This window comes from Meriones unguiculatus, chromosome 11 (assembly GCF_030254825.1).
Source record: "Meriones unguiculatus strain TT.TT164.6M chromosome 11, Bangor_MerUng_6.1, whole genome shotgun sequence".
NCBI classification, from domain to species: domain Eukaryota; kingdom Metazoa; phylum Chordata; class Mammalia; order Rodentia; family Muridae; genus Meriones; species Meriones unguiculatus.
In genome coordinates this window covers 21,183,546-21,255,634 of record NC_083359.1, presented here as the reverse complement: position 1 = coordinate 21,255,634, position 72,089 = coordinate 21,183,546, and the positions used below count along the sequence as shown (strand labels likewise).

The window sequence follows — 72,089 nt, the reverse complement described above, 5'->3', positions numbered from 1 at the left end:
CTCTTCACAGCAATAAAACGCTAACTGAGACACACCCATATGAAGACACCACACAAACATACACACACACACTGATACAGGCAGAGGGAAAGAAAGAAAGACAGAAAGAAAGAAAGAAAGAAAGAAAGAAAGAAAGAAAGAGAGAAAGAAAGAGAGAGAGAGAAAGAGAGAGAGAGAGGGAGGGAGGGAGGGAGGGAGGAAGGAAGGAAGGAAGGAAGGAAGGAAGGAAGGAAGGAAGGAAGGAAGGAAGGAAAGCAGAGAGGGGTACAGAGAACACACCAGGCTGAGAGTCTCAGGAGCTATGCCAGGATAGATTCTAGCATCACAGGCTGGAAGGTAACAGTGTGTACTCTCTTACCTCCAGCTTCTTTCCATTTCTACTTTGCAAAGAAGAAAGGAAGCAGATGTTGCATGATCATCTGGTTATAAAGTGAGCATGAGAAGGATGGGGAAATGGCATGGGCAGAGAGAAAGTCTTTTGGGTTTTAAGGTGACAAGCTCAGCAGCTTAACACTAGTGCATAGGCAGAGAAGAAGCCAACATCCTACCATCCATCTGGGAGTCTGAGACATAAATTGGTGTTTAACTAGGCCTCAGGAGTTCTCTACTGGTCTTTAGCTACTCTTACCTCCTTGCTTCAGTTTTGGGTCAGGATTAATGGTCTGGTCCCATCTCTCTAAATCTCTTCTACCTTGTGTCTCTTGCTGCTTCCCCAAATGTGGCCCATTCACCATGGGGTCTTCTGGTTAGGAGGACCTGGCTTCGAAGCAGTCATTGGTCCAGGGTTTTTTCCCCAAGAGAAGGAAAGCAATGAAGTAAGGATAAGCTAAGAACTTGGTACCCAGGAGTCCCTTATGTAGTCCTAGAGAATGGGCAGGGGCAGGTGTGGCTGCTGGGCACAGGCCTGGGCACCCAGAGGAGGAGCCTCTGCAGCCTGTGGGGCTGCCCAGGTTTCAAAGGACAGCATTGCTACTAAGAGACCGTAGGAGTGCGTGGGGCCCAGAAGGCAGGCATGCCTAGTGTGGATGATCCCTCTGACTTGAGAGATGTCCTGTCTTTAGGTGTAAGACAGTAGGTTTAGTGAATAAACACCGGGGCCTTTTTTAAAAAAAAAATGATATATTTACTTACTGTAAATGTACACCTGCATGGCAGAAGAGGGCAGCGGATCTCATTATAGATATCTGTGAGATGTCATTCCACTTTCTGGGAACTGAACTCAGGACCTCTGGAAGAACAGCCAATGTTCTTAACCTCTGAGCCATCTCTCCAACACCTCTCCTAGGTTGGGAGGGCTCTTAAAAATGACTTTTAAGGACTCGGAGAGATGGTTCAGTCATTAAATGCTTAAGACTCACAAACCAAAATGTCAAAAGTGAGATTTTAAAATCTCAGGAATGGAAATGAAGAAGAATTTAAGTGGGGAGGAAACGTCTCATCCTGAAGGCTATTAGGAGAAAGGACAGAGTGAGTCACTTAGGAGACATGAGTGTCAGGACAAGAAGGTTCCTAATTGCTCTGGCAGTACCTGTGTCAGTGGCTGTGATCACTGTAGATGAATTGGCTGAAGGAGTTTGACCCATAGCTGAGGCTGAAGAAGAGAAAATAAAATGTTGGTTGATTCATTTCTTTATGAAAGGAGCTTTTCATACACAACATGATAAGGCTTCCTGGGATGTACTTTGCAGGCCCATGTATGAGGAAGGAATGTAACGATCACAAAGACATGGATAAGAAATGAAATCCAAGTCATTCCATTATGCACAGATCTCAGACAGAGATTACGAAATATGATTCTGGCCGCTCAATAGTCCTGTTTTAGGAAGGCAGGTCAAGGCCTGTGTATAGTTCCTGTGCAGGTGATCTGGCATCTGGTATACCTAAACTCTAGATGGAGTCAGCAGATGAAAACCAGACCCTTTAACCCTTTTCTGTCTTTTCTTCCCTTTAACCTTTTCCTCTCTGTCCCAACTCATGGCAGCATCAGAGTAACAGAAAGACAGACATAAACAGAAGACAGTGAAAACTCACAGTTCATATTCACGTGTTCTGTTATTCAGATTGGACCACACATGTTGTCTCAGGCAACTGACAAAATTACAGAGGTAATACATGTGTGCACCCTTGAAGGACTAGAATCATGGCTGTATGAACACACGTGTGTACACGTGTTAACCGTCTGAGTCTGTCACACAGACACGAACATTCTCCTTTATTTCTAAAGAGTGTTTTTTGTGGTCTTGTTAGAAGACATTTTTTTTTTTTTACCTGAATTAACTCACATTTTTCAACCAGAAATAGATGTGGGGAAAACACCCTTGATTATAGTTCTCACATCCCCACCCCCATTCCCAGGGACTCTTAAAATAGCGTAAGACAGTTAACTGGTGGCGATAATCTGGCCTGAACTGGGGCAATGCATATCAAAGAAGTACCCTGCTAACCTCTGGTGTCTGTTCTTCATGAAAGTTTCCAGCTGGGCTCTGCAGCTCCTCAGAGCACACCACGGGGACCCCTCCTGCAACCTCTGTATCATTGAGCCACAGACTAAAAAAGACCTTGAGATAGAACCTAGTCTGGTACATTTATGACCAAAAACTTACTGACTAATGGTAATTTATTTCTCCTTTTCAGTGCCTGAATGGATACTCAAGTATGCCCAAGTGTATGTATGATATGTGCACAAAATATGTCACAGTAAAAAAACAAAAAACAAAACAAACAAACAAACAAAAAAACCAACTAAGTAGTTATCTACGTCTGTAGCACGAGCAGTGTTACCCAGTGCTGCTGCTTTGTTTGTTTGTTTGTTTGTTTGTTTGTTTGTTTGTTTTTAGAGACAGGGTTTCTCTGAAGCCCGACCAAGCTGGCCTTGAACTCACAGTGATCTGCCTGCCTCTACCTCCCTGAATGCTGAGATTACAAGTACGTGCCACCACGCCCAGGGAAGAAAGCTGGTTTTCACGGTCCAACTTAGTCAGATATTTATAGTACAGGACGGCCTGAAACTCATGGTGATCTTCTTGTCTCAGACTCTAGAGTGCTAGAATTATAACGAGGCAAGAATTGACTCAAACAGTTGTTCTCTGATCACCACAGGCATGCCAGGGCACATGCATTTGCACACACACACACACACACACACACACACACACACACACACACGGCAACACAGATAATAACATTTTAAAAGAATACAAGAAGAGAAATGGGAGGGACATTGACATTGCAGACATGAAGAGGCACGGCCACAGGCTACTGCTGCAGCATCAGGCAGAGTTCACACAACCGCAGAAACGGAAGCATCGGGGTTGAAATTAAAAGTGGTTTGGATAGATGGAGAAGTAAAAGATGAAGACTATGGAGGAACTCAGCTTCCTGATGGCTGTGGTGGTGCCCACCTGTAACCCCAGGCTCTGCAGATAGGAAGGCAGGAGGATGCTGAGCTTTAGGACAGCCTGGGCTACATAACAAAACTGGTCTCAAACAACCTAACAATCAAGGAAACACACCAAAGAGCCAAGTTTTCAACTACTGTATTTGAAGCAAATAGTACTTTAAGTTGACCAAGAATCATCATTATTATTTAGAAATTCATATGTGCATTGAGAGAGATACTTAGACGCACCAAGTGTTGTTGCCTGTGTGGGCAGGGCCGGAGCAGAGCGGGAGTGATGCAGAGAAATGATTTCCCTTAAGTAATATTGGCTTTCACAAGAGTGATTTTTTTCTTTTATCTTTTAAATTTTAATTTTTATTTTTTGGAGTGCAGGCATAAGCTGTGCTCCTGTTAGCCAAGACCTCCAACAATGAGCCACACAGCCAGCTCATATTCATACAGACTTTTGCACATGGCTTCAGAGATTTCACCAACCCAGGAGGAACACGTGTGGAGTAGGGGGTGCATTTCCCAGTAGCTAACAGACACTGTCAATATTCACATTTGGTATTCGTATTATTCATTATTCAAATTTTCCCTAGTAAACATGTGAAAGTTCACAGTGATTTTTCTACTTCCTCCACCCCTCCATCCCTCTCTCCCTCCATCACTCCCTCCTTCTCTCTCCTCTTCTTTTCTTACCTACATCTCTCTGGCCATTAAACCTAGAACCACTTATGTACCAGCCATGAGCCAAGCACACCCAGGAACTCTACCACTGAGCTACATGCCCACCCTTTTAATAACCATTATTGAAAATAGTTGGGCTGTCAGCAAGCAGGCCTCAGTAAGCCTCTCGCCTCTGCCCTACTTGGAGCTGCAGATACAGGAATGCGTGCATATGGGACACCAAGCTTATTATGTGGATCTCCAGTCCTCATGATGGCACAGTAAGAGCCCTTAACTGCTGAGGCATCTCTCCTGCACCAAGATTGCCCTCTTTAGTAATAATCTAGGAAGTTAAACAGTAGTGGTCATCACTAAATGGCCAAGTCTTGACAAATAACCAACGGTTCTTCTAATCCTACCCCTGCTTCTGCATTAGGACCAAGTGTGAAAGCGAAAATATATATATTCTAACTAACTGTGAATGGGCTGACCCCTAGTCAGCCCAAATCTAGCCTCTGCATGCCAACAGCACACAATAAGAACATATCTGAATTTTACTTTTTCTCTCTTTCCTTTTTGTATTTTAGAAATGGTCTCACTGTGGGGCCCCTGCTCTTCTGGAACTTGCTCTGTAGGTCCAGGATGTCCATAAATTCAGAGACCCACTTGCTTCTGCTTTCTGAGTGCTGGGACTAAAGGCCTGCATCACCATGCCCACTTTTCTTCCCCAACCCCTGCTACCATATTTGAAGCCTCAGACTGCCAATCAAAACCAAAGTGACAGTAACTGTCTCCCTTGCTACAGCAACTCTGGTTTTCTTTGATTGGTCTTTATGCATTTCCACAGTTCCCACTGATTATTTGTTTAGTGAGTGGTTGACCAAGAGTGGTATATAAAAGTATGGGGTGTGAACTGCAGACAAAGATCACAGAATACCTGACCTGGTCATCCATTAATAAAAGGCCCAGAATCTCTAAGAGATCATCCTGAGTGAGGCATCCCAGAAGCAGAAACACACACACGGTATATACTCACTTCTAAGTGGATACTAGACCTATACGATAGGATAAACATACTAAAATCTGTACACCTAAAGAAGATAAACAAGAAAGAGGACCCAGATGGGATGGACATTGGAAGTAGGAGAAAACAAGTAACAGGACAGGAGCCTACCACAGAGGACCTCTGAAAGACTCTACCTAGCAGTGTATCAAAGCAGATGCTGAGACTCCTAACCAAACCTTGGGCAGAGTGCAGGGAATCTTATGAAAGAAGGGGGGGTTAGTATGACCTGGAGAGGACAGGAGCTTCACACGGACCAAATATATCTGGGCAGAGGGGTCTTTCTGAGACTTTCTCCAACCAAGGACCATTCATGGAAATAACCTAGAACCCCTGCTCAGATGTAGCCCATGGCAGCTCAGTCTCCAAGTGGGTGTCCTAGTAAGGGGAACAGGGACTATTTCTGACTGAACTTAATGGCTGGCTCTTTGACCTCTCCCCCCCTCCCTGAGGGAGGAGCAGCCTTGCTACGGCACGGAGGAGGACATTGCAGCCAGTCCTGAAGAGACCTGATAAGCCAGGGTCAGATGGAAGGGGAGGAGGACCTCCTCTATCAGTGGACTTAGAGAGGGTCAGGGAAGAGATGAGGGAGGGAGTGTGGGATTGGGAGGGAATGAAGGAGGGGGCTACAGCTGGGATACAAAGTAAATAAATTGTAATTAATGTAAAAAAATAAAAATTTACTTAAAAAATAAAATAAAAGGCCCAGAGTGCAGTCAGACATTCCTTCTGGCACTCAGTGCTTACCCCGGGACAAGGTAAAGACAGCTTGTGGGGAAGAATAAGTGGTATCTCATGCAAAATCCCATGGGGGTCTGCTTCTTTGTTTTAATGGGAGTCTAGGGTATTTTTCAAAGTTAGGGCTATGGGGAGTGAACTTTGTCCTGGAGCCAATTCATTATTTGGGCTTCTGTTTTGTCACAGAGTATTTGCCTATTCCCTGGTCTCATTAATATCTGGACCTGGTGTCCCAAGACATCTGCCTTGTATAAACCTGGGACATGAGCTCATTATCAGTTTTTAAAGAACAGAAGACTACCTTGAGTGGTTAGATCTATAAATGTACATCTGGAGCTTTGGAGTGGAGGAAAAAAAGAATCTAATTGTCCTTCCCAGGACCAACACTTATTCATACACTACACCAAAGACGGGATGTGCAGAGTGAAGTAGAAGGTGAACTGAGGGCTGCTGGTTGGGGGTGGTAGGTGTTGAGGAGGTGAGGGAGGGTCTGAGAGAGGAGGGACTGCAAGTGGTCAGGAACTGGGAAGAGCTGTTCTGACTTTGACCTTTTAGTTGAGGGTCTCTGTAGAAAGTTGGGCTGGCTCCTTAGACAAAGGTGCTGGAAAGCAGGAAGATGGTACTCTTGGTTTTCACAATGGTGAAATAGTTGTCTCTGTTCATCTACTCTTAGGCTCTGGCCTGAGTTCCAGGGTCAGCTCATAGACTCATTGAGTCCTCAGCACATGGGCGTCTTTTGTACTCTGAATTTCTCAGGGTGTTGACCTGAGCAGGTCTTGACCTCCAGGCTATGCTCTGGCTTCCTTATGGTCACGTGTCTACAGCTTGCTGTGTCTTAGATCCTTCCTCACCAATTTCCACAACCTTCTGATTCCTTCCACCTTTCTGCTACCATCAAACTGAGAACAGTTATAGACCCAGACTGCCCTAAAGCAATGTCTGTAAACCTGTTTACTGCCCCTGCAGTTCACCCAGGGAGCTGAAAGACAGGAAATGGTGGAGCCCCATTCAGATCCAGCAAATAAGAATGCCAGGAGGATAGACCAACAAATTTGCTTCTTTAATTTGTTTTTGTCCTTGTTTTATTAGTTTTCATAGACAAGGTCTTGCACCTGTAGCCTAGGCTATCCTGCAACTCTGCATTTCTCCTGCCTCAGCCTCCTGAAGGACAAGATTAGGGATGTGGATCACCATGCCTGGCAGGTTTTGCTCTTTTAAAACATGTTCCCAAGTGTTGCAGAGACACAGCACAACTGAGAACCACACACATCTCCCTCCCTCAGAAGTACAGAACTGTCTGTGGTTAGGAAATGGAGGAAGTTTGTTGTTCTTTGAATAAGCCTGATAAGCTAGCAGATGACTCTTCAATCCCCGAAGGAAACCGTCCTGATGATCCTGCTTCTGCCCATGAAACCTCTCATTTCAAGTCTGTTTGAGCATTCTGTGTCTTGCTCTGATACTTTTAAGTTTATATTAAGGATTCGCTCCTCTCCATCTTCCTTACTGCCCCATCTTAGTAGGTTCAGTCTCTATAGGGGAGCAGTCTTCAGGCTGTGAGCATCTGAGGGGCAGAAAGCTATGGTGGGCATTTTCTGTACAGTTGCTCTGTAAACACTCTGGCGTTTCTTTCACTATTTGCACCTGGGTTAGGAGGGAAGGTGTGGCATTTCCCTGAGCTTAGCCCAGGGAGGGCTTTTCTATTTTCCAGGAGCCTCAGGCACTGGGGTCCTTGATGTGGCCACGCCCATGTCCACATCACACATTTACACAGGATGTCACTCACTCCCTACACAGGTCATGCCTTACTACACAGGTCCTTTAGGGTGAGTGGACACTGGTCCTCAAAAATAGGACTTGACTGTCTCATTGTCAAACATACTGTATCCTAAATTTGTTTGCTGACTGAGGAACAATCTGATAAATAATTGGCTTTGAGTAAAGGAAAAGTAAACTTCTTATGTCTTTCTTTAAAGAAGCAGTTTTGTATTTCTTTTTTTTATTTCAATTTTTCTTTTTTATATTAATTACAGTTTATTCACTTTGTATCCCAGCTGTAGTCCCCTCCTTTATTCCCTCCCAATCCTGCCCTCCCTCCCTCATCTCCTCTCATGCCCCTTCTCCAAGTCCACTGATAGGGGAGGTCTTCTCCCCTTCCATCTGACCCTAGCCTATTAGGTCTGATCAGGACTGGCTGTGTTGTCTTCTTCTGTGGCCTGGTTAGGCTGCTCCCCCTCAGGGGGTGGGCTTTCAAAGAGCCAGCCACTGGGTTCATGTTGCAGACAGTCCCCATTCTCCTTACTAATGAACCCACTCGGATACTGAGCTGCCATGGGCTACATCTGATCAGGGGTTCTAGGTTATCTCCATGCATGGTCCTTGGTTGGAGTACCAGTCTCACAAAAGACCCCTGGGCCCAGATTTTTTGGTTCTGTTGCTCTCCTTGCCTCCAGGTCTTTCCCTCTCCCACTTCTTTCATAAGATTCCATGCACTCTGCCCAAAGGTTGGTTATGAGCCTCAGCATCTGCTTTGATCAATGCTGGGTAGAGTCTTTCAGAGGCCCTCTGTGGTAGGCTCCTGTCCTGTTCCCTGTTAGGTGCCAGGCTCCAGTTAGGCTCCTACTCTACCCCAGAGACTGAGATAAGACTACATTCCCCCCTTCTTTCTTCTTTCCTTTTCTCCATCTTCCCTCCTTTCCCCCCTCTTCTCCTGCCCCTATTTCCCAAGGAAAACAACTCAAGATCTCAAACATATTGGGCAAGAGTTCAGTCACTGAGATATAACCTCAAGCACCTTTCTTCCCCCATCCACATCTAGGCTGACCTGGGCTCAAGCATCCTTTGAAGTCACTGGGACTGATACTGGACAGAAGGACATTGTAACATGACAATAGAAATGAGACCAATTCACACATCACAAGCAAAACAGGCAAAAGGTGTTGCAACATCAGTCTGACTTGGGTGACTTCAACTAAAGCTAAAAAGATCTCTGAGCCTCAGTCCAGGCCAGGCTGCGGGTCACTGGACAAAAGCGGAAAGGAGGCTTTTATTAACTCTGGGGGCCATGATCTGAGGAATGTTAATTGTCCATTAGTCAGGGCCGTGGTCTCTAAAGTTTGTCATCTCATGTGCAAGCTTTGTGACCTTGTATTTGACAGGCTAGTGAGAGCTGGAGTTGGACTTTCATCACGAACTTTCCTCACTTGGTGCCACTGTCTTGTGTAAACATCCCTGCTTGATGACAGGCTGGAGGACATGCACTGTTTATGTTGACAAGAAAGCAGAAGGTCAAGGTGGAAGAAACAAATGCCAGCTCCAATGGGCCATAAGCCAAGTTAACTGGGCATTGCAGTCCTGAAGAACACATTTCTTTTTTTTAATTTTTATTTTTCATATTAATTACAGTTTATTCACTTTGTATCCCAGCTGTAGCCTCCTTCCTCATTCCTTCCCAATCACACCCTTCCTCCCTCATCTCCTTCCATGCCCCTCTCCAAGCCCACTGATAGGGGAGACCACAGAGGAAGCCAATGCCGCCAGTCCTGATGAGACCTGAACTCATTTCTTAAAAGGTCAGCACAGCCATGTGCAGAGTTGAGCAGTGTGCTCACGGGTTCTGAGGCAGCAAAGGACATAAACCCACTATACAGACAGAGATGCCAGCCTTTCATCCCAACTGAGCCATCTTTCAACATCTCCAAGTTCAAACGAAGCATCGGTGTTTTTAGCAAACACAGCCCTCAGGATTCTGCAGAGCAAGCTTGGCAACGATGATCATAATTCACACGTGAGAAGTGTTGTCTAGCATGAAGCTGGCGGGCAGCTAATGATGGGCAGCACAGTTGCTCTGTAAACACTCTGGCTTTCAGGGCTAATTCAGTGTTTTATAGCAAAGTCATGGAGCGTGTGATGGAGGCAGAGCAAACCACACATTATGCGCTTAATGTAACACGTTAGGAGTCCAGACTTTATTTCATCGCCTTGGGGTGTTCCCTGTTGGAGGACTACTGACACTCACCTGCCTTTGTTCTTTTATCATGTATTTATCTTTGTTGTATGTTTGTTGCTATTTGTGTGTTGGAGTTTAGGCAAGGGCTCTACCATCGAGCTGCACTCTTAGCTGGGGCTTTGTACCTTAAGCATGGAATCAAGCTGTGGAAATTATAAGAAAGTCACAGGATATTGATTCCTAGGTTGATTTTTTTATTTTTTTATTTTTTTGCTCCCTGTAGACATAAGTAACAGGTAAACATGATATGTATTACAGGTGTATCAAGTGGTGGTTGTGTACCCACGTTAGGAAAGAATTGCGAAGGAATGTGGCAATCTCTCACAGCCAAAGTTTAAGCTACGGGAAGTACAGAGAATATAACCCACTCTATATCAGTAGTTTTCAATCTGTGGGTTGCTACTCCCAAGGACCATCAGCAAAAACCGAGATTTACGTTTCAATTCATAACAGTAGCAAAATTACAGTTATGAAGTAGCAATGAAAGGAATTTTATGGTTGGGTCATCACATGAGAGACTGTATTAAAGGGTTGCGGCTTTAGCATCTAGACAATCAAGAGAGTTCATGGGCAGACTGATTTTGGGGAGCAATGCTAAGGACTGAACCCTATGTCAAGCTAAGCCACAGACCCAGAATGTTTCTTTATCGTTGAAACCAAAGGAGAACGAGAAATGACGTGTGATGAGGCCACTGCAGAGAGGAATCCCTATTACACTTTAATTTTTGTTTCAAGTGCTGTGTATTGCTTTGTTTGAGATGACAGTGCTTTGTGGAACCCTGCCTGACCTCCTACTCTCTAGACAACCAACAACCTATAAAGACAAATATTCAGGAGCAACTTAGGAAGTACTCTTCGGGTCTTTTGTCCTTGAGATAGTGTTTTATCTCAGTATGAAAATGAGATCTAGTCTTGAACTTATGATCATTCCATTCTCCTGCCTCAGCACCCCGACTCCTAAATGCTGAGATTACAGGTATGTGCCACGATATCCAGGTCAAGATATAATCCTTTAATCTACATTTTCAGTAAAGACATCCTTTAAATACATTGAACCAAAAGAAACATTATACATAATTATTCCAGCATACAAGAGACCTCCACAAGTTCCGCTGCACCTTGTGGTACGCCAGGTAGCATGTGGAGATAATGGTAAAGTAGGAAACATGGTCCAGCCCTTAGAGAGTTCAGTGTCCGGGCCATAATTCAAACTGTTCTAGCTAGAAGAGGCAGCTGAAAGGGAGTTCTACAGTGGAAAGACAGAGGGAGAATGAGAACTTGCTGGCCAGAGAGAACCATGCCCACCTCCTGTAGGTTCTAGTAAGCCAGTGTGAGGAGTTAGAGATCTGAACAAGAAGACAAAGAAGAGTTGCCCTGGGTTGATTGATTTGTTTGTGTTTGGGATCCAGGGACCCGGACCCTATATAACCTAGGCTGGCCTTGACCTCATTATCTGCCCACATGCTAGGATTACAGGTATGTACCAATTTACCCAGCTGACCTGTTTCAATTTCCTGCAGTGATTTGAGTGGGAGGTTATGGAATTTGTATCCGGGTAGAAAGGAACATAGCCAGCAGGGAATAGCTCTGAACATGTCTTGAAGTTTAGATAAAAAGGATTTTCTACCTTGTTGTCATCAAGATAGACTAGCAGTAGCTTGGCATGCTTATGATGGAATAGGGGCTCTGCTTGTTATTTGGTTTGTTTGTATTTTTCTTTAATCCAATGCTGGGCACCAAACCTAGCTCCCCCTACATGCTAGACAAGCGTTCTACCACTGAGCTCCTTCTCCAGCGCAAGGAGGAAGCCTTTGTAAATCAGGTGGTAGTCGCTCACACCCAGACCTCTAAAGTGGGCTGCAGACAACCCCAACCCCAATGTGAGTCAACCTGTGAACTACAGCTGTACAACCTCAGCAGTACATAAATCTCTTTCCCTAAACTACCCAGACACTGAGAAGGCACCTGATCCATCCTTAGAAAACAGTTAACTATTGACACACCAATCCAAACCCCTGATTACCAAGTGATGTAATTTGTAGCCTGCTCCCCTCACCACTGTGGTTTGCAACTGTAAATGTAACCCTGTGAACACATTTTCAAGATTGCTTGAATCTGCACCTTTCCAGCTTGCACTCCTAAGGTTAACATCTTTTTAGAAATTAGGGAGCTTAAAGGTCATTGGCAGGCTCTCCCTCATAGTCAGCTTGGGACCCCACTTCCTGTGTCCATAGAAACACTAATTTCAAGGAAGGGGAACACATGACATTTGTCACTCTAGATGATTTGACATCCCCATGGGAGAGGGAGGCTAGTGGAGGTTGTGGGGCTTTACAGCCTACAACCTGTTTTATAACTGATATTTTGCACCTTGTTTTATAACTAATTTTAATTTTTTTTCTTCCTGGCAAAACAGGTTATTTAAATGTAAGATTTTGAAAAAAAGTTTGTTGATGAGTGTTTGCCTTCGTGTTTCTATTTGTTCATCATGTAAGCCTAGTGCCCTCTAGGGCACGGGAAGAGGGTATCAGGTTCCCTGGAACTGGAGGTTACACATGACTATGAGCGTCCATGTAGCAGCTGGGAACCAAACCTGGGTCCTCTGCAAGTAACCACTGAGCCATCTCTCTAGCTCAAAGCAGGTTATTTACAAATTTATTTTTTAATTCTTTTTAATCTGTTACATTTATTTTTTGTAAGACCATGGCTTTCTAGTAAGAAAACAAAGACATGTTATTGTCCCTTCCCTAAAGAGTTAATCCAAATCACCTAAACAGGAAAACTGCCCTTCAGGAAGGCTGGTCCAAAAACATCAATAAATATTATGAAGTCTCCTCAACATGTAAGTCAGCACAGTGATGTCTCTGGTCATTGAGATCCCCTCAAGAGTTCCCTCCACTAGTACTTTGGTCGACACTCGTTTTCTTGTGACTATTTCCTATTAACCTAAGGCAGAAAGAAAAAGCATGGGTTGGTTGTTTTAGTTGCAGTACATTATCTCTGTAAAACAATAACAACAAAAATTCCCGTTATAGGATCAGGAAAATGGCTCAGTTTACTTTGCAAGAACAAGGACCCAAGTTTGCGTCCTCTGCACCCATGTGAAAGCCATGTGTAGTGGCATTCTTCTGTAAGGCCAGTGCTGGGGGAAGGAAAGCAGAAACAAGGAGATCTCTGGGGCTTGCTAACTGTTCATCCAGTCTGGCTAGTCAGTAAGATTCAGGTTCCATGAGAGACCCTGTCTCAAAACATAAGGTAAGAGAGTGATAGAGAGAGCTACCCCAAAGTCAGCCTCTGGCCTTCACATATATACAGACAAGCACACCAACACACACACACACACACACACACACACACACACACACACACATGAGCATACAGGCCCCTAAAACATTTGTACTATAAAAATTATGGTGTTATAATATTGGGTAGTATGAATAAGTTTATCTTGTATAGTAACAAATAAATGGCTTCCACCCTCTAGGCTACATAGTAAGAACCGTTCTCACCAACACCAACAAAGCAGCTTTCCCCTCTCACTACAGATCTAATCAGTCAGGCTTCTGACCATTTAAAACTATGTAGAGGTACTTGAAACATTAACAGTCCCCAACCATTTCCCCTCCAGAGACCATCACTCAACTTTTGGGTCTGTTCTCTTTTGGTTTGTTACCCCCCCCCCCCATACAACTTTTTGAATCTGGCAGCCTTGAAGCCAACTGTAGAATAAATCTCTTGTGTACTGTAGAGATGCAACACCTGTCAATTATAAAAACCTGTGGCTGAAGCAGGAAATAGGTGGGACATCTGGCAGGTAGAGAAGGTCCTGGAGTAGAGGCAGTAGAGCGAGATTCAGCAGGCAAGATGTGAGGAAGATGGATGTGTGGCACCTGAGCCCAGGCTACTGGCCACGCAGCAGAATGTAGATAAGAACAAATGGATTATTTCAAGTTATAAGCTAGTCAGAGAAGAGCCTGACCAGATATACGGTCTAGGTATTTGTAAAACAATAATTTAGTCTCATGAGTCGTTATTCCAGGAGCATAGGGCAGGAGGAAAAACATACTACAGCCTAATGCAAAATATCCTGAGTCCCTGCCGATGAGTTAACTGGAGTCACTATCAATCATCACCTTTGCTTTCTCTGTGTGTGTGTTCACCTGACAATGAATTGGCTGTCGTGCTTATCTGTAAAGCTCTCAACACGTATTTGAGAAGAGCAATGTTTTCCGGCATCATTACAGCACTAACATTTCACTCATAAAATCAACATTCACTTAAGATTTGTGCTTGTTTGTTTGTTTCGGTATTTTGGGCTCCTATTCATTTTCCTTTGACCTAATGTCTTGTCTCATCCTTGAAAATGGAAACATCATCACTTGGTTCATCTTGTAGATTATCATTGCAATAGGACTTTTCTCTGTCTCCTCCTCCTCCTTCTATTTTTCCTAAAGGAAGCTCAAAGACAATTTTTTTTTAAGAGTTTCAAGCAAACTGGCACAGATGAAATGAAAATCCTGGCAACTGCAGGGAGAAGATGACTTTTAAGTTAGGAACAAAGTAGAAACAAGAGAAAGCTTCTTAAAGGAAAAAGCACTCCCAAGAACGGAAGGAGGATGATGAGTCCTGAAGCCCCTCCCCTGCTTAAAAATAGTGTTTGTTCTCTCATATATTACATGCCGACCACAATTTTCTCCCTCCTCTCCTCCCAGTTACCCCCCAACCTCTCCTCTTGCCCAAATCTACTCCCCCTCTGTTTCTCTTCAGAGAAGACCAGGCCTCCCAGGGATACCAACCAAACATAGCATAATGAGATGCTGTCAGACTAGGCACAGCCCCTCAGGTGAAGGCTGGACTAGGCAACCCAGTAGGAGGAAATGGGCCCCCAGAGCAGGCAAAAGCATCAGAGACAGACTCTACCCCCACTTTCAAGAGCCCCATAAGAATACCAAAGTACACAGTCACAGAGTCACAGAGTATATGTAGACCCGTTTACCTAGGTCAGACCCATGCAGGCTCTCTGATTCTTGCTTCCAGTCTCTGTGAGCCCCTATGAACCCTGGTTAGTTGATTCTGTGGGCCATGTTCACTTGTGTGTTCTTGACCCTTCTGGTTCCGACAAACTTTCCTCCCCATCTTTTAGGGGATTTCCTGAGCTCTGCCTAATGTTTGGCTGTAGGTCTCTGCATTTGCTCCTGTAATCGCTGGAGGAAGCCTCTCTGATGACAGTTACGCCAGGCTCCGGCCTGTGACTATCACTAGGAATCCTTTCACTGCCATTTTTTTTTCCAGTCATGTTTCCATTCCCCTACTTTAAGAGTATGTAAGATTGCTACTAAAGACCATGAAAACATTCTTCTTTCAATAGGTTTTGCCTCATGAGTTTAGCCTCCGTTGTTTTTTTGTCTATACCAATTATTTCCGTGATGTAAATAAAGCTAACAGCTTTTTCACGCCACCCTCCCCATTTTTTTTTTTTAGAAAGGTTTCATTTGATTATTTCTCAAAGCTCCCCTTACCCCCCAAAAAGAAAACAAAAGAAAAAGAAATAAAGTGTTGGCATTGACTTATGCATTTGGGTTTTGGTTACCACTTGATACTGCACTGTTGTTGTTTCTAATTTTTGAGATTATAACAAAAATCCATCCCTCCTGCCTTCCTTTTCCTCTCCCCCACCAAGTCCTTCCATGCACCACTCCTTGCTCGCTTCCAAATTTGTAGCCTTTTAAAAGTTAATTGTTATTACGTATGTGCATACATAAATACTCCCAAACATAGCCTGCGCAGTCTGCATAATGTTACTTGTGCGCATGTTTTCAGGGTAATACTGCCTTCCGGAATCCTCATCCCGCCCTGCCGAAATGTGTGATGTCCCCGATGTTAGGCACTCGCCCTGCCACTGACCCCTACCCCAGCCACGTCCCTCCAATCATTAATCTCCAAGCTCAAATTTCCACATACATTGCGGTCAGGGACGTCACCACACACTGTAGCTATGTATTTTTGCTTTTATTCTTTTAACATTCATGTTTATTCACTTATTTTAATTGACAGACAAAAACTGTGTGTATTTATGGTGGACAGCACGTTCTGATACCTGTGTGCATTCCGGCATAGCTAAAGCAAGGTCAACTGGCATATATAAATACCTCACCTCCTTTTTTTTTTCCCCATGGCGAGACCTCGTAACATCTACTCCCGTTTTAAAGTGTTACTGACCACGCCACCCATTTTGCACAGCAGATCTGAACCGTGCAGCATCCCGTCGGTTTCTGAAGACTGACTTTTTCTTTATAGCACAAAATGGTCCAAGCTTTGGGCTTTCTCTACCCCAGCCCTGGAATCGGCCATTTCTCTCATTTAGTCTCAGCAGGAAATGATATTTACAACTCAGACCTGAGCCATGGTCGAACTCATTGCTTGTGAAATGTCATTACTTCTAGACTTTTGCAGAACACACACACATACACACAAAACACAGGAAACACACAGAACTATACACAAATCAGCAAAAGCTTCTGTTTTCTTACCCGTCTCCCACAGCACCTCCTCCGGAATCCTGCTATGAGCACAAATGATCTCTTATCTGCCCACGCTCCTTAAAGATAATTATGTACACGCAGCTGCGCGGGCCAAAACGCTCTCTTTGTCCTCCAGCCGTCCAGCTTTGGCTGCAGGAGAGCAAAGCGCTGTCCGGGTTAGGGTTAGTTTGGGGCGATGCTCGGACCGGCCTTGAGGTCAAGCAGTGCCTCGTCATCAGCCCAGGCGGGGTCCAAGGGCTCATAGGGCTGTAGCCAGTTGTCAACGTCGCTCTCTTCGAGGACCTGTGGCCCTCTAACCGGCAAGGAGCAGATGGTCAGGGGGTCCGGGTGTTCGCTGCCATCGTGGGCCCGGGGCCTGAAGTAGGCGCAGAGCGCCCCGGAGAACGCGTCGGCGAAGGTGAACATGTGCGAGCCGTCGGACGCGTTGAAGAAGGACAGCTTCCCCGCCTCGTAGTCCAGCAGGATGCCCACCCTCCGGGGAGGCACGCGCGGCGACAGCGCCACTCGCTGCGGGTCTAACACGAAGTACTCGCAGCCGTTCCACAGCCCCATCACCCAGTAGCCCGCCGCGGGGCCGAGGCGCGCGGGCCCCGAGCGCTCCACCGACTCCAGGCAGGCGCCCAGGAACCAGCGGCTGCGCCGGCCCACGTTCACCTCCCAGTAGTGGCGGCCGCTAGGAAAGCGCTCCCGGCTCAGCACGCACGTCTGCTCCGAGAAACGCTGCGAGTCGCCCGCCACCGTGCTGGCCTCCCCCGGGCGGGAGGACACGCTCTTGCGGTCCTTGGAGACCTCCAGGCTAGGGTGGGCCGTGGCGGGATCCAAGGTCACGTCCACTGAGCAGAAACGTAGGGTTAGTGCTGGAGGAGAAAGGTTCGGGAGCCTCCCCTTCTCTGCCCTCCATTCTTCTCCTGTCTATTCTCCCGCTCTTTTTTTTTTTTTTTTCATTTCCCCTCTCCTCTTCTCCCGGTTGGAACAACTGCGGGAATTGTAACACTTCTTCACCCCTCACTCTTCCCTCTTCCCCTCCCCCGTCAACCATCCCTCTTCCCAGAGCAGAATGAGGACCATTCCTTTCATAACGGGGAAAGTTCCTAAATCCCATTGAGTTCCTAAACGGTTCTTGGGTAGATTCACCGGGATGGCGCCAGGCCTTGAGCAATGAAGGAAGAGATAGGTGTTTGCAGCTTGATTCCACGGGTCCCATTACCCTGTCTGAACATCAGTGCTGTGTCTCCACTTTTCAACAACTTTAGGACTCTTAGAATTACAGGGATCCTAAGATCTGAGATCACCTAATCCAGTGACCTGCACTCCAACACGCATGCCCCAAACACATCCACTTGATTGTTGAGAACTTGGAGGATACTCACCCACCTACCCGCCCATCCGTTTCTTGAGACAAGTTTTCCCTATATAGCCTAGGTTGATGCTTCTGCCTCAGCCTCCCAAGCGCTGGGATTTCAGATGTGTATCGTTATGACTGCCTGAGGGGCCCTTCTTTGGAATGATCTGAGGGGTTCCTGTCAGACTCTACCTTTTCTCCAGCAAACAGATCCCAGAAGCAGCCCTCCTGCCCTTAGGAAACGAACCTAGTAAAGCCCAGGAAGCAGGGCCCGTGTATGAACAGCTCTGTATGGAACATGTGCGCGCATGTGACCGTTATGCAGCATGCAGTATGTATAGTGTGTTCATTTCTAGGATATGGACCTGGCTCCTGGAAAAACCCTTCCTCTGGCTTCAGACCCTTCCCTATTCCTTCTGTGCAAGACCCAACCCATGACATTTGGCGGCATCAGCTACTTACCTGCGTATTGCTGGGCTGCTCTCCACTCTGAAACCAAAGAGAGAGGAGAAGGGGCTCAGAGAGCTACTCAGAGACCCCAAGGGTGGCTTGCCTTGCTCAAGAGCTGTCCACAAACTAAGTGACCTCATCCCCCAGCTCTGGATTTGATTGCACAGCGATCTAACGGCAGTGCTGGCCTCTACCAAAGTGGTGTGCAACCTCAAGCTACATTGGGAAGATGGAACACAGGGCCAAGGAACTTGGGTGCCCTAAAGCATGGAAATAAAACTTTGCTCTGCTCTGCTGAGCTGGCCTCTGTCCTAAAGTGCCTTCTCTCCACACCTCTTCTTTTATGGTGGACCATCCTAAGTAGATTTCTCTCTAGTTTTCACTTGTTCTGCTTTGGAACAAAGGGTTGATCCAAAACAACAGAAGGCACTTTTCAGAGCATTGGGGATGGGGTGGGGTTTAACCCTGCACCCAATCAGAACGCCCAGTGGAATTTTAAAGCTACACAGCTCTTACATGGAACAGCTCAGTTCTAGCAACATGTTGGTTCAATGTTAGTTTGCCTATAAATTTTAAAACCGTTCGTCTAAGTCAGCTTGAGGATGTTTAAAGGAACTGTGTAAATTTATGTTTTTAAAGGTTCATCAGCTTTAAAAGGGAAGTAGATACCGGGAAGGAAAAGCTGAACTTCCTGAGGCTATAAAAGCCATAATGGTGAAAGCAAGCAAGCGGGAAGATGAGCCCGTCTGGACTGAACATGCACTGAAGTTGAAACCTTGCCTCACTGGGGAAATGTGGCATTGAGAAGTCCCAATCAGTGCACACAGACAAATCAGTGGACTCTTATCTCACAGCCAGCATGCGGGGAATTCTGCAGGATTAATGACGTATACATGAAACATGTTGCAGTTTGGACCGGAAACATTCTCAGGGCCCTGAGTTGAAGGCTTAGACCTCAGCTCTGCACTATGTGGGCTCTTTAAGAGGGGCAGTCAAGTTGAAAGCCTTCTGGCATTCTGCGGGGTGTTGAGACTCTGGCCTCTCCTTGTTCTCTCCTTGCTTCCTGCCTACCACGAGGCAAGCAGCAGCTTCTACCACAGTTCCCAACTCCCTGCTGCCATGTGCTGCCTTCCCACAGGCCCAAGTGGCCTGTGAGACTATGACCTTTGCACATTGTAAGTTGACTCCATCAGGAGTTATGTGACACTAATAGAAAGCTGATAAATGCACTACGGATTAATAAAATAAATTATAAAACAGTATTTTTGTGGCATCCTTAGCAAAGATCTTCAACAGAAGTTCAGGAGCATAAGCCATATGGTAAAAGTTTGATTAATTAAAACTTTATCAAGGGGCTGGAGAGATAGCTTGGTGGTTAAGAGTGCTGTCTGCTGTTCCAAAGGACCCCGGTTCAATACCTAGCACCCACATGGCAGCTCACAACTGTCCGTAATGCCAATTCCAAGGGATCTGACACCCTCACACTAATGCACATAAAATAAATATTAAATAAATTATTTAAAAAAAACTTTATCAAAAGTAATGATCCCTCTTCAAGACTAAGGGGAACATGGACAGCGAATGACATAGTAGCAAAAGGAATCCACTGTTTAATGTCAATAATATATGTATACATATTAATAAGGATATAGATGTGTGCCTATTTAACATATCAAAATCAACTTGGCTACCAGGTTCTCCAAGCATCCCTCAGTCCCTACCTGTCCCAGGGTATGGCTGGAGTACCCTACCCCATGCCCTAAACTTCTCCATCCCTTCCCTCAGCTGCCCTTCCCTATACAATCCAGCCATTTTGGTGACCAGCTTTCTTTGGGGCCTCCTGGTTGCTGTACCTGGTTCTTCTCTCTCCACATCTCTCTTTTCCCCTGGTCCTCACATGGCTCAGAGTCATGTCCACTCTGGACTCTCCCAGATGCCCCTGCCTCTGATTACCCTCTCCTTTTTATCTAAGTCATGTCCTTTCCTTTCTTTCTTTTTTTTTTTTCATTCATTTCATCTGGTGCCAAAACCGAGGACCAGTCATATCTTTTTATTTATTCACTTTTCATTCGTTAAGCAGGATTGGAAACAATGTAGCCTTGGGACAGTGAATATAAATATAAAAGTGAATAATGGGTCTGACTTCTACCAAGTAAAATATATGCACAGCACACGAAGCATATGAAGCACCAGAGAAACTGTGATGCTATAAGGACAGATAGTAGCTGGCTAATGAGAATTTGACTCACGTTTTTGGGTGGTTTTCGTTTGTTTGTTTGACTTTACAATGCTTGTGGAAGCCACATGTATTCATTAGAAACCATGCTTAAAATTTCGATATTTCTCAGGCTGCTGATAGGTGCTGTGTTACTCTACGGTGATGCTGGGAAGCCACAGTGAGTCATAGCCTAAGCCACATGGTCAGAAGGTCCCCGCCCAAAATGCCTGCACTGTGCTGCTCACCTGTGATGTTTGGTAGTTATATCACAGGTAGCTATATCAAATGCATTTCCACCTTAGGACATTTTCAGTTTACAGTAGGTTTAGAAGGTTGGGATTTCATCACAGAAGTCAGGGAGCCCAGTGAGAAACAGTGGGAGAGAAATGGGCTTTACTCACCTGCTTGGCCTTCGGATCTTCTCCAGTCTGAAGCAGTAAACAAACAAACAAACAAACAAACAAAAAAGGGAATTAGAAAGTCAGGACCCCACAGCACATTTTGTGCCACAGATGTCTAATTGTCCCTTCCTTGCCATCCACAATTCCAGCCTGGGTGTCATACTTTGTAGGGACATGTGAGGGTATATAAACAACCAGGTGCAAACAGGGGACAGGAAGGAACGGTTCTGAGGGGGGAGGGCACTTACCAAGCTCTGCCTGAAGTTTCTCTGCAAGCAAAACAGAGGAGCATCAACCTTCCAATGCAAACACATCCCCTAATCTCAAACCACTCCTGACTGCAACTCTATCCCCGATGTCACCTTGCCCTGTAGAATGAGGCTCACCCCATCATTCCAGGGCCTTTATTCTAGCTCCATTTCAGAGGAAGAAACATAGGCACTGGGAGAGGGAGGGAAAACAAGCTTGTTTCTAAAGGGTTTCTTCCCAAGGTTCCAACCTGGTTGGAGAAAGGTTCATTCTTTCTGAAACCACAAGATTTTCCTGATGTGTGTGTTTGAGGGGGGGGTCACAGAAACCCATGAAAAAGCCCAGGCACAGCCTATGTGGCTCTGGAGGTCATTAGCCGAATACTTCATTTAAAGATAAGAAGGCTATTACAATTATTTGTTCGTTTGTTTTATTTTGCCCCTAGAACACACTCCTCTCGTCTCTCCACCTCCCGAGCTCTTTAGACACAATCCACAGACTAATTCAGACTGTGATGTTGATGACTCATTGCAGTGGTCTTGTTGGGTAGGATTGGGTAGATGGTAAGACAGAGCTCTCTACCCTTCTCGTTTGTCAGGAGTCTTGGCAGGGCAGCCAAATTGTGGTTCTCTGGGTCTTCATTCTAACTATGGGGGTCTTCTCCATCTCTCCTTTATTAGGCGTCACTCCTCCTCCTTTTTTTTTTGACACAGAGTATGTAGCATATATGTGCTGTGTAGCATGGCCTGGAAGTTGCCAACCCTCTTGGGTCTGCCTCCTTAATGGAATGCTGGCACTGCCAGCCTTCGCCAAGGTGCCTTCCTTTGCACAGCCCTCTGCTACACCACACCCCTCCATGGGTTAGGTTGGAGTGTTCCAGTGAGAGGAAAAGTAATTTAACAGCGTATTCCCAACTTACCACGAGTTCAGGGGTCGTTCTTTACAGTGGCATTTGAGGTAAAAGAGAAAGATCTATTCCAGGGAGGTGAACTAGAGGGAGTAAACACTCCAGCAGGGCATGTTCAGACATTCTCCCGTGGAATGAGCCCTGAAGCGGGGCACCCACAGACAGCCCAGCCCAGTCTGACTGAGGGAGGAGAGGAGCACAAGGATGGATGGAGAACCAGATGGGTGTCACCTTTCTCTTCCTCAAAGGAGCCTAGTCACTTGACTGCCCTTTTCTGCTCCAGAGGTGGCCAGTTAAGCCCACTTGTCCTGCAGCCTGCCCTGCGGTGAGGAACCCAGAACTTACCCAACCGTGCAGTCAGTCTTCCTGGAGACAGAAGGAAAAGAGGGTGTTCTCAGAGTGGGGGATGGCCAGACAAGACACACTATGAACATGGGGCCCTCCCCACAAGGTATACACCTGGGAGCCATCCTGTGACTGGACACAGTCAGCAGGAGCAAAACCAGTACTTCTTTCCGCCTTGCTAGTTCTGGGTGCCCCCTCCCACTCTTCAAGGACTGCTCGGGATGGGGGGACAGAGGGCACCTCCCCTGGCTTACCTCGGTCCTTCTCTCCCTGTTCCATCAGCTTTTCTGAAAGGAAGAATGGATGGAAATTTCTGAGTAGCGCTTGTGTGTGTCAAGAGCTCGTTTCAGTCTGGGTTGCCTTCTGCCTCTGTGTCCCCCTTCATCCTCTCCCCTCCCACTTCCCTATTGAGGGGCTGGAGTTAGACTCTCCTTTCCGGTGGGCAGACAAGGAGAGGGACCATGCTAGGTAACAGGTGGCAAATTTCCAAAGCGACCAGCTTCTTCCTCAACCTCCTGACTTGAGACAAGTTCAAGGCCTGATTAGGACACTGTCACACAATAGTCGAGGACCAATCAACCATCCTGTCTGTGCTCAGACTGACCAGCCCTAGAGTAGGGGAGAAAAACTGACAGAAAGCCCAGCCCTCTGAAAGAGACCCTATGTTTTCCCTCCTTAGCTCCACGGAGGGCCTTTTTATCTGTGTGTTTGTTGCATGAGTGTGTTTCTTTACCCCTTCCAGCTGCTAATTCTGTCTGCAGTGGTTGAGGTTTCTCTGCTGCTGCCTCTTGTGCTTCAGGTTTCTCTTTCCTGCCTCTTAGTTCTTCAACTGTCAGAGAAAATGAACCTGGCCCAGACCCCCAGACTGTACCACTGTGGAGAAACCCCAGCTCTGGGCCTGCTCATACCTTGGGTGAGTCGCTGCTTGTAGAAGTACTGCAGCGCCAGCATGGTGAGCACAGCCAGACTGAGCGGCAGGACCACCAGGGTTCCCAGGAATGCCTTCTTCCAGGGGGACGGTCTGGGTAGGAACACATCTGCAAAACAGGCCGCCCGGCCTTAACTGTGTTGACTCAGGTCCCACTGACCACTGAAACAAGACCATCTTGGACCCTACTTCACAGAGAGTCTTTAGTGGCCTTAGGGCGGTCAGTTATAAGTTCAGTGGGAGCCTCTATGGCCAGTATGAACTAGATGTGAAGGCAGCTGCAGAGCCTTCATTCCCAGTAGGATCAGGTTCAATGGCAGAACTCACTAGTGTGGCAGAAGGGAAGGCTGTGAACTGAAGATAAATGTTAGGTCCTGGCATGGGGAGATGACAGCCAGCCCTAACCTGATGGCGCTGTGCTTTCGCCTGCCCCAAATGAACTGCTCTATCCGAGTCATTAGAGTGCCAAGACCTGAGTAATAATTTATACAGGCCCCCCGCGATGACTAGAGAGAATTAAATGGAGCCAGGCATCCCTTAAGGGCCGCTGACCTTTTGTTCTGGAATGCCAGGGAGAACCCAGTGGCCTGCAGGCGAGATAAGATAAGGCGGGATAATAGGCTGCCAGGCACTAACTGCCTTTGCTTCTATAAAGCTCCACAGGCATATGGGAGAGGGGTGAAACAGTCTTTTTATTACTATATAACAGGAAAGTAACAAACAACTTCAGGAAGTAAAACATTTGCAGCTGTGGACACCACGGAGAGTTGTGATACACACCTTTTTGATGCCCTTAAAACCGAATCTTAGTCACCCCCTCACATCTGCACACTTCCTCACAGCATGCTCTTTGGCTCTAAGGCTGCTAGCCATAAGAATTAATTCTTTTAATCTACATTTAAATCGAGTCTAAGTCTCTGTTTTCTCCCAGTGGATTCGGATGCCACAACACTGGCTGCTCTTCTCCTCATCACCACTTACAAGTGGCCAACCACAGCTCCACTTCTCCAGCTCTGATCCTACACTTGAACGAACCCTGTATCCAAAGTGTTTTGTTTTTGAAAAACAGGGAGCTGTTCTACCTGGCTGGGGAGTGCGCAGATTATCACTTGCTTCCTAGCAAGTATCTTAGTTCTCACACCATTGGGGGAATTCCAACAAAGCCAATAGTTGCTTAGCCACGGCAGCAACCCAAAGAAGCCCTGTGCTGGCTTAAATGAAAATGGCCACCATAACACCAACCATGCCTCAAAACCTTCTACCTACATTGCGTCCTGCCTACAAGTTGTGCTGTGGTAAAGGTGGCACAGAAATTGGGGGAGTGAACCAATGACTGGTCCAGCTAGAGACCCATGAGAGGAAGACCTCCCCTGACACTGTCTGGAGGGCCAGGAACCAGTGGCCGGATAGCCCAGACATCTAGGAGAGAACCAAACATGATTGGCAAGGAAAAACAAACAAACAAAAAGCCAGTGAAATGAGTCCTAATGGTAGTCTGCTGTACTCATAGATAGTACCCTAACATAACCAACATCAAAGAGGCTCTATCTAGCAACTGATGGAAACAGATTTAGGGATCCACAGCCAAACATTAAGCAGAACTTGGGAAATCCCCAGGAAGAGGGGAAGGAAGGTTTGTAGGAGCCAGAGGGCCAAGGATATCACAAGAAAACCCACAGAATCAGCTAACCTGGGCCCATCAAAGCTCCCAGAGACTGAACAACCAATCATGAAGTTTTCATAGGACTGACCTAGGCCCTCTGCATATATGCTGTGATCCTGTAGCTTGCTCTTCTTATGGGACTCCTAACAGTAGGAGTGGAAGCTGTCTCTGACTCTTTTGCCTGCTTTGGGACCCTTTTCCTCCCACTGGGTTACCTCATCCGGCCTTAAGATGAGGGGAGGTGCCTAGTCTTATTGCAACTTGAGGTGTTAAGTGGACAATCTGGGGTAATGAAAACTTTCTGGAAAGGGACACTGATGGTAGGCACACAGCAGGAGCCTAGTATAATCATCATCAGAGAGGCTCCACGCAGCAACTGATGGAAACAGCTGCAGAGACCCACAGCCAAACATTAGGTAGAGCTTGGGAAATCCCCTGGAAGAAAAGGCGGAAGGGGAAACTGGAGCTGGGTTGTAATATATGAGAGAGGTATAAATAGACAACTAAAATAGAAAATGGCCCCCGTAGGCTCATTTGGAGTGACATTAATGGAGGTATGACCTTTTTGGAGGAAGTGTGTCACTGGGAATGAGCTTTGAGGTTTCGGAAGCTCAAGCTCAGTCCAGTGTCTGTCTGTCTGTCTGTCTGTCTCTCTCTCTCTGTTTTCCCTATCTTCAGATGTAGAACTCCCAGCTCCTCCAGCGCCATGTCTGGCTGTGCTCGGCCACACTTCCTGCCATGAGGATACGGACTAAACCTCGGACACTGTAAGCCAGCCCCAACTAAATGTTTCCCTTCATACAGCAATAAAACTCTAACTAAGGCAAGCCTCAAGGGCAGGATGCAGCTTGGCTCTGTATGTAGCCCAGGGCAGCCCGCACAGTGGCCAGAAGATGAAAAGATGAGACAAAACTAGAGCATAACTAGAGCAGACAAAACTAGAGCAGAAAACACGTGTCATTGATATTTTTGTGTCCCTGTGACCTAATCATTCAAAGCTAATGCCTTATCTTTGAGGGGGTGAAGAGTCCTGGATGCTCTTCTGGGCTCTTATATGAGACATAGGCACTGTACCCAGGAGCCACACCCCAGCCCTCATCTTAGCCATGCTGTTCGGTTGAGTAACATTAAGTACACCCTCACTGTGGTGTACCTATCATCAGTGTCTATTTCCAGAAAGTTTTCATTGTCCCATGCTGTCCACTGAACACCGCATTCACACTTGGCCTCTAGGCTCTTCATAACCACAATTACACTCTGTCTATATGAACTCGATTATTCTGGGTACTTATGTAAGTGAAGTCACATAGTGTTTTGTCCCAATGCACAGGGAGCTTTCTGATGATTAGAAAGACGAATGTGAGTCAGTGCCTACTGACGCTGGTTTGGTTCTGGTTTATTTTGCTTAGCAATTTTGGTCTTTTTTGAAATGTTAGTGTTCTAGAACTCTGTTTTTACTGTCTTGTATGAAAGTGTCGGACACACTGGATTTATCTTTTACATACAGCTTTTACCATACAACCTGCTGTCTCCTTGTCTTGGTGGCTAGACGTAGGCCCTCCATTCCAGCCCCTGTGGTCTCTCTACCTGATAACCGTTAACAGTGGTGGACATATGCAAGTATGTACAGCTCTAAAGGTCTATATACGTGAGCTTAATAATAGACTATAAATTATATAAATTTAGATACATACAGATCTAGAAAGGAAACCCAAGAAGAAAGAAAGCAGAAAATCCAAGTTTTTCCTGGTACTAAAAGAAATTCATAGCTCTAAGGTTCTCTTTAGGAAACTTTTTGTAAATTCTTTGTTCCTTTGAGATTTGAGTAAGTCTATTTGAAAGCTGAACAAGCTTGAGAGCTTTATAACCTATGACTGTTGTTCTTCAGGACCATCTAGTTGGCCTGCAAATATCAAGAGCAAGATACCCACATCCCTGTGTTCTTCGGGAATTTAACTTTAGGGTCCATCTCCAGGTTGTAATTTCATGCTTGCCTTAATTTCCTTTTAGATAAAGAGAGCTAGCACAGATGCCTCTCACTACCTAGTTACCAGAGGAATTTAGAAAAACAGTGCATGACAAATGACGCAGACAAGCCATCCTATTTAAGGGCTAGTTCCAGTCTGTCTTGGGTCGGGTGTGCAGTGGTTGTATCTGCCTGATACAAAGGAAGATGGTGCTTTCTGTTAGAACTATTAATTTGGACTTACGGAAAAATAACTCACAGGTTTGACTTGTCTTCAGTGCTTAAAACAATAAAGACGTTGAGAGCTTGAGCGATGGCTCAGCAGTTAAGAACACTCGCTGCCATTCTGAAAGATCTACCTCTGCTTCTCAGCACACGAGTGAGGGCCCAGAACCATGTGTAACTCCAGTTCCAGGGCCTCTGGTGACCTCTTCTGGCCTCTGAGGGCACCAGGCACACCAGTGGTGTGCAGAAACACATGCAGGCAAAACACCCATGCTCAGAAAATAAAATTAAAATTGAAACAATAGACGGTGAAACCAAGCAATGGTTGAAATTTCAACCCTGCCTGAACATCTTACCTGAGTCACTTTTTTTTTTTAACCCAGAGATATGTGATGTTACTCCCAGGTGCCTCTCTCTGCTTCTCAGTTCTCTTTAGCACTACTGCCTCCTCAGGCATGATATTATTTACTCACTTTGTCATCAGAACCCCTCACTGGGATGGGAGCCAGAGGGCAGGGATTGGGGCTCTACAAATGGTGGTTTGAGGGGTGATGTTAGGAACAGATGAGAGCCCATCCTGGTCTCTATGTGCTTGGGGAGTGGCCTTTGATCTAGAAATGTTGCTCCCCTGGGTCTTACCCACTACTTGGTCATCAGCTGCACTCTCAGAGAATTACTTTTGGCCAAATAGATTCGGGTTTCAAAGTCAACCCATCCCACACTCAGCCAAGGCCTCGGAATCCCTGTGTCCTCACAGACCTCCTCTGGGTCAATCAAAACAGAACTTCCGATGATTAGAAGGATGTGTGTGAGCCGGTGCCTACCTACTGACCTGCAATCTGGAGCACAAACTCTTTCTTCTGGGCCAGCAAGGGGCTCTGGATTGTACAAGACACATTGCTATGAGTCCCTTCCCGGACAATCACAGATGTCTCCAGACTGAACAGGCCCTGGGCATTCTTGACGATGGCTTCAGACTCTGGAGGAAGGCACTGATCCTGGGGGTCTCTCCACTGAACCTTCGGCTTGGGGTACCAGCCACCGGAACTGCACTGCAGCTGAATGCCTCCTTCGACGAAGCCCTCAAGGGAGACGTGTGGGTCTGAGCCCAGCCCTGGGAAAGCAGAACTTGGAAAGGTCATTCTCACTTCTAGAAGCTATGCATGACGTTTATGCCACTGTTCACCATCTGAGGTCACAATAAGGGGTCAGGGATTATGACTGTTCTTATCACATATGTGAGCTTGCAGTCCTCCAACTCTGAACTGCCCAAGACAGTTTAGACTAGGCAGGGGGATAAGGAAATATTCAGAGGAGGACTATGTGCATCTAGTTATACTGTGCAATACATGATTCCACTACAATGAAGAATTGTCTCACCCAGAATTCCAATAGATTTTTCTCCATTATTTCTCACTAGATCTCAAATGCCTATGGCATATGCAGTTCTTTCACAGTCAAATAGAGCTAGCTCTGTTATCTATCTCACTATCATATGCCATTAATCATCAATTTATGTGTTAGGAGTCAAACCCAACTCTTGTTCATCTAAGTAAACATTCTACCGCTGAGCTATATCCCCAGCCACATATTCTAAACTTGAAAAATACCAATATATGTATATATATATGTGTGAATATACACAATCCATATAAAACCTGAGTCCTTATTGTTGGTGGTACATATACAGTTTCAAGGCTGACCACTCAGCATGTACATAACAACAATACTCAAAGAAAAAGAAGATATCAACTTTGAGAGCTGAGGGCCTGGGAGGGGTTTGAAGGAGGGTATCTGGAAAGGGTTGGAGGGAGAAGAGAAGGGGAGAAAGTGATACAATTCTATTTCAATTAAAAAAACATTAAAACCTGATAAAACAGGATCAGATGAATGGGGAGGAGGTCCCCCCCATCAGTGGACTTGGAAAGGGGCACGGTGGAGATGAGGGAGGGAGGGAGGGAGGGACTGGGAGGGAATGAAGGATCGGGACACGGCTGGGATACAGAGTTAATAAAATGTAACTGATAAAAAAAAACATTAAAGTATTAATGTTATTTAAATATTAATGATTTTTAAAGTATGTATTAGGAAAGCCCCAGGCATTTCTCCACCATTTTATTCCTTACATTCTCACTACTTACACAACCAATTTCTATTAGCTTCTAGCTTGTGTGTCTTACAATTCTTTCTACAATATTCCCCTTTATTTCTTATGCATGAAAATATACACCATCAAGTTTTTGCATGTTTTCCCCTCTCTTGCTAATGGATTCTACGACTCACTACACTTCTGTTCCTTGAGCTCCTCATTTCTAGCTTCAGAAATGTGGACGGTGCTGATGGACCACATTCAGTCTCTATATGCTGGTATTTAGGTGCTCTTAAAATTCTAAGCATTATTACAAATACTAATATAAATGCCCATTACACACTTATGTTACTTTGATTCACCTTGTTGTTATGGACTAAAATTATCTTTTCAGCTGTTTTGAAGTCATTCAGTATTTTATGAACTTTTTTGCTTTTTATTTGCTGTATATGGGTTTGTTGGTAGGTTTTTTTTTTTTTTATGTTTTAAAACCTTTCCTGCCACCTAAGAATAATAGGGATAGATGAAAAAGAAGATTCCAGGCTCCAAAGTCCAGAAAATATTCTCTAGAAAATTTCCCCAATTTAAAGAAAGAGATGCCTTTAAACATACAAGAGGCTTACAGAATACCAAATATACTAAACAAGAAAAGAAATTAGAAACACTAAACAAAAACACTAATCAAAAACAGAACAAAGAAACTATATTAAAAGTGGCAAGGGAAAAAGGCCAAGTAACATATAAAGGTAGACCTATCATAATCACACCTGATTTCTCAACAGAGATGATAAAAGCCAGAAGGGCCTGAACAGATGTCATGCAGACACCATGAGACCACAAATGCCAGGAAAAATTTTCAGTCAACCTAGATGGAGAAAACAAGATATTCCATGACAAAACTAAATTTAAACAATATCTATGCAGCAACCCAGCTCTACAGAAGATACTAGAAGGAAAACTCCAACCCAATGAGGTCAACTATCCCCCAGAAAACACAGGATATGAATAACTTCACAACAGTAAAACCAAAATAAAACAAGCATACAAACACACTATCACCACCAACTCCACAATAAAAGGAACTAACAACATTGGTCACTAATATTTATCAACATCAGTGAACTCACCTCTACAATAAAAAGACACAAGCTAACAGAATGGTTGTAGAAATAGGATCCAACATTCTGCTGCATTCAAGAAACACACCTCAGCAACAAAGATAGATACTATCTCAGAGTAAAGGGCTAGAAAAATATTTTCCAAACAAACAGACCCAAGAAGCAAGCTGTAGTATCCATTCTAATATTTAATAAGTTAGACTTTCAACCAAAATTAATCAAAAGAGATGGGGAAGGACACTTCATTCTCAACAAAGAAAAAACCCACCAAGAGGACATCACAATCTTGAACATCTATACCCCAAATACAATGGCACCTGCATTCATAAAAGAAACATTATTAAAGCTTAAATCACAAATTAATCCCAACACATTAATAGTGGGTGACTTCAACACCCCGCTCCCACCAATGGACAGAGCATTGAGACAGAAACTAAATAGAGAAATATTGAAACTAATGTCATGAATCAAATGGACCTAAAAGATGTCTACAGAACTTTTCACCCAAACACAAAAGAATATACTTTTTTTCTCAGTACCACACGGAACCTTCTCTAAAACTGACAATATGGTCAGTCTCAAAGCAAACCGCAACCAGTACATGAATATTGAATTAAACCCATTTTTTTTAAATCAGATCATCATGGATTAAAGCTAGACCTCAACAACAGAAACAGCAAAAAGCCTACACACTCATGGAAACTGAATAACTCCCTGATCAATGCTCAATCACTGGGTGAGGGAAGAAATAAAGAAACAAATTAAAGACTTCCTGGAACGCAAAGAAAGTGAGGGCACAACTTATCCAAACTTATGGGACACCATAAAGCAGTGCTTAGAGAAACTTTCATAGCACTAAATGCCTTCCAAAGAAATTGGAGAGATCCCATATTAGCAAATTAGTATATCACCTAAAACCTTTAGGGGGAAAAAAAGAAGAAGCAAATACACTCAAGAGGAGATGGCAGGAAATAATCAGACTCAGGGCTGAAATCAATAACCTAGAAACAAAGAGAGCAATACAAAGAATTGACAAAACCAAAAGTTGTTCTTTGAAAAAAACCAACAAGATACAAATCTCTAGCCGAATTAACTAAAAGACAGAGAGATAGTACCCAAATTAACAAAATCCAAAATAAAAGGGGGGACATTACAACAGACCCTGAGGAAATACAAAGAATCTTACTTCAAAAGCCTGTATTCCACAAAATTGTAAAAGCTCAAGGAAATGATGATTTTCTTGGTAGATTTCACCTACCAAAGTTAAATCAAGAGCGGGTAAACAGTTTAAACAGCACTACAACCCCTAAGGAAATAGAAGCAGCCATCAAAGACTCCCAGCCTAAAAAGCTCAGGGTCAGATGATTTTAGCATGGAGTTTACCAGACTTTTTTTTCCTTCTTTTTTTTTTTAAATGTTTATTTTATTTTCATTAATTACAGACTTTTAAAGAACAGCTAGCACCAATACTCCTCAAACTATTTTACAAAATAGAAACAGAAGGAACATTACCAAACTCATTCTATGAGGCCACAGTCACCCTGATATCTAAACCACACAAAGATTCAACATAGAAAGAAAATTTGAGACTAATTTCCCTTATGAACATTGATGCAAAAATAATAAGATACTGGCAAACTGAATTCAAGAACACATCAGACACATTATCCATATGATCTAGTAGGCTTCAACCCAGGGATGCAGGGATGGTTCAACATACAAATATCCATCAACATAATCCACCATATAAACAACTGAAAGACAAAAAAAATTTACATGATCATCTCCTTAGATGTTGAAAAGGCCTTTGACAAAATCCAATACCTGTTCATGATAAGACTTGGAGAGATCAAGGATACAAGGCACATACCTGAACATAATAAAGGCTATATACAGCAAGCCAATAACCAACATCAAACTAAATGGAGATAAACTCAAAGCAATCCCTTTAAAATCAAAGACATGACAAGGTTGCCCACTCTCTCCATATCTCTTCAATATAGTACTAGATATGATAGTATCCATAAGTGACCCCCAAAAAATTCACCAGAGAACTCCTGTAGCTGTTAAACTCCTTCAGCAGAGTGGCTGGATACAAGATTAACTTTTTAAAAAATCAGTAGCCCTCCTGTATACAAAAGACAAATTGGCTGAGAAAGAAATTTGGGAAACCACAGACTTCAAAATAGCCACAAATAATATAAAGTATCTTGGGGGTAACTAATCAATGAAGTCAAAGACCTGTAAGCCAAGAGCCTCAAGGCTCTGAAGAAAGAGAAGAAGATACCAGAAGATGGAAAGATCTCCCATGCTCATGGATTGGTAGGATTAACATAGTAAAAATGGCCACCTTACCAAAGGCAAACTACAGATTCAATGCAATCTCCCTCAAAATACCAACACTATTTTTCACAGAGCTTGAAAGAACAATTATAAACTTCATCTGGAAGAACAAAAAACCCAGAATAGTAAAAACAATCCTATACAATAGTAGAACTTCTGGAGGTATCTCCACACCTGACCTCAAGCTATACTACAGGGCAATAATAATAAAAACTACAAGGTATTACCATAGACATAGACTAGTTGATCAATGGAATGAAATGAAATTCACAGAAATAAACCCACACACCTACAGACACCTCATTTTTGGCAAAGGAGTCAAAACCATACAACGGAAAACAGACAGCATCTTCAACAAATGGTGCTGGTCTAACTGGATGTCTACTTGTAGAAAAATGCAAATAGATACATATTTATCACCCTGAACAAAACTCAAGTCCAAGTGGATCAAACACCTCAACACAAAACCGGATGTATTAAATTTGCTAGAGGAGAAAGTGAGTAAGAGCCTTGAATTCATTGGCGTAGGAGATAACTTCCTGAACAGAACACCAATAGCTCAGGCTCTAAGATCAACAATGAATAAATGGGACTTCGTGAAACTGAAAAGCTTCTCTAAAGCAAAGGACACTATCAATAGAACCGAACGGCAGTCTACAGATTGGGAAAAGACCTTTACCAAGCCTACATAGACCTTGTTGCTTTTTGATCTCTTCTTCCTTGTAGGACTTCACTACCAGGCCATAGGGGAGGAAGACAAACTCAGTCCTCACGGGAATAGACAAACTCTGTGTCTGGGTGGGTGGGTGGAGTCCCTTATTGTGAAGAATAGGGGAGAGGGAATAAGGGAAGGAGGGTGGGACTGGGAGGAGGAGGGAGGGGCCTATGACCGAGATGTAAATTGAATTAATTAATAAAAATGGGGGGGGGAAAGGGGAGTACAGTTTTTGTGAGTAGTCAACCATGGGGTGGGCTTTTCTATAATGCCATTGCATCTGTGTCATCCCCGGTTCTGTCAGTAGCCCCTCACGCATACAGCTATAAAAACTAATTGGCTCTCACACACAAAAAGGTTTCCTCTCACTCACCCCGCCCCTGCCCCCCCCCTCCCCCGGCCCCTGCTACTGGGAATAGAACCGTACCTAGCCTGTGTGTGCTAGGCAGGCACTAGACCTCTAAAATATCCCTTTATGCCCCATTCAACGTCTTAACACTTCGCGTTTGTCTGCTCGATTGTTTGTTTGTTTGTTTTCCATCTGCAGGATTCTCTGTCCCATTCTGTCTCCTTGAGTACACAGCAGCTCTACCCTATCCGATCCTTTTCACCATCTCTCTGCTCCTGGCTGGCTCCGGGACGTACCTGCTACTTCCAGCTCCCACGTAGCTTCACCCGAGAAGTCTTCGGAAAGAAAGCGGCACCCGTACCGGCCCTCGTCGGAGGGAACCACGCTGAAGAGGTACAGGTTCACGCTGCCTTTCGCAATGTCGTTGGCTTCGAATACGGTCCTGTTGCGGAACTGCGCCATCTGCGGGCTGGAGAGACCCTGGGGCTCCTGGTACAGGTACACCACGTTGGAGGCCTGGGTCCTGAACCAGCGGATCTCCATGTGCTCTGCGTCCCGGTACGGTGACAAGTGGCAGGGGAACTCCACTGCTTCCCCAACGAGGGCCAAAATGGATTCTCCAGGGCCCAGCACCTTGACCTCCTCTAGGACAACAGTCCAAAACAATGGCGAAGATCAACCCACTTCAAACGTAATATTTTAAAAGCCACTTCCTTTTTTTAAATTTTTATTTTTATATTAATTACAGTTTATTCATTTTGTATCCCAGCTACAGCCCCCCCCCATTCCCTCCCAACCCCACCCTCCCCCCTTCCTCTTCACCCATACCCCTTCCCCAGTCCACTGATAGGGAAAGTCCTCCTCCTTTCCTTCTGATCCTAGCCTATCAGGTCTCATCAGGAGTAGCTGCATTGTCTTCCTCTGTGGCCTGGTAGAGCTGCACCCCTCTTAGGGGGAGGTGATCAAAGAGCCAGCCACTGAGTTCATGTCAGAGACAGTCCCTGTTCCCCTTACTAGGGTACCCACTTGGATATTGAGATGCCATGGGCTACATGTGTGCAGGGGTTCTAGGTTATATCCATAAATGGTCTTTGGTTGGAGTATCAGTCTCAGAAAAGAGCCCTGGGCCCAGATTTTTTGGTTTTGTTGCCACTTCCTTTTGTAGATCAGAAATCTACAGTAAACTATTCAAAATAACAAAGAAGAGATGGCCTCCAAGAATAAGTTGTGTGGTTTCCTTGAGAAGAAATTGTCATGAAAAAACCCAGAGTATGAATTAAAATACCCGTGTACACACATTACAAGGTGCTCTGTGCAGGACTGGACTAGTTATTTGTTTGAATCAATCAAGAACAGATGCTATTTAGATGTGTAAATATGGTCAGAGGAACATACTAAATTCAACATGTGAGACCAAAAAATTATATGATATGCCTATGATATAAAACAGAGACCTGCATGTTTGGGTAAATGCACCAAGAAAAAGATCTTGAAAGACAGAAGTCATATGGTTCATGGTAGTGGTTTCCCTTAGTCTGTCCATGATAAACACCATGACCAAAAAGTAACCCGAGGAGGAAAGGTTCCACAGGACAGGAACTCCAGACAAGAACCTGGAGGCAGGAACTTCAAGGACCATGGAGGATGCAGCCTGCCGTCTTGTTCTCTGTGGGTTGCTCAGCCTGCTTTCTTACGGATCCCACGACAACCTGCCCAGGGTGTATAAACACGCAAAGGGCTGGGCCCTTCTGTGTCAGTTACTAATTTTAAGATGCCACAGGCTTGCGTGCAGGTCGATCCTATAGAGACATTTTCTCAAGTGTGCTTCCCTCCACTCAGATATCTCTGAGTTGTGTCAAACTGACAGTAAAGCAGCCAGGAGAGGCGGTTCTCACCGTGTGTATCAATAGAGCACACACGTACAGCATCCATAAAAATGTGTAAAAACACGATCTATAGTTATACTCTACCCTAAATGCCTAGTGAATCCTGCTGTTGAGAGACCTTTCATGACCTTTCTTTCAATCATTTTTTTCTTCTTTCATAGTGTCACCAAGTGGTCCCTCTGCTATCCTCAAATTAGTCTCTTTCCAAATTCAGCTAAAACTTCTTCCTCAAACTCAAACACCCTAAATCTCTTTCGTCATCCTTTGCTTTGCCCATAGAGTGTGGAAGGTTTTTGCTTTGTGTCATTTTGGACAAAATATTTTGCCTCCTGGATGAACCCCGGTCAACCCAATCGTTTTCCTACTAGGTTCCCTCTCCAGGGCTTCTTCAACTGTCTCTCTCACACATCTGAGATCTCTTTGTCTCCCCCACCCCCTCTCCACTGTCTCATTTTATCCTCCATCTGGTTTCTTCCCAGGGAATGTGTACTTTGCAAGGCTTTCCAGAGAAAGCCTTTTCCAAGCCTTTGCAAGTGCTTGTCTTTGCTCCTGGGAAGTGTATATGGTACAGAAGCAGTGAATGGTAGAATGGAACCGTAATCCCAGCACCAGGGGGTGGGGGTGGGGGGGCTGAGGTAAGAGGAATGCCAGTTCCAGGTCACCCTAGGCTGCAGAGCAAGAACTTGTCTGGAAAGCAAAACAACAAAACAGTTACAAAAAGCAAATAAAAATAAACCAACCAAAAAAACCAAAAATCCAATACCGTGCATAAGGATATGTTTGCATTTTAGCAATTAGTGTGGTCTGGGGCTGTGTTAAAAGGGCCCACTCCTACCAGGCACCTAGCAAGATAAGGGCAGAGTTTAGGTGCTCATACCCTACCAGGCTGAATACACTACCTGAGTTCACCTCCCCCAGCTGAAGGAAGAGAAGGTGGGTGAAGAAGACGCTGCTGCACCAAGGCACTTGCTTCAGAAACCCCAGGAATACTGAGAAATCTGCCATCTGTCCGCAGTGAGGGCCACCTAGGAAATAATAAACAGGCTGGGTGACATGACCAGCGAGCCATCACCCAGCAGGCCTGAGATCTGCTGTTGTCTTAGTTAGTTAGTTATTTTCTGATTCTGGAGTTCCACGTCAGGCCCGTGGCTTTTAATCCGCGGTGGGAGGTGAGAACTGCTTCTAATTTTACCAGGCGAGGCTCTTATCACTGGGCTAGTTGGAACTCACGGCGCTGTGAACGGACAGGGCTGAGGGGTCTCAGAGGAAGCCAAGTATTGTTTAGAGTCAGGAATGGAGCCATACATTGTGTGGGGACGCAGTGTCACCCTCCTCTGGGTTAGTGACGCTCCCCAGAGAATGGGAAATCTCTGAAGAATCTGAAATGCAGCTTTATCTCCCTTCCTGAAACTGACCACTTGTGTACACCTTTTCTTTGCCCTGGAACATCAGATTCATAAAACAGAGGAACAGAGAGCTGTTTCATTCCAGGGTAGAGTGTATTTATCTGGTGTGGCTTGCCAACTTTTGGGACATTCTGGGACAATTTTATCCATTCTGATCTTTGGGGGGGGGGCTAGCCACTCCCTGTTCATATTTTTCTAGTATTTTTAGACCCAAGTGATGGGTATAGGCCATCTGGCAATCCCTTCTCCATCCTGTGGTCCAGAAGACGGAGACTCAGCCCACACAGGGCTGCCTCCTCTAGCTCCAAGTCTTCTGTGTTAGCATCTAAGCCTAACAGCCAGTGAGTCTCGTGTGGTCAGCGCATCTAGGAGTGCACAGTCTCTTCACATAGCTTCTTTATTTAGTTGTAGGATTTAAGGCTGATTTTGCAGTCTTTGTGCTTGAGCAATGGTAGGAACCAACCTCAAGGAAAAAGTTTAAGCCTCCTGTGGGTCGACAAGATGCTTGTTTAGATTGCATGTGATGGTGCAATCTAAACATTACAGAAGGCTGCAAAGAGATTACGATGTAAAGAGAATCTGGGCTTCCTGGCTAGACCCTGGCTCAAACATAGAAAAAATTCTCTATAAATAAAAGTCACCACCTTCTTATTCTCTCTCTACTTTCAAATCATCATTTTGTCACTTTCTTTCAGAAAATGTTCATCCCATCACAACAGCTTTCTGTGGGGAGGGGATATTCAGTGGGCTTTTACTCTCCAGCCCAACTCACTGTTCTACTCTGTCTTTTGCCACCATAGTCACCATTGTTTGGTGATTCTCACATAGCATTTGTTTCTGCTGAGCCCTAGCCATGCTGTCTGCAAAACCATCGACAAAGATGTGGGATTTCACAGCAGGAACGCAGCCAAAGGAGATATAAGAAATTCATGAAGGCTTCAGCGTTATCTTTGTGCTGGAAGGACCCAGACTGGTAGGAACACAGTGGTGGGATGAGAGGGGTAATGGTCAGAGAAAGGAATGTACCAAGTCCTGGGGCTTTGGAGCTCAGTCTCAGGGGATGGGGAAGGAAGGCAGAGGAGTAAGCTGGAGCCACTCCATTTGTGTTTCGTTTGGATGGATTGTCTTGAGGGAGAAGGTCACATACCCCTCAGAAGCTGAGACAGTCTGTCTGTTTTGACAACCACAACTTATTGAGATTATTAATTATGCAATAACTAACAAGACCAGAGTTCCTGGGCAGGACAAGAGGTTGAAATATGTGTGCGTGCACACACACACATGCATTGGACCAACTCATGCATGTATTCACAGATCAAAGCTCTGGAGGGATAGTAAGACTCTTGTCGTTTGGGCTGATGACAGCCCAAGTGTGGATGTGTGTGTCTGTGACAGCTCTGACAAGTGTCAGCAAGGCATCCGAAGCCACGCTGGCTTTGCGTTTTTCATTTTGTTGCCTCTCCTTCATTTTTGTGCCTTGGTCCTGTGGACTGGACATAGCTTAGAACCCTAAGAAAGCAAAGCCACGTGGGGTACATCCTCCCCCAGATAGCACCATGCAAAGCAGTGGGACTGAGGCTGTTCTTATGGGTCCATTTGTCTGGGCTGCCATGTGAGAAACGAGTCAGCTGTGTTAGGTGGGAGTGTGGGTCCACCCAGGAGAGGATGTTGAGTGTTAGACAGGAATCCTAATGAACGCTGGCTCTAGTTAGCCTAAGAGAGTCTGTTCTTTCCCACGGGGCAAGCAAGTGGGGCAGTGTACTCCAGAATTGCTACAGGACTCACAGTTCTCTGTTGTCGTTGCTCTTTTGTGATTTACATATGTGACTTCCACCACCAAAGCTACAGGAAAAGGTGTTGAAATGCACATTCATGTGCACATGTGCACGTGCATGCGTGCAACCCATGTGTATGTCCACAGCAATAAACACTGACATAAATTGAGCATTTATTTATCAAACACCTATACCATCAGTGTTATTCCCACTTTTACCAATAAGCCCAATTTACAGGTAGAAAAACTGAGGCGTGTGGGGCACCTTCACACACAGCTGGAGGTGGAGGAGTGAGGTTTCTACATCAGCTGTTGTTTGCAGCACCCATTTTCTCTCACCCAGCTTCCCACTGGCTGTGTTGGGCCCCGTCCCGGCTTCAGCTTTCATTTGCATCAATAATCCCAAACCATAACGCCATTAGGAAGCACCCAGCCTCAAGCAGGGCTCTGCCCAGCTGCACTAAAGAAGAAACTAGGTCACACGCTACCCAGATACAAAATCAATCAACCAATGAATTTAAATTTTACTGCAAAGAACAAAAACAAACAAACAAACAAACAAACAAACAAAAAACAACTTAAGCCAAAGTGTCCCTAAGACTGTGTCACTACCCTCTTCTTTGACAGGAGCCACGGCTCTTAGTCTCTGTTCAATAGTCAAGGGTACCTGGTGGATAGACTTTAATTGGAAGCCAGTGGTCTGAAAACTTCTTAAAGGGCAAAGAAGAAACTTTCCTAAAGTGACCTTGTGTGCCCAGCACCACACTACTTCCCACGGCTGCCTCGAGATCCCCTTTCTACAGGCTCTGACGATTCCGGGAGCGCAGCTGCCCCTTAAGAGGAACTACTTCCTAGTTTCCACCATGGGCTCCAGATTTGGATCCTGGGGAAGCTGAGCTGGAGAAAGGAAGAAGCTAACCATGTTGAATTTGAGAAGAAGATGGAGACGTCTGTGAAGGGGCCTCGGACCTAGCTAAGCTTTGCTGGCGGGGATCCCATCTCCTCTGCTCTTCGGGGATCCCCTGGAATGTGCCTTTCTGATGACATGAGGGATAAAGGACCCATGCACACTGAAGTGTGGAAGCCCATTTCTCATCTCTTCTGCCTTTCATTGTTGTTTTGCAAACCACACAACACAAACCACAACTGGCATGTTTCAGCTTGCTGCTATCCCCATAAGCTCCAAAGGGCAAGTGAGACATTTGCACTTCCCTTCCCCTTCCCACTCCAGTGCCCACTCCTGCTCACCAGCCTACACTGCTGTGATTTTAGTTGGTCTATAAGAGGACTCCCACCCTCTTAGTCTCTAGGAGCTGGGTCACTCAGCTCAGATATAAAAGCACTGGCTGTTCCTGAGGTCCTGGGTTCAATTCCCAGCATTCACATTGTGGCTCATAGCCATCTATAACTCCAGTACCAGGGAATCAAAAGCTCTCTCCTGGCCTCTATGGTGCATGGGTGCAGAGAAAACACCTATACACATAAAATAAAAATAAATAAGTCTTGTCTGGGTGGTGCACGCCTTTAATCCCAGCAGGTAGATCTCTATGAGTTTGAGACCAGCCTGGTCTACAGAGCAAATTCCAGAACAACCAGGGTTGCAGGAAGAAACCCTGATTTGAAAAACAACAGCAACAAACAAAGAAGGGAGCCCCAAAAGAATGAACCCCTTTCATCTGCAGGAAAAAAGGATGCATCAGAACCTTGCCTCCTCACAAGAGCCTGAATGCGCACCTCCTCTAAGACACCAAAGATACCTCGCAAAAACACCAGAATGCGGTGCTAAGAGCTGCCATCCATGCTATGCCTCCCCCAGGGCCTCTCTCTGTCTTTCTCTGCTTTCTGCTTCTAGAAGATTCATATAGGTGTTGCAAAGGAGCCACATACCTTTCAGGTAACAGCGAAAGATCCACGTGGCAGGAGGGACACTGGCAATCCCGCCTCCCTGTCAAGGGGATGGTTGTGAAGTGTTAGTTCCTGATGCTAGAACCCTTTAGAATACGGGCTGGCAGCTGAGTTCAGGAAAGGGGGTGCAGCTCACTGGTGACTAAATTACCCACACCTTCCACGTTAGGACAGAAGCTGTTGGCTCTGCCCTTTGTTATACAAAACCAAGATAGACAGAACAAAACGAGGAAGTCTCCGTCATATCCTGCCCCTGTGAGGAAAATCACAAGTTAAATTCCCATAGAAAATGTCCCTCCAGGGTCTTAGAAAGAGGCCAAAGGTGCCTGGAACATTATTAGAACAGGCTGCATCTGCACAGGGAATGAATGCCCAAGCTGGTCACCTGGGATTTCTGCGTGGATCAAGCTGGAGATGCAGAAAGGCAGGATGGTTGTCCCTGGCCAGCCCTCTCTCTTCTATTAGAAGCTGGAAAGTGCTTGTACCCAGCTCCAACGTGCTTAACCCACCTCTGCAGGGAAACACCAGTAAGGAAATGGCCTGGGAACATCGCCACAAGCACACTCAGAACAGCTGTTCATATACAGCTTGGAAATAGTGGGGTATAAGCATTTCTCTAGTGAAGCAGAACTCCAAGGGCAGCTGACTGGGAACAGAAGAGGGGCTGGCTAGAGGTGGAGAAACCACTCCTGTCCTGAGTTTGTTATATCAAGTGTGTCCTTCCTCTCCACGTCTGTCCAGTCATTTGTCTCAGACAACCTTCAACCCTCATCCTTGCTTCTCCAGGCTTCTCTCTTAATCTCTCCCCTGAGCGGGGAGGCAAAGCTGTCCATAACATGCATTGTCCGTGCACACGGCATCCTATAAGCCTCTTTTCTGTTAGTCAACACTCCTTCCCAGGACCCTGCTCAAAATTCCTGCCTCCGATGGTTGAACTTGACCTCTTCCTGTGTCCATACCTCTTCCTTCTCAGTCTTCATACAGGACAAGGGGGTCTCAGAGATCATCACAGACAGCAGAGTATCTGTCCCCAGGAGAGAAGTAGGCAGTTTGGTTCAACCCAACTAAGGTTCAACACAACTAAGTGGCTGACGTTGGCTCAAGCTCTGGGAGTCTGACCCTGAGTAGTTTACTTCAGGCAGATGTAAGCACAGCACAATTTGGTGAAAATTTTCCTGGTGATAGTTGACTCAATCCAATATGCACAATAAAGCACAAAGTAAGCTAAATAAAGAGCAGAAGCAACTGCAACAAAATGCTTTGTAAAGTACATGTGATGCCTTCTGTAAAAATAGGTTCCATAGATTGACTGAGGAAAAACAAGCTGATGATAAGGGTCTGAGAGAGGATCTGGTGGGGTCTCAGCCACACAGATAGTGCAAAGGTCATCGTCATGACTGCTCCCAGCCTGGGCAGCTAATGGGTTATGCGGTTGTTCCTTTCTTCTGAAGCAATAAATCTGACACGTTAAAGCAACACGTGCCAGAAAATTGTTGACAAAAAAAAAAAAAAAATTGTTGTCCTTCAGCAACAAATAGTGTAGAGTGGCTCAGTTTTGTAAGGCTGAGGCTCTCAATTCGTCCATCTCTTGCTTAATTTATCGTATCATTTTTTGCTATAATATTAGTAGTTTTACTAAACATACAGGCCATTTTTGAAACCTCTCTCTGTATTCCAATAATCATTCCTGGGACTGGTATAAGAAAGCTGTTGTGGATGCAACTTTTCACCTGATCCAATAGATGCAAAGAATTATCATAATTTGGGAGAGAGCTCTCTTAACTCTGTTGACTGACTCCAGAGATTTACTGAACAAAAATCGATGTAATACAGCCTATCCAACATACTCACATATAACCCACAGGAAGGGTAGTATATTTTCACACACATTTTCACACACACACAAAAAGATCCATCCTAAAGGCGGTTGTTTTCCAGAGGGATGGGTATGATTTGAGGCAGAATTACAATAAGGAGAGCTATGAGTACATTTAAAGCATAAATATTGTAATTTAAAAAAAAAAAAAACCTATTGAAGGACTGGAGAAGTGGCTCAATATTAAGAGCACGGGCTGCTCTTCCAAAGGACCTGGGTTCAATTCCCAGCACCCACATGGCAGCTCACAACTGTCTGTAACTCCAGTTCCAGGCAATCTGACACCCTCACAGAGACATACAAGCAGGCAGAACACCAACGTACGTATAAATAAATAAATAAATAAAATTTTAAAACACCGTTGACAAGAATATCAGGGGAAGTCCTGTGGATACCAGTGCAGGTGGATTCTAACATGTATGAGTAACTTCAATGCCATATTTTTTTTAAAGAACCCAGGAACAGATTGGTCTCCTCGGATACAAAAAGATTGTCGACTATCATGCATCAAACGAAGGCAGAGGTTGTTTTCTAGCCTACTGGCAACAGATAGTGCTATTCTAAGTACAATAATAGCAACTTTGGTAAGCAATACATCCGATAGTCCTCTTTTCATCCTCATGCAATAATTTCCACCAGCAGAGCTTTCTGAAGAATACCTAATTATGCTAAAATCTGCATTATCATATTTGGACTGATTAATTAGATTAGTCCATCCAAAATATCCTCCATTCCCGTGACTCAATATTTGTATAACATCTTTTGTCCAGACCATTGGTCCCAAAGGATAAAAACAATCTTTAGCCTGGCAAAACAACGTCATACTGTCTCCTGTACAGGAGGGGCTTTTATTGCCCCTGACAAAAGGCATTTGGATTCTGCATTGACAAGCTGAGAGTTCACATGTAGCATAGTCAGTAAAGATAAGAGCATCATTTCTGTGTCCGTAGTACCGTGTCCTTGTTGTCTTCCCAACATCTTGGCTTGAGTTAGAGTCTTGGTGTCTTCCCAGGTCATTGGCTCACTGTTCTCTTGGATCGTTTCCCTTGACGGTTTTGTCATCTACCTCCAGCTGTTTCATTTGTCTGGTGGTCTCTGGGATGTTATCCTGGTTGGACACATTGGAGAAGAAGCCATCTGAGACTTCATTCATGCTCTGGGAAGAAACAAAAAATAACCTCACCTTGGTGTTAGAAGAACAGCTGGCCCTTCCCGTTGATTAGAATCTAGCTATTTTCATCTAACGTGTACTTTAGGACGTGTCTCCTTTAGGGAAACATCCTTTTGGGCAGCAGAAGTATTGTCCTTTAAAGTGAAAACAAGTAAAGCTAGCACGGCTAAATGTAGCATAGCAAGTGGGGATTTCTGTGGGCCTATATATCCTCTTTCTATTTTTAAAATTTGCTGCTTAAGTATTCGATGGTGTCATTCCACAATAGGTTATACGTGTGGATGGTAAGGTATTTCAGTAACATGATTATATTTCATAAATTTCAAAATTTCTTAAAGTGTGTGCTAGCATAAACGAGGGGCACTATCAGATTTTAGTAGTAATGGCAGTCCTAGAAAAAGGTGTGTGATAAATGATAATGACATTTGAGGTTTTTTTTCACCCTTGTAAGCAGAAGTGACGATCATATTTCAAAAAGTATCAGCAGTTAAATGAACATATTTTAAACATCCAAATTCTGAGATGAGTAATATCTATTTGCTTAATGCCATTAGGTTTCAACACTAGAGGATTAATTCTGCCAGCAGATGGCAGTAGTGTGAAAGAAGAACAAGATGGTCTGTCCAGCTTGCTCCTAGGCAAAAATTGTACCTGTATTTGATGAATTTTTTTTTTTTTAGCATCCTGAAAATATAGTATTAAAGGCAGGGAGGAGGCCAGCGTATTGGCTTGAGCATTGGCAGATGTTAATGACCCAGCATATTAGAATGAGCACGAATATGAGTCATGAAAAAATGTTGAGACTGTTGTCTTATAGACATCTGAAAAGAGAGAAATAATTGTGAATTAACATTAGTAATGGGGTTGGGTTAAGTCTTGCAGTTTCTAAAAGAGAAAGAGCTTAAGCACAATATGTAGAGTTAGCTAAAATATTCAATGGCTGAGAAAGATCTAGTAACAGCTGATTGGTTATAGTGAATTCAGACTGTTGAGCTGTATCACCAGCAGGGGGTACAGTCTGTTTGTGTGTGTGTGTGTGTGTGTGTGTGTGTGTGTGTGTGTGTGTAGCGTGTGGAATTTGTGTATAAAACATAAGCTCCTTGTTCATTTGAAGATCCAACTGCAAAAGTATTAAAAGCAGTCTCTATAGGATTTTTAGATGTAATTTTAGGTATCTAAACATAATGTGATGTGTTCAAAAGATATTAAAAGATCATTAGAATAATGTTTATCTATAGATCCTGAGTAACATGCTAATGCAACCTGTCAAATATTATCAGTGTGGAACAAATAATCAACCTGCATTTTAGTGGCACAATGATTTCTGTGGGCCAGTGGCTCTCAGCCTTCCTAATGCTGCGACCCTTTAACACAGTTTGTCATGTTGTCACAGCCCACAACTATAATTTTTGTTGCTAATTCATAACTGTAATTTTTCTAGTATTATAAACCATAATGTAAATATCTGATATGATACACCAAGGAATCGCAACCCACAGGTTGAGAATCACTGCTGTAGGCTCTTCAGGAGTAAGTTAAGACTTGTCCTTCCCATCATTGCCAAGTCTATAATTTTCTGTAAATAAGGAGTTACAGATCATTGAGGAGAATTATGACAAGCATAAATGTCTATAATAAATGACCTCGTTAATATATAATTCCAGTAGGTGAGGAGGAAAGAAGGAAGAATAAGTAATTGATAAGAAGTACCATGATAATGAACTACTGCTTTACCACAGTATTATTTAATAAACTAAGAGCTCGCTTCACGCTATGTTTCTTACAGCATTTAGCAGAGAGTATCTGGGAAGCAACTTAAAGAACAAAGCCAGTGTGATAGGAAGACAAAAGCATACTCAAATGACTCACCCCAAATTTTTTTTCCAAAATTCTTTTGCAGGAAGTTGAGGGTATATTTTTTTTTAATTTTAATTTTTATTAATTACAGTTTATTCACTTTGTATCCCCCCTGTAGTTCCCTCCCTCCTCCCCTCCCAATCCCACCCTTTCTCTCCCTTCTTCGTACATGCCCTTCCCCAGTCCAAGGATGGGGGAGGTCCTCCTCTCCTTCCTTCTGATCCTAGTCTATCAGGTCTGATTAGGAGTGGCTGCATTGTCTTCCTCTAAGTCCTGGTAAGGCTGCTCCCCACTCAGGGGGAGGTGATCAAAGAGCAGGCCAATCAGGTCATGGTCAGAGACAGTCCCTGTTCTGCTTACTAGGGAACACACTTGGATACTGAGCTGCCATGGGCTACATCTGAGCAGGGGTTCTAGGTTATCTCCATGCCTGGTCCTTGATTGGAGTATCAGTCTCAGAAAAGACCCCTGTGCCCAGATTTTTTGGTTCTGTTGCTCTCCTTGTGGAGCTCCTGTAGTTTAGAATATTTTTATTTTTCAAATGGGAGATTTTAAAAAATTATCCTTATTGTTGTCACTTAGCATAACTTTATGGAGATTATTGAGTATTGTTTGAACGATATCAATTCCTTGAAAATTCTTGAAAGTCATTGTGTGCAGTTGTACCTGGTGAATGTTTACAAATGTTCAGCCTGTGCTTCAAAGTGATTTCTGAGATAAAACTGTCTACTAGGTTACGCTTATTAATTTTAATTCACATGTGTACATTGTAACATAGTCTATGTATGTAACCAGTTTTAGAGAGCATCACACCCAGTTTCCTTATTTTTATACCATATTTGTTTTATATGCTTCATAGACATATTTAATATGAGAGATCAATATTTTCCAACATTATTTTTTCATGGTGAATGAACTCGTTTATGAAATAAATCTATTGATAGCAGTGCTTTTTTTTTTTTAAATCTTTTTATTTCTTTTCCAGACACATACATGTTATAGTTCTCCTCTGGCTAATATGGGTCTTTAATGGTTTTCCTTTTCCAGTGAACAGTTGTCTTCCCTGTGGGAAGACTGACTCTGTATCCATCTGTTCTAAGGCATTTCCTTTAACTTAGATTTGCATTTGGTCCTCGTTGTCATTTCACAACTCACCTCCTATTTGTACTCTGGATTCTATCTTATGGATCAGGCTGGAGCATGAGAGAGGGCCCCACGTGAAACAGGCCTCGCAAGTGGATTCTCGGAGTAAATTACAGGGGTTTTGCTCTTCACCATAGGTTGAGGGAAACGTCCTGAAGACTCACACAGCAGCAGGACGCCACCATTGACTTTTCTTATAATGTAAATCAGAAGGGCTGAGAAATTCTGGGGTGAAAACACAATGAAAGGAATGATAGAACCTTTCCTTTTTTAAAATTTATTTATTTATTTTCTAAATTACAGTTTATTCACTTTGTATCCCAGCTATAGCTACTCTAAAAAAAAAAAATCGTTAGTTTGTTTGCTTGTTTTGTGTATGTGTATGTGAGCATGTGTGCCATGGCATCCCGCATGTGAAGGTCAGAGGACAACTGTTCTCTCTTCCACCATGTGAATCTGGGGACCCGACTCAGGTCCTGAGGCTTGGCAGAAAGGCTTGGCAGCTTGCCTTCTTGGTCATCTTCTTTGGCTTCCTGTCTCCCCAAACTGTGTTGGTCTGTGTGTACAAGCTCAATTGTCTTCCTTTTTACAGACTCCTTCCCTCTTTATAAAAATCAGTAGATACCGCAGATCAGCCAGGCTGTGGAGGAAAAGGATGCACGTGGGTCCTGTGGGAGATCGCATGGAAGGCTACTAGTTTCTTCTAGACTTTTGCTCAGGGACTTGCCCTTGAAAAGCTGCTGGGTGGCAAGTTTTTAAGTCCAGCCCGCTTTCCCCTCGAACAGCTCAACAACGCCGCCTGCCACACACTCTGCACACTGCAAGCTTCCAGCTCTGAAAGGAAAAGAAAACGGTCACAAAAGCAAAGATAAGGCAATGCTCAGGACAGATAGCTAGGGCGGGGCAGCAGGAGCTCACGCAATGAAGAACAAGCCCACACAAGACTTCAGGCACATGTCTCCTCTAGCATTAAGGACACGCAGCCCCTAGAGAAACCACAGAGCCAAGCAAAAGTAAGTTAAGGCATCGATACTCTGAGCCACCTAATGTGGAGAGAAATCCAGCTTCAAAACACAGGGCCAAGCAGGCGTTTTTGCTTCAGGTCGGTTTACTCACCGGTACAGATGATTCCCTTGAGAGAAGCTTAGCAGTCTGGGTTCAATTTAGGTTTGATTGTAATTTTCATTCATGAGTGCATTCATTTATTAGAAATATTTATCTGATAGGTACCATATGCCAGTTGACTTGGCTCCAGCCACTGAGTATGCAAGGATGGGTAAGACTTGTTATATTTTTGTGCTGTTTCACTCTAGTTGTACCGTGCATTGTGGCTGGGGTATGGAGTAAGCCGGTATAATTAGAGAAGGTGAAATCTTTCATCCTTCCAGCTACCTTATCAAAGCTTAAATTTAAATTTGAGTACACAGATAAAATATTCTCCTGGTTCAAAGTGCAGGGATAGGCACTGAAAATACTCCTAGCTCCAGCTCTATCTTCCAGCAACCAAGGCACCTTCTCACCTTCAGCCAGTGTTAGTGGTTTCTGATGCAAACACTTCGGGATATTTTTATGAGCGTGCCCAAATGTGTCCATGTTTACTTACCTTTCTTATACAAATTACAGAGTACTAATGGCTGGGATGTTGGGTTTTTTTTAAATATTGGATTCTTAAGACAATCTTTTTTGTTACTGTTGTTATTTTGTTTCTTGCTTGTTTTGAAGAAGCTTTCCCTCCCTATGTTGCTCAAACTTCTGGGCTCAAATGATCCTCCTGCATCAGCTTCTTGAGTACCTGGGAATACAGATCTATACCACAGCACCTGGCTTATACACGCTATACAGAGCTCCCTCTTTCTTCTTCATAACTAAGTATGGTATTATGGTTTGAATGTGTTACCCACTCCCCCAAAGTCCATACCGTGACATCATAGCCCCCAGCACCCCAGGATATAATCTAACTTCAGATATAAACAGCTAATTTGAAGTCATTCTTGAAGGTTAACACAGTTTGGCTGGTTTCTTTGTAAAAGATGGAAATGTGCTCATGGGCACAAATGCAGGCTGAACACTGTGATGACAAGGAAGAGACTGGGATAGTGTGTCATCTTAAGGGACACCAGAGATTTTCAGCAAGCCACCAGGCGCTAAGCAAGGGTCTTGGAATAGATTTTTTCTGACAGGGCTCAGGAAAAACTACACCTGGATTAAAAAAACAAACAAAAAACCCTTTATATGTATATGGGCACACGCATGTACATGTGTGTGCAAAATGCATGTGCATGGGCATGTAGGCCAGAGGTCAACAACGGGTGTCTGCCTCTATCAGAATCCACCGTACTTTTGAGACAAGGTCTCTCACTAAGCCTGAAGCTTACTGATTCGGCCAGCTACACGGGGCTGCTTGTCTCTGTATCCTGGTGCTGGGTTATAGTCCTATATTGCCCAGTTCATCTTTCTACGTGTGTGCTGCAGATCCAAACGCTAGTGCTCACGCTTTCACATCAGGCTCTTTGTGCTCTGAGCCATCTTCCTAGTCCTGCAGACTCTTCTGATCTTGGATTTTAAGCTCCCTGCATTGTGTGACAGTAAGTTTTTGCTGGTAAAACCACAGTTTGTGGTGTTCTATCATGGCAACCCAGGCAAACTAAATACATGTGGATATACAGTAATTTTTCTATACTTTGGACTTTTAGGGTTTCTGTAATCTATTACTTAAAAATACAGCTGTACCACTTCCCAGAGTGTGTTTGTGTGTGTGTTAATCAGCTTTCTGTCACTGTGACAAACACCTACGCTAAATCAAATTAAAGAGAGTAACAGCTTAATTTGGCTAGCAGTTTCAGAAGTTCTAATCCATGGTTGCTTGGACCTGCTGCTCTGTGCCTGTGGCAAGCACAGAATACTGCGATAGGAACATGAAGTATAGGAAAAGCTGCCCACCCTGAGTCAGCCAGAAAACAAAGAAACACAGGAGGGATTTCGATCTCAATACTCACTAACAGGGCACATCGTCAATGGTCTAACTTCCTCCCTTAGGTTCAGCCACCTCTTAATAACAGTCTGGTGACCAAGCCTCCAATGAAGGAGTCTCGTCAGGACACCTTGGATGCAAAATAGAGTACTATGACTATGCCACGTAGAGAGTGTCTAGAGCAGAACCACTGTGGCAAAGGTTCTGTGTACATGAATCCATATTGCCCAGTGTCTTTCCCAGAGACTTAGCCAGGGCACTCCAACCCACATGGCAGAAGAAGTCTGCCCAGTAGCTTATCAGACTTAGGGGCCTGCCACTGATAGGAGAAAAATGGTGCTTCTGCCAAGTTTGGGTTTGCATTGTTTGGAAAAGGACATTATGTGTATGAGTGTTTTGCTTGCAGATGGGTATGGAAATGTACTGTGTCCACTCTGGTGCCTGAATAGGCCAGAAGAAGACTGGAACTGGAGTTATAGACGGTTCTAAGCTGCTGTGTGGATGCTGAGACTCGAACTCTGGACCTCTGCAAATGCTGCAAATGCTCTAAACCTACAAGCCCTCTCTCCAGCCCTCTTGAGAGTTGTACATCTCCTATTTTGTAAAATCTTTCTCTGATTTGTCACTTTTTCTGCACTCAATTAGACCTCACTTTCAAACATGGGTGCTTCCTTCTACAAACTGTTTTTACCTTCATTGTTTGGGATTAAAGGCATGTACCACCATGCCTGGACCTGAGCCTTTCTTTACCTGATACTTGCTCTACACCAGGCAAGCTCAGCTTGCCTCTGTCTCCTGAATTAAAGGTATTCTATTTGTAAAGGTATTATTTGTATTCTAGCCAGATCATACAGACATAAAAGGTTTTTGGGTGTAATCTCTTGCCAGAGCAGCCATGTTCTGAATTAAAATTCCTCTACAGATAAGTTCCAGAAGTTCACCAACTCTGGTTCTTTATCTAAGGCATTTTTCTGTCTAGCAACAAGTATAGGTATAATCATGTTTTTCATGAACTTCAGGATCAATGGTGATTGCAAAAAAAGTTGTGAGAGTCATTACAGAAAGCTATGAGAGTCATTACAGATGAGAAAAAGGGCACCATTCTGATTCTGAGTCATTCCTCTTATTTGAATCCAGGAAATTTGACATAAGTTTTCACTTCTGTGTTCCCAGGAACATTGTTAAGTCTCTCCAAATAGGTTGTGCACGTGCATCGTTAGTTCCTATTTCATTTTTTGCTAGTTCCTATTATAAATGTACTCTTTCTTCATTTATTAGAATTATAGTTTATACATAAGGAAACTATTGCTCTCTCTGTGTTAACGTTGAAAACACATACTTTACGGCGTCGTTTTATTGTTTACTCTCGTTTTTCCAAGTTAATTCCCTGGGGCTATATAAAAATAAAATCTTGTTATCTGAAACTAGAATAATTATACCCCTGCTTTGCATTGTTTATATTCTATGGTGGTTTTTTTTTTCTTATCCAGCTACGACAGGAAATAATGATAGTAATGGCTAACATCTTTTTCTGCCTCTTTGTTTTCAGTGCTTCCTCTGTTGCACCTACTACTACGTCAATCCCTATTGTTCTTATTTTAGGACTCCTAAATATGTCCTCTTTCTGTCAACTATTCCAAGGAGCATGCAAAACCTTTGCACAGCATTGTTTACCACAGAACTTAATTTTTAAAGACTTAATCAGAAAGCACCTTATAAATGAACAACAGGAGAATGGTTAGTGAAATTCTACTTCAACAGAACAACACAGAAAATAGCATTACTGGAAATCATTAGTTATGTTTTAAATCACTATAAAAGTACATAGGTTAGAATGATGGCAAGAGTCTGAAAAACATCCATTCACTGGTGGTAGAAAAGAAAGGGTGGCTGGTGTGGTGGCATACACATGTGATGCCAGCAGTATGGGGACAGGCAGGCAGATCTCTGTGAGTTCAAGGCCAGCTTGGTTCACATAATAAGTCTGAGGCCACCCAGAACTATATAGTGAGACTCTGTTCTAAAATAAATAAATAAATACATGAGAAAGAGGATGTTTACAATGATGTTAATGGTGGTTGTTGCTAGGTAACTGGCCTATTTGGGTTTTTGGCACCTTCACACAAGCTAGAGTCATCTTAATTGAGGGGAAAACCTCAATTAAGAAATGATGGACTACAAGCTGTGAGATAGATGATGGGCTACAAGTTGCTTTTGGTCATGGTGTTTTATCACAGCCACAGAAAACTAACTAAGACAGCAACACAATGGCAAATGACGTTTTCCTCTTTGTTTCAAATTTTACGTGATGAATTGATGTTTTGCTATTCCAAGAAAGAAGATTTTAAAAATAAAATTGTAGCCAAATTTAACAGCTATACTTGAGCCACTCCAAATAGGAATAGACTTGGGACATAACCGTCGCGACACTTACCAGCCTCTGAAGATGCACATCCATCTCCAAAGGACATGTAACATGACTCATGTGAAATCTCTCTTTTTTTTTTTTTTTTTTTTTTTTTTAGTTGGCACATTTAAAGCTAAAGGGGACATGTGGAATTCATTTTCATGACACATGTCATTTTAACCAACATGAGACCCCCATTTTCCTCAGGCAGTAATAACTTTTTTCTTTCTTTGTTTCTTTTTTGTTTTGTTTTGTTTTGTTTTGAGACAGGGTTTCTCTGTGTCCTGGAGTCACTTTGTAGACCACACTGTCTTCAAACTCACAGACAGTAATAAGTTTTAAACACTATGAAGTGACTGTTTAAATTGTTGTAATCACTTATTGTGAACAAATTCTTTACACTTGTATTGAAAGTATCCCTTCTAATGTTCACCTTCCTGTAAATGGGGAATTGGAGAAGGGGCAACATTACTCCTTAGTCAGCAGCTGTCTGACTCTCCCTCGCTGCTTTCTGCCCTGTCTACCTTGAACACAAACATTCTAACTCTTAACAGCTAAGTTGACTGGCCTTACGCCGGTACCTATAGAAAATACTGTATGGACACCCCAAGAAAAGTGTAACTGGTTGGCCCAGGAAGCTATCTGAAACAGTCTGTACCAGCATTTTTGCTCTCTCAAGCATCAGTAAACTCTAGATGATGCCGCAACCATTTCCACCTTGGTTAGAGGGGACAGTTGCCTGGTGATCTGGCAGAGTAACTGTGTTTTGAAGCAAGACTGTGATTGTCCCAAATAATAGCTATGATTGGCACAAACACCCCCTTCTCAGGCCATACAAGCAGGCTGTTCAGGCTCATTAAGTGAACACTCTCCTAGTCTATCTCCTCTGATGTGGCGACAGCAGGCTCAGTAAAAGCCCTCTCTTTAATGGTCTGGCCTGCTCTTAGTAGCAGGCTAATAACACAAAAAACAGCAGCAGGGACATCAGAAGAGTGGCAGCCATGATGGCAAAGGCAGTAGAAGGGCACCAGCAGCAGCAGCGGGGCAGTTAGCAGACCAAACTGAAAGCAGTAAGACAGCTACCTGCTTGACAGTAGGCAAGAAATCTGAACAGTTTGGGACCAGCCAGAGTAGACAGAAGGGTGGCAGGAAGATGAAGACAAGGAGGTGGAGCTTGCTGAAGAAAGATTAGAGTGGAAGGAGCCTAAGGGCAGAAGTTCCATCTGGCCATCAGAAGAATGCCTAGAGCTATCAAGTCTTCAGGGCCAAGGTATCCCGAGGCTAAGAACTGTAACACTGACTACTGCCAAGGGCTAAGCATTCTGATGCCTAAGGCTTACATGGGGTCTACGACAAAAGAGCTCCTGGCCTAACACACTTATGGCCATCAAAATACTGAGAGAAGTTATAGCTGCATGAACCAGCACCTTAAAGCCTACCCATGCCTACCATTCTGTTAGACTAAAGGAACTCTCAACCAGCTGATCGGTGACAAATGGGACCCAACTCGTATCACTCCAGCATGTCATCAGCACAAACATAATGTTTTCATCCTTTTTTCCATTAGCTTGGATATCAAATGTGAATTTTACATTTGTAAAATTTGTAAAATGTCAGTTCAGAGTAGCCATGTTTCACGTGTTTAATAGCCATCAAATGTGCCTAGTAGTTCTACAGTGGGTAATCTGGTTCCATATACTGTTTTGGTAGCTGTTCCAAAGGGCAAGTGATGAAAAAGGAGTGTGCATGTGTGTGTTGTGATGTGTGAGGGAGAATGTTAGTGTGTTCATGTGTGTGAGAGAATGTGAGAGGTGTGTGTGAATGTGAGTGTGTATATATGTGTGACAGTGTGTGTGATAACTGTGAGAGAATGTGTGTGTGAGAATGTGTGTATGTGAGTGTAAGTGTGTGGGTTTGTGAGCTTAAGTGTATGTAGCTGTGGGTATGTGTGAGCATATGTGTGTGTGTGTATACAAGACCAAAAAAAAAAAAAATGCCTGCAGAATAACAAAAATTATGGAAGGAAAAACCATTATACACAATAAAAATCACCTGAATCAAGATGATTTATTTAGGTTTCCCAATGAGACCTCTCTTACTGAACAAAGTGTCCCAATCCAGATATATTTTTATACTTTGTTGTCTAAAAGGGAAAAAAAAATCCAAAATCTTGGTGTTAGGTTTCAAACCTGCAACAAATGTCCAAGGTGCCTGTTTAACAAATCAAAGGAGGACCTGGCCTCCAAGCTCTCCCAGCATCCCTCAGTCCCTACCTGTGAGAGTATGGTTGGCATATCCAGCCCTCTACCCTCAACTCCCCAGCCCAAAAGATGGGCTGCCCTTTCCACCAGAAGCTCTTCACTATATAATTCAGATTATTTTCCTTACAGGCCCCTTTTGTTCCTTTTGCTCTCTTGGCTGCTGCACCTGGTTCCCCTGGCCCCACCTCCTCGCATAGTTCAGGGTCATGACCACCCTGGACTCTCCCAGTGTTCTCCCTCTAGCTATGGTCTCCCACATACCATGATAAACTTTCTCCTCCACTATACACAGGAGCAGTCACAGCCTTTCTCTTCCTTTTTATTTTTTTCATTCACCTAGCATGCAGACCAGCCAAATATGATAGTCTTTAACTTAGACTGAATTCTTCCGGAGGCTTGAGGCAACTGCCCAAAGCTCTTCCCAGAGTTGTGATACCCCGTCAGTGAGATCCTAGCAATATGTGGCTATTTCAATGAAATGTTAGGGTTGGTCTTCAGCTGCATTGGTCAAATTTCAAGCATTCCGTTGCTGTGTCTCAGCTCCTTTTCGGGTTGTAGAATCCTCCCACAACCTGTCCACGCTCTTTTCCCAAACTTGCTTTGCTGGCCTGACAAGGGCCTAAGACTCTGCTCTTCCCACTGGCCCTGGCCTCATTTAGAGATGCATAAGAATTCTGTCGCTTGGTGTCCAAATGCCATCAGACACTAATGCACCCAAACTGCCATTCCATCTACATTTCCATGTCAATAAGGTGAGTTAGGGCTTGCCTAGAAAGAAATAAAAAACAAAACAACAAAAAGCCCAGGTATAGACGGGTGCATACTACAGGCGTTGAACTTAAGTTTTCTATCTAAAAATAGGACAGGGGAAAGGAGGTATTGTTAGCAGCATGGGGAAGTTAGCGATTTTCCCCTAGATAAGCTGTATCTGAAGCTGCAGCTTATCTGGGGAAAAGGTCAGTTACTTTCTTTTTGCAGTGTCAAACAGCTGGCTTCCTGGAATTTTGAGCTCAGTTGAGGGCCTTGGCTTTGAGGAGGAAGTCTTTTAGAAAGAAGGGGTACCGGATTCCCAGATTCCAACCTCAGGAGCGCGGACCCTCTCCAGCCTCACTTGGTAGCTGTGAGGCTCACAGGCAGGAAGTGAAGTATCTGTTCTACCACGCCACTTGATTGTTTCATTACCCGCCCCCAGTCCACCCCGGAATAGAAAAGTCCGAGACGACAGGAAATCGACCCCTACACATCTTGGGTATCCGGGCCGACGGACCTCTCCAGCCCGGGTTAGGAGGCCAGCGGCAAACAGGCCAACCGCGGATCACGTGCGCGAACCCGGCCCGACCATCGAGTCGGTCCTCCAGCCTCCCAGAGCGGGCTCGGAAGTGCCCCTGTTACGCGGGTTTTTCCGGCCGGGCAGTCGGCGCTTTTGTCCCGGCGGCGGCCGGGCTCCCGCGGCGCCGCCACAGCCAGTACGTGAGTCCCGGGCCGCCCGCGCGCCCGCCTCTCCCCGGCCCGCCACGCCCTTCCCTGGTCGGCCCTCGGGTCTCGGGCGGGAGCTGGGGGAGAGCGTGACTCCACTCGCCTCGGGGAGCTTCCTCCCGGAGCGGAGGGGGAGGAAAAGTCCAGGCCTGGGCCCCGCGGGCAGCTCCTGCCGCCTGCGCTGGCCCCGAGCCGAGGAAGGGCCGCAATCCGCCCGGGCTCCCCGACTATTTGTAGCCTTGTAAGGATTAGAGGGAGGAGAAGCCCGTGGTTAGCGCTTTAACATTTTGCCGTGCCTGCGGTTAAGTTTGTTTCTGAGACTTAGAGGTGACCTGGTTCGGTCATCCTCCCCTTTGGTTTGGTGGGGGAGAGGTGTCGAGAGACACCTGCGGCTGTGGAAGCAGACCCACCTCCCGGCCCTCTGCTCGGTCGGGCGCATCTTAGACCAGTGGGTGCGACCAGAGCAGGCCACCTACCTGTCCGAGCCACCGCAGCGGATTGAGAAAGTGTTGCCTCAGGGAAAAGCAGGTGAAAGGCACCTGGACCCAGGGGGTAGCTTTGGGAAATCCTGGGGCGGTGATGGAAAAGAAAGATAAACAGTGGCCATGTGGAGACGTGCCTGTGCTGGTGTGTTATCTTCAGGCTGTTAGTCTAGTTGGCCAGGACCGTTTATGTACTGCCTGAAGCGTGCGTGTGTGTGCGTGTGTGTGTGAATTTTTGAATATGTAATGTTCATGTGACCATGACACTGAGATATAAAGATTTTAAAAACAAATTTAATACAAAATATAAAAACATAAGATTTTCTTCCCCTGTTCTCAGATGTTGTCCTAGGCCCCACCTCTGTTAAGATTTTTGAATAGGCTTCAAGGATTTCTTTATTCAAATACCAGCAAATATATAGTTCCTTCCTCTTTTATTCAGACAGGTGGGAGCATAACAAATCCTGCTTCTTTGTTTCTTCTACTGAGTTTGTTGACAGATGTCTATTAGGGGATGGGTTTGTTGTTTGTTTTACAGACCTGTAGTCGACTGGCCATTTAAAAATATGTTTTAGATAACTCTTTAGACTGGAGTTTGTAATCTTTGAGTTGTTACTAGTGTTTTTTGTCTCAAAGGGTAGTATGCAGAATGATTATGTACTAGGATAAGAATTATGAAATTAAGAGGGACTGAGACTATTAAAGTTTTTTGTTGTTGTTTTACATTAACTCAGTTTTTAAATATGCCACATTACTTGCTTAAACTAGTCCCTGAGTGAGCCCTTAGCTTCAGAAAAATCTCTCCACTGCCTTTCATACTGTTTTGCTTCCCTTATTTTTGGAGTAGCTAGAAGTATCTCCACTACTAAGAATATTCCATTATGAAAATCCCTTCAATTCTTATTCCTAGTTTTTAAATAATAGAAACAAATCTTGTTAACCATTTATATATGCTTTTCATAAATTAAATGCAAAAATAATCAGAGCACAAGTTATATTTTGCCGGTGTATTACTTTGCACATTCTCCTGCTTAGGTGCTCTTGAGTTGGCAGACATTTTCTCTTAATTTCATTATTTAGTCATCAAATATGGTATCTAAGAGCTTAAGGGATAGAAGCTCTGGACCACCTTGAGATAGGACATTGCCTTGTCGAGTACAGTTGAAATCTGGAAATTCAACATAGCCACAGGCATACTGGCACCTGTTTCTTTTTGTAGTCACTTATCCTGGGAGTCATTTTCCATTAAACCAGGATTGTTCTCTTGTGAGTTGTCTTAACCTTTGAGAAATAACTCCTCCCTGTTCAGAACAGACAATAATTAAATGCAGGTTCTTAATGTCTGCATGTGTTCTTTTGTAGGATCTAGCAGTAGAATGTGAACCAGCATAGAAATAGCCAGAGTTTGTGAGTCTTACATAAATTGTGAGGGACAGAGACTTTTTCATGGTTTACTTTTCCACTGTTCTTACCAGCCTGTTAAGGTCATGCTCTCTATCAGAAACTAGCTTAAGAGATTTCCCATTTTGTTTTGAGAAATTAAAACCTTTTTGGTCCTGTGTTACAGGAGATACATGATACACGTCCATCCTATTGAGTATGTTATAATAACAGTCTTGGAGCTCTAGTTCTTGGTTCTTTTACCCCCTTCCCCAATCCATTCTCCCATTGCTTAGTGGTGGTGGTGGCAGCACTGGTACCATTAGTCCCAGGAAGCAGAGGTAGGTAGAAGTCTGTGAGTCAAGTCTCAAAAAAAAAAAAAACTAAAAAAATTAAAATAAAATAATACAGTGAATTATGTGCCCATAGTTTCAGAATTTTGCTACATTTTTCTCACCTTTGCTTTTTGTTTATTTATTTAGTTGAAGCATTGTAAAGTAGATTCCAGGTACTGTTCGTTTTACGCTAATATATTTTAGTTGTCATTAAAGTGTACATATACTCCTAGCAGCTGTAGTGCCATTACAAAACAATCCATTTTAGCATATTATTGTTATTATTATCCAGCAGCAGTAGGCAGACCACTGGTCATTTGTCTACAGTAAGCTAAGAAGGGCTTATACCTTTATAATGGAATGTTTATAATCAACAGTATGGCCCCAAAGACCCAAAATAGTAATATTTATCTGACCCTTTACAGGAAAGTACTGCCAATACAAGATTTAATAATGCCTATGCAACTCCTCTACTTGAAACTCCCAAGGAGTATGTGGGCTCTCCAGTTTGGGTCAGACCCTGGTGAGCCTTTGCTCTCTGCCTGTGTGGTTTTGCATGCTCCTCCATGTTCCAGATGTGTAAAGTGCACTCTGAAGTGCTCAGTCCCTCGGGACAGAGGTTAGCCCTCCCACCTTTCCCCCTTCTGCGTTGATGCTTTGTGGGGTAGATCTGTTCATTCTCTGGACTAGCCCAGAGCCTGTGGACAGGGGAAGACCTACCGTTCACTCAGGTACCCATGATCCCAGAAAGTACCCTCAGTATGCTCATACCGCTTTCTTGATTGCCTTATATACTAACAGCAGATTTGCTACTGCTGTCTTGAGATACTGTTGCCTGCATTTTTGATTGAACTACTGGATGTGCCAAATAGCTCCTGCCCAAACAGGGAGTTAAGGAAACTTTGGCCTCTGACTAGATTGGAGAGACAAATAATGAAGTATTTGTTGTTTGTGATTTCATTCGGTCGGTAACCAGTCATAGTCCTCAAGGAAATAAGTAACTAAGGATTAGGAAAACAAGAAATCAGTTTGTTAAATAATTGATGGGGTTGGAGAGATGTTGTTGTTGTTTGTCACAATCATGAGGATCTGAGATCAGATTCCCCTGTGAAAAATCTGGAGGTTTACCACATACCTGAATCCCAGCAGTGGAGAGGAGAGAAAGACTGATCCCTGAAGCTTCCAGACAGCCTAGCTGAATTTCTCAGAAACCTGATCTCAGAAAATACCTGGAAAATGATTGATGAAGACATCTGACATCAACATGCCTGCCCTCCACTTGCACACACACTCGTACATGCATACTTACACATATGAACGTACCACACACACACCCATACACACATAGTTGAGGGAAAAGATAGACTGGAGTTAGTGAGTGGGAGTGGCAGTGTGAGCAGTAAGTCAATGCCTGTTTTGTGTCTAAGGGCACATTTAGGTAGCTTGATGTGGAGGCCAGGTTTTGGGGTATATTTTAGGGGTTTGCTTTTGTTTTTGTGCTACTCTAGGAAATCCTGAAGACTGGGTAATTTACAACAAACAAAAATGAACTCCTCATAACTCTAGAGCCTGAGAAGCCCCAGATTAAGGTGTTGGCATCTCTCTAGGCCTTCATGCTATGTCTTCATGTGATAGAAGGCACAGCATGGCAGAAGAGCAGAAAGAGCCATAATAAGAGTTCTGTATGAGGTACCCAGTCCCACAATGATGGCATTAATGCTCTGTGACATAAAGACAGTGCCTCTATGCTCCAAGCATCTCCTTCTGCCAGGAACAGTGTCACACATTTGTAATTCCAGATAATTGATAGGCTGAAGTGGCCATCTCTTTGCCTGGGACTTTAAGTTCAAGGCCAACCACAGTAACATTGTGAGACTTGCCTCAAAAACAAAACAAAAATACTTTAAGATAAAGACCTGCTTAATATTATATTGGCAATTTATTTAAACATGAAATTTGTTTTAGTGTGGTGTTAAACTACAGCAGAAAATGATCAAGCATGCATTTTATAAAACTACAGCTCTTAAAGGAAAAATTGGATGTGGGTGAGAATGAAGGCAGAAAGACTCTAGAGGGCAATAGAAGAGAATTATGGAGGACTGAAAGTAAGGCCTAGAAACTGGTGTTCATACAATAAAATCAGTTAGTCTTACAGGCTCTTTCCAATGTAGATGAAACAGAGGAGCCTGTTTCTGATTTAGGCAAAGAGACAGTGGGATGGATAATGGGGTCTGTGTTTGGATAAGGCATTGGGCCAAAGATAAATTCTAGTAGACACCGTAAGGAGTTCCATAGGTCATATTTAGATGGAGTTGTCTGTCCAGAGAGGAATAGTTAAGCATAGAGTCAAGAGGAAAGAGTAAATGAGAGAATCAGGAACATCTGAGCATCAACAACTATGAAGGAAGCGCCTTATCTAGATAAAGCTAGTACAGTTCTGTCTGAGTTAAATCAGGTCGAGTAAGTGAGGCTCAAAGTGAGATGGCCACTAAACAAAGGCAGGATGTGAGAAAAATACCTAGAAGGGGAGTAGACTTTATGGAATTCCAACTAAGTGTAGTTTTTGATATTTTGAAAACTTTATATTTGAAGATAATTTTAAATATACAGAAAAGTTCTAAGAAGAAGACTAGCAAAAGAAGAGGGCTGGAGAGATGGCCCAGATGTTAAGAGCACTGGCTTTTCTTACAGAGGACCAGGATTCAATTCCCAGCAAGGTAGCTCACAGTACTCTGTAACTCCATTGCCAGGGATAAAACTCCTGGCTTCTTCAGGCTCCGGGCAAACATGTGGTGTACAGATACATGTACAAGCAAACATTCATTCACATAAAAGTAAATATTTTTATTTTAATTATTATTTATTAAGTAAATCTGACCCCCTAAAAAATGTTTTATCCAGTCTCTAGCCTGCAACCTTTCTAGAACTTTCCTTTCTCTTATAAAGGTTGGTAAAATTGAGTTCCTCCTCTCCCAACAGCATATTTAAGAAAACAGGCTTAGTTTTGGATTAACCTGTTTCCTTATGGTTCAGTTCATAGAATGCATTCTCATAGGTTCTGTCCTCAGGATGAAGAGGCATATGATGTTTTTCTGCCCCCACTAGAAATATTAATGTAGAACATCTGTCAAAGCGTTGTATAATTTCATGCATAATTACTATTTTTTTCTAATAAGCATTCTGAAAAGGAATATTTAAATCCAGCAAATAGCCCATTCTTTGTCAAAAATTCTCTCCAGACTTAGAATTCATTTGTGATTTTTTTTCCATATCTAGTCGTTACTCCAATAGTTATGGAATGCTAATTTATTCTGTTGTAATCCAGAGGCCTCCTTTTTCCTGGCTTTTAACTATAGGGTCTTGTACAGTCCTGTTTTTAGTACTTGCAGTGTTTACTTACAGTGCCTAAACTGGATGTTCAAGCTGGCTCTTGTAGTCTTTCAGAGTGCTTCACCTTTTTTGTTCTTTCCTTGCTGGTAAACACCACACCAGAGCTCACCTTGGACTTCTCCTGTTCCTAGCCATTTTTTCTAAAGACTGATCTTTTTTTTAATAGTGGATACTACAAGAAACTGATGCCTGATGTGCTTGACACTGTGGCATTGTTTTTCTTTTTGGCTTGCTGGCAACCAGAGCTAAGAGATACCTGTGTAGAAATAGAAATGTATGTGTGTCTACACTTATATACACACATACATTACTTATAAGTGATGAGTTTACACAATAGTTTTAATTCATCCACATAAGGTTTTTTTTTTTAATTATTTATACAGTGTTCTGCCTGCATATATGCCTGCACACCAGAAGAAGGCACCAGATCTCACCATAAATGGTTATAAGCCACCAAGTGGTTGCTGCGAATTGAACTTAGGACCTTTTTGGAAGAACAACCAGTGCTCTTAACCTTTGAGCTATCTCTCCATACCCACATAAGGTTTTTCTTGCTTCTTCCTGTCCAGAATTTGTATGTCTTTTCTTCTTCCATGAGAAATGTGGCTCTTAACAAAAGCATTTATTCCACATAAAAAATTGTTTCAGAATTGCTTTGCTCATACTACAAACAATTGTTCACCCATTCAATTTGTTTGAAATTCTCTCCTACACCTCCCTACCAACCTTCAGAAGATGGTATGTAGACAAGTATGTAGTCAAATACTGTGTTCCTAAGTTACCTAGATTAGGCTTTTGTTTGCTTTCTTCCTAAGGAGAGTACACTGTTTACTTCCTGTGTTAGCAATTTCCCTTCTTTCATCTTCACTGATTTCATGTTATTCTTTGATTATGCAGAACATTATTATGGTTTCATAAGTAAAAACTACAGTGCTCTAATCAGTGTCTCCACACCGCCCCATTCCTTTATGCCCTATTCTCCTATTCCACACTTTGCAAATATCAGTGGTTTCTTGGTATTACCATAAGGAAAGATAAACAGATAAAATACTTCTTTCTTCCTTTCTTAGCATCTGTAATTTTGCATTTTTTTATATTATACTACATACATCCTGGAAATTACTGCCTGTCAATGAGATACTGTATATGTATTTCATCACTAGCCTGTGCTTGCAGATTTAGGTAATTTCCCAGATTTCCAGTTAAGATTGTTCCATAATCTGTTATCTCTACTCATGTTCTTTTGAGTGTGCACATACACACTTGTAGTATTAGAAATATGTCTTCAGAATTGTTATTTGTGGATTAAAGGGAAAATACCTGTATTAGCACAGATTTTCCACCACAAGTAGTGTGTAGGTTTGCATTCCAAGCAACCTATGAGAATATTTGTTTTCTTCAGAGTCTCATCAACAGGGTTAAGTTGAACATAAGAGAAAAACTATTTTATTGTAGTTCTGATACATATTTCTCTTAGTGAAAATAAGTGTTTTTTTTAGATGTTTAATAGTTGTCTTTTGCTTTTTATTTTTAAAGGAAAAACACAATATTGGCATGGTTAATTATTGTGTGAAGCACTCTGTATATTCACTGAAAAAAATTATTTTAGATTACTATAAGAAAGCCCAGATGGGCGTGTTGGCTCACACCTGTGATCACATCACTTAGAGAGGCAGAGGCAGGCAGATCTCTGTGAGTTCAAGGTCAGCTTGGTCTACAAAGTGAGTTCAGGACAGCCATAACTACACAGAAACCCTGTTTCCAGAATCAGCAATTCTAATAGGAGCCATTGCAAGTGGTGCCTTAGCTTTCCTGTTATCTTTTTTGGAAGGACAGCTACACATTCAGGGACTCTTGTGCAAGTTTGAGTTCCACAAGCCTTTTATCCTATCATTTCTTCAGAAGCCATTCTACACAGAGCTTACTTCTCAGTAAGTAAGCTCCCTCACACCTTTTCTCTTCCTTTCTCCCTCTCACCCTTTCTCCCCTCCCTCTTCCTTTCTTTCATATGGGTCCTAATGGTTCTAGACAAACCAGTCCTGATTGTTCTGAGAATGGGCAGTGGTTTCATTCAAGCACTTAAGATTTTCAACGTTTTCAATATCTCTTCATTGTTAAACTGGTTCCCTAGAATTGGTACAGTTGGGCTTGACACTGTAAGGCTCCTCAAGCAGCTCACTGATTTTATAGCTGCCATTCATAATTTTCTCTAGTTCATGTAGTTTTTGCAGAACCACCCACCAGCTCAATTCTTCCACTTTCCACTTTTCAAAAGCTGTAGAGAAAACTGGTGACATCACAGCTATTACATGTTGGAGACCCTGATTTTCTAGGGACATCTTGTTCCTTAGGAGTTTTTTTTTTTTTAAGATTTGTTTCTTTTATGCATATGATGCTATCCTCATGTATACCTGCATTCCAGAAACGGGCATTAGATTCCAGTATAGATGTTTGTGAGCCACCATGTGGTTGCCAGGAATTGAATTCAGGTCCTCTGGAAGAGCATACTGTGCTCTTAACTGCTGGGCCATCTTATTCAGCCCCAGTCTTAGGAGTCACTTTTCTAAGCCCTTTAGGTAGGTTGTCCCAGATAATTACTATGGACTCTGTAATATGTGGCAGAAAGAAATCTGAGCATTCTTCAAAGTCTGTTTTGGTATGAGCCAGTCCTGGGTAGTGGTACTGGGTATATAATGAGCATGATGACCAGAAACAGGTTTGCTTCTAAGAAGCCATAAAAAGAACAGCTATACTACTAGATTTTAACCTCATTCTAGCCCCTGGGATATAACTTATTTCCTATAAAGGCTGATCATTGATAAACTAGTAGGAGCTATCAGGTTAAACTAGTAGAAGCTATCAGGTGCTTGGGAATTAGAATGCTCTTGAGGGATTCAAATGTAATAGCCTGGTGCAGAGCAGTATGTCAGCTTTAAAGATCAGGACAGAGGGACCTTCAGGCTTAAGGGCTAAACTGCCCAGTCTTTCCAGACACACAGAACCTTGATTTGCTCCATTTCTGTTTTGTGTATATTCCAGTTAATGGCAAATTGTTTTGTCCCAATAACCATTAGAGGTGCTGACACTACTAATTTAATTGTCTCTTTAAGCTGACAGATGAGATCTACCTGTTCATATATTAGCACATCTCTTGTCTTCAGAGGCATTGTCATGAAAATAGTCAGCATTCACCAATTGGATGAATGCTATACTTTGTACAGTTAGATGAATCATTTGTACTTTGTTCATTCTTTGGTACTCTACCAATAGCAAGTTCCAACACATCATTATACCTTGAAAGCAGTTCTCTGTTACTGAAGCAGCCACTCTGTGCCAGGGAGATTTTGTTCTAGTCACTGTTTATCTTGAAGTACCAGTAGCTCTTGGTGAGCCATACAGGCTTTGAACAGACTCCAGACACCTTTTCATATAACCTTAGGGCCTGAAGGTAGGGTTCTTGAGAGAGTTTTTTTTTTTCTCTCTCTCTCCTTGTCACAGTTCTAACAGTATCTCTGCCATTTATGCTGTTTTTATCATAAAAGTACTTGTATGTAGTTAAACATCAGTCTTGTATTGCATCTTGGTTATGGTTAGGAAGCTTTCTCTATACCCATATCATAGAGTCATTAACTCATGTTTTCTTCTAGTATTTGCTATTCTAGTGTCTGTTATATTATTTCTAGCTTCTTTATATTTAGAGCTCTGTTCCATTTGGAGTTTGTCCCTTTGTGTGGTATAAAAGATCTAATTTTATCTTTTTTATTCTCCAGCTGGCTTTATATTTTTTATAACACTATTTTTAAAAACTGTTTTTACTATCCTCATCATCAATTGCTGTGTGCAGTTGGAATAATTTCTGGATATGTCTATTTATATTCCAGTAACACATTTAAATTATAAAAGCACATTTTTAATTATAGCATATGTTAACAGCCATTATGACTAGTAGTCACTCACAGCTCTTTTTCTTCCCTAGCAACTTTTTATTTTAGGAAATTGTGTTTTTTCTGTTTGTGTTTAGTTTTTTTGTTTTTGTTTTGTTTTTAATCGCTGTAGGAACCTTAACATATTTCTCTTCTAAGGAAGTTGAAGTGGAAGAGCTAAAATTGAAAAGAAAATGGACAGAAAATCTCTGTTGTATGTGGAAATAGCAGAATACAGATAATGTATACTGCTGCTGAAGCATCTGGAGCTACACTAGCCCACTTATTAGTTCCATGTTTTGTGTTGTGGGCTGTCCTACCCAAAGTAATACAAGGAATCAGGGAACTAGTCTGGGATTGTGACCTCATACTTAGGACTTAATTTTATATTTCCTCAGCTGAACCAACTTTTGCTGTATTGTCTTCTGGGTGATTGTTCAGTTTCTAAATGGCCTCCTATATCTCTAGCATTTTCTGTTTCTATAGGAGGTCATTAGTCCTCTGAAAATAAGTTGGGTAATATTCTTTAAATCTGTCTACTAAAAAGCATGTATTTTACTTTTATTGCCCATTTGTTCTCACATTGTTACGCATATAGTTTTCTAAGTAAGGTTCAGATTTTCACAAAAATGTCCTGAAATGTTACCCAGGGCAGGAGGGAAAGATCACATTTTGTATTATAAATGTTTCATTTTTTTAAAAATAAGCTAGAACAGTTTCTTTTTAAAAGTCAGTATGTCAGAAAGTGCATATTGTTGGAGCACCAGTCATGCAAAGTGCCTTCAGGAGAGCAGGATTCTTGCTTGGGTGTCAAATTCTGCTTTGGGAAGTTGATCTTTTCTGAACTAAGTGCTTTTCTTCCTACATTTTAATCCTGATCCAGTAGCTTAATTTTAATACAATAATAAATAATGAAATAAATATTATTAGCATTTGTCCTCGCCAAGAGACAAGTACTGTTTTTAGTAGCTTTATATGGCTGTCATCCAGTATTCACAAGGGCACTATTACTTTCATTTTACAGTGAAGAAACTACTATATAACGAAGTTAAGTAGCTTTCTCAAAGATCATATAAGTAGGTATTTGAACCTCATCTGTATTCTAGTCATTTTCTGGTCTGTGTGATAGATTGGTTTCAAGATCTCACAGTAAACAGGGTCCACTACAGATGCTCAGTTTCCTTATTTAAAATGACAGTATTTACATACAACCTTCATATATCATCCCGTGAATTTTAAACCATTTTCAAATTACTTGTAGTGCCTAAAAGCAGCGTGAGTCTTTGTTATGTTGTATTATTTAGAGAATAATAATTAAAATTAAAAGCCTGTATATGTTCATCACAAATGTAACTTTTTTTTTTCCTGAATCTTTTTGCTCCATGGTTGGCTGAATCTGCAGATGCAGAACCTGCAGGTATGGAGGGCCAACTATATTTCTTTGCTCAATGGCTTGAGGTGTTGTCATCATTGTTTGACTATCCTTGAGACAAAGGTCTTACACAGTAGTTCAGGCTGGCCTGGAACATGCAGTCACTTTCCTGCAGTCTCCAAAGTGCCAGAATAACAAGACTGAGACAGTACACTTAGTTGTTTTTAGTCTTTGATGTGCTATATGACTAATTTATTCATAAATATGAATGATAACTATTCCTTGGCAGGCTGGAACATGTCATATCATATAAGTTCTTGGAAAGATTAGCCACTTTCCAAGGACAGTGTTTTCCTTACACAGAAAAGTTCAGAAGGCCAGATTAATTTACAGTAGCTACAGATTTCTTTCTTTCTCATTTCTTGATCACTATCATCATAATCTTACATCTATAACTACCTGCCCGATCCCTCTTCTAGGGTACTGATTTAGCCTCTTTAGTTTTGCCTGTTCTCTCCTGATTTCTGTGTTATTAAAAAAAATAACCTTACCTTTGTTTTTCAATTTTTTTTTCTTTCACTTGTTTTTGAGAGACATCTTTTGTTGTTTTCCTATGAGGTGACATTGACACTAATTTATATTAGCTATAATTCTGTGCATTAGTACAGCCCATTGTTATCATATCTTCATGCTAGGTTGTCAATATAGGAATGAAAAAGCTCAGTGGATCATTATCAATCTGGGCTGTAGTTTTAACAGTCATTCTGAATATGTTGAAATCTTATTAATGTCTTCCAATATATTTCCAGTAAATTAAAATGGTGTCTGTGGAGCTGGAGAGATGACTTAGCAGCTAAAGGAACTTGATGCTCTTTCAGAGGACCTGGGTTCAATTCATAGCCCTCCCAACTATGCTAACTCCGGTTCCAGAGGATCTGACTACCTCTTCTGAACTCATTGGGCACCAAGCATGTACATGGTGCACATTCCTACATGCAAGTAAAACACTCATAAATATTTAAAGATTATTTTTTACCTGGTACCTGCCACACAACAAGCAAATACATGTCAAGTGAATAAGTTAATTATTCCTATAAGTTATTTCCTATTTCTGTTCTCTCAGTTTTTTTCTAAATAAACATGTCATTTTCATTTTCTTGGTCTAGTGTCACATTTGAAGACAAGCATGGAGGATGAGGAATCCGCTAAGAAAAATGAAAATAATTCAAATGCAGAAGCTCAGTGCCCATATGTGGAAAATTTTCACAAGGATCATATGCAGAAATCTAAGATCGGTGACAGGAGTCACTTGGTAGAGAAGAAATTGGAAAGGCCTGAATGGAAAATAATGAAGGAAGACAAAAGTAGCATCAGAGAAAAGCTTGACAAATCTAAAAACACAGCAAATATAAAAATAGAACAGGATGATGAGGCATCGGAGAAAAGTTTCTACCCAAATGCAGATTTCATGTACCAGACTATCCCTACAGAGCCAAAAAGTATTGAGCAAGTTGAACACGTGGAGAACATTAATGGGAACTTGCATCCTACTCCACAGCAGAATTCTACTGCTGTTAAGAAATCACATAAGTGTGATGAGTGTGGCAAATCCTTCAAATACAATTCTCGCCTTGTTCAACATAAAATTATGCACACTGGAGAAAAGCGCTACGAGTGTGATGACTGTAGGGGAACATTTCGTAGCAGTTCCAGCCTTCGAGTCCATAAGCGCATCCATACTGGTGAGAAGCCGTATAAGTGTGATGAATGTGGGAAAGCCTACATGTCCTACTCTAGCCTTATAAACCACAAAAGCACACATTCTGGGGAGAAGAACTGCAAATGTGATGAATGTGGAAAATCCTTCAACTATAGTTCTGTTCTGGATCAGCATAAAAGGATCCACACTGGAGAGAAGCCCTATGAATGTGGTGAGTGTGGAAAAGCCTTCAGGAACAGTTCTGGTCTGCGAGTCCACAAAAGGATCCACACAGGGGAGAAGCCCTATGAATGTGATATCTGTGGGAAAACCTTCAGTAATAGCTCTGGCCTGAGGGTCCACAAAAGGATCCATACAGGTGAGAAACCCTATGAATGTGATGAATGTGGGAAGGCATTCATTACCTGCAGGACACTTCTAAATCATAAAAGCATCCACTTTGGCGATAAACCTTATAAATGTGATGAGTGTGAGAAATCTTTCAATTACAGCTCTCTTCTCATTCAACATAAAGTCATCCACACTGGTGAGAAACCTTATGAATGTGATGAATGTGGGAAGGCCTTTAGGAACAGCTCAGGCCTCATAGTGCATAAAAGGATCCACACAGGAGAGAAACCTTACAAGTGTGATATCTGTGGCAAAGCATTCAGCTATAGTTCAGGCCTTGCAGTTCATAAAAGCATTCATCCTGGGAAGAAAGCCCATGAATGTAAGGAATGTGGCAAGTCCTTTAGTTATAACTCACTACTTCTTCAGCATAAGACCATTCATACTGGAGAGAGACCTTATGTGTGTGATGTGTGTAGCAAAACATTCAGGAACAATTCAGGCCTCAAAGTCCATCGGAGGCTCCATACTGGGGAAAAACCATATAAGTGTGATGTATGCGGGAAGGCCTATATATCACGCTCAAGCCTTAAAAATCACAAAGGAATCCACATGGGGGAGAAGCCCTATAAATGCAGCTATTGTGAGAAATCCTTCAACTACAGCTCTGCCCTTGAACAACATAAAAGGATTCATACAAGGGAAAAACCCTTTGGGTGTGATGAGTGTGGAAAAGCCTTCAGAAACAATTCAGGCCTTAAAGTACATAAACGAATTCACACAGGGGAGAGACCTTACAAGTGTGAAGAATGTGGGAAAGCCTACATCTCACTCTCAAGCCTTATAAATCATAAAAGTGTACACCCTGGGGAAAAGCCCTTTAAATGTGATGAATGTGAGAAAGCCTTCATCACATACCGAACCCTTCTAAACCACAAAAAAATTCATCTTGGAGAAAAGCCCTACAAATGCGACGTGTGTGAGAAATCTTTTAACTACACCTCACTTCTTTCTCAACACAGAAGAGTCCACACTAGAGAGAAACCCTTTGAATGTGACAGGTGTGAGAAGGTCTTCAGAAACAACTCAAGCCTTAAAGTTCATAAAAGAATACACACTGGGGAGAAGCCCTATGAGTGTGACGTGTGTGGAAAAGCCTACATCTCACACTCAAGCCTTATTAATCATAAAAGTACACACCCTGGCAAGACACCGTATACATGTGATGAATGCGGAAAAGCATTTTTCTCAAGCAGAACTCTCATAAGCCATAAGAGAGTCCATCTTGGGGAAAAACCCTTCAAGTGTGTTGAGTGTGGGAAATCATTTAGCTATAGCTCACTTCTTTCTCAGCACAAGAGAATCCACACAGGGGAAAAACCTTATATATGTGATTGGTGTGGGAAGGCATTCAGGAACAGTTCAGGCCTCACAGTGCATAAAAGGATCCATACAGGTGAAAAACCGTATGGATGTGATGAATGTGGAAAGGCATACATTTCACACTCAAGTCTTATCAATCATAAAAGTGTCCACCGTGGAAAGCAGCCCTATAATTGTGAGTGTGGGAAATCTTTCAATTACAGATCTGTCCTTGACCAACACAAAAGGATCCACACTGGAAAGAAGCCATATCGATGTAATGCTTGTGGGAAGACATTTAACATCAGATCAAATCTTACCAAGCATAAAAGAATCCATACTGGAGAGGTATCTTTAAATATGGCAAATATGGCAAGTCATAGTGGCACATTCCAGGAGATAATCTACTATGAGGGAGGAAATGCTCTGCATGGGACCAGGATGCAGATGCCTATGTGGGAGGCAGAGTCTACCAAGTCTCAAAGAAATCAAATAGAGGAACAACTTTATGAATATAAGAATTTTTAAAGTCCATCATGGCTTCTAGTTTTCATAGTGTAAATGAAAGAATTCTACATGATAATGAACAGTTCTTTCTACATGATTCAGTCATAGCAAGGACAGTTCTAGTGTCACAATAGTTGAGCCCTTTAGGAATATAAAGTGCCACTAGATATAAAACCTTTCAAAATGATGGAATATTTAAAAAATGTAAACACACTTCTGAACATAAAACATGAAGGTAATGGACTTCAGTTAGGAATCCTATTTATCACTCTAAAACCCTATTTGGATAACTAAGTGAATAAGAATGTAGGAAGTCTGGTATAGTTTTGAAGTCTATATTTTGGTCAGTGGAAAAAAAGATCCAAGAAGGGCCTCCAACAGGCAAATTCAGGGAAAGAATGGCTTCAGGGAATATCAGTGTATTAGTGGTCATGATTTATACACTAAACAATAGTGGTTTGTGATAGGAAGATGACAACTTCTGAAACAATTTAGATGCTCTAGGAAAAGAAAAGGCATAGTCAAATCTGTGACATAGTCACTTTAAAATGCAGATTAGTTGGAATATACTATTATACTAACTGAACTGGTTAAGACTTTTATTAGAGTTTCAAATGAACTTCCTTAATCAGTAATATATATATAACAAACGAAAACCTGGAAGGTGGCAGTCACACATGCTAAGAGAATGGAAAGGATTTCAGTAATGAAACACATCTTCAACATGAATTTGCACCTTACAGAAAAATTCAGGGAATCCTATGAATTAAAAAAAAGGGAAATGCCTCAAAGGAAGGCATTGTATTACAAGAGCTAAGTAAGTACCAGTAATTAAGGAGAAAATCATGTTTTTAAACAATCTAAAGTGTTTCAGAAAGTGTAAAGATGTCCTGTACTACATGTGTATATTGTCTGTTGTAAAATATGAATGTGATCAGAACTCACTTTGCTTTATAGGCCAGCTAGTTATGGCAAAGTAAGGCAAAACTCCAATAAAGAAATGCCTGAAGTGTAAATAGGCTGTGGCTTACTTTAGATGGACAGCCATTTGTGTCATATCTTTCCTTGTAAGTTGTCCTGTATCTAAGCCAGAGAAGCTTCTCTGTTGAACTGTGAAGGCTCATTCACCAAGCTAATATCCAAGGTTTCACTAGAAGTTAGATCACGCTTATCTTCAGAGAAAACATTTGAATTTTGAAGAGATCATAGTAAGCAATCTGGTCATGATACAAAGCTGAATTATAATTTGTTAAAGGGTGGGTAGTGTTGACATTCCTGCTCATATGGATAGGTATCCTGCGACTCAGGAGCCCAGGAAACACAACTCTGGTTCTCTTCCCTGGTGTGTTGTGTGTTGTGTGTTGGGGGAGTTGTTGGCCACTAACCCATAAAGATAGGAGGAGCAGAAGGCAAGGTGCAGGGCAAGAAATGACCTCCAGGAACCATTTCA

At 43.1% G+C, this 72,089-nt stretch overlaps 2 protein-coding genes across 4 annotated transcripts; one reads left to right on the top strand and one right to left on the bottom strand.

Annotated features, from left to right (window-relative positions):
- Window positions 1–15,843: 15,843 nt before the first annotated feature.
- Window positions 15,844–40,921, bottom strand: Btnl9 (butyrophilin like 9). Its single transcript, XM_060363793.1, has 11 exons — window positions 40,659–40,921; window positions 36,491–36,616; window positions 34,002–34,349; window positions 27,924–28,205; window positions 23,218–23,346; window positions 22,564–22,596; window positions 22,310–22,330; window positions 21,057–21,077; window positions 20,809–20,835; window positions 18,202–18,228; window positions 15,844–17,230 (listed from the first exon to the last, which is right to left on the bottom strand). Exons 2-11 carry the CDS (start codon window positions 36,594–36,596, stop codon window positions 16,560–16,562), a joined length of 1,665 nt encoding a protein of 554 aa, XP_060219776.1. The 5' UTR covers window positions 36,597–36,616; window positions 40,659–40,921; the 3' UTR covers window positions 15,844–16,559.
- Window positions 40,922–55,568: 14,647 nt separating this feature from the next.
- Window positions 55,569–71,655, top strand: Zfp62 (ZFP62 zinc finger protein). Of its 3 annotated transcripts, none has more exons than XM_021641375.2 (2): window positions 55,569–55,832; window positions 67,887–71,655. In XM_021641375.2, exon 2 carries the CDS (start codon window positions 67,907–67,909, stop codon window positions 70,658–70,660), a length of 2,754 nt encoding a protein of 917 aa, XP_021497050.1. In that variant the 5' UTR covers window positions 55,569–55,832; window positions 67,887–67,906; the 3' UTR covers window positions 70,661–71,655. The 3 variants fall into 3 exon arrangements, with proteins under 3 accessions (XP_021497050.1, XP_021497049.1, XP_021497052.1); XM_021641374.2 differs by having other exon boundaries at window positions 55,570–55,828; XM_021641377.2 differs by lacking the exon at window positions 55,569–55,832 and adding an exon at window positions 56,347–56,366.
- The last annotated feature ends 434 nt before the right edge of the window (window positions 71,656–72,089 follow it).

Excerpts from the sequence above, each read along its gene's own strand:
- Btnl9 (XM_060363793.1), bottom strand. The coding sequence starts at position 36,596 with ATGGCAGATTTCTCAGTATTCCTGGGGTTTCTGAAGCAAGTGCCTTGG. Across the intron at positions 23,347-27,923 it reads GTTTGTGCTCCAGATTGCAG|ATGTGTTCCTACCCAGACCG; the intron begins GTCAGTAGGTAG and ends CCTGTTTTGCAG. Across the intron at positions 22,331-22,563 it reads ACAGGGAGAGAAGGACCGAG|GAAGACTGACTGCACGGTTG; the intron begins GTAAGCCAGGGG and ends TTCTGTCTCCAG.